The following is a 72,089-nucleotide window of genomic DNA, read 5'->3' on the forward strand; positions in this document are numbered from 1 at the left end:
AGATCAGCTTTTAGTGTTAGTACGTTTCCCAATTGCCCAACTTTTGAAACACGAGAGGATGATGAGTGGATTGAGGAGCCAGTGACCTATGAAAGTGATGCTGAATATGATGATTCTACGAAAAAGGAAGAGGCGAAGTATAAGAAGTTACTTGAAGCTTCTGAGGAGAAATTATATGAAGGGTGTACCAACTTTTCAAAGTTATATTTTCTTTTACACTTGTTTCACTTGAAGTGTATGAATCATTGGTCCATTGAATCTTTCAATATGCTGTTGAAGCTAATTCTAGATGCGTTTCCTCAAATACTTGATTTCCCCTCATCCTTTTATTACAGTAAGAAAATGATAAAAGACTTGGGTCTTGGGTATGAAAAGATTGATGCTTGTCCGAATAATTGTATGTTGTATTGGGGTGAATTTTTAGAGAAAGACAAGTTTCATGTTTGTGGTACATCGAGGTGGGCGAAAACTAAGGGTAAGGGTGGCATTACAAGTGATCAAGGTACGGATACTCATAAGAAGGGTGTGCCAGCTAAGGTAATGTGATATTTCCCTCTTATCCCGAGGCTAAAAAGAATCTACATGTCACTAAAAACAGCAGAAGATATGAGATGGCATGATACAGAGCGATTGGGTGAAGATGATAAGAAGATTTTGAGGCATCCTTCAGATGCCTTAGCATGGAAGACATTTGATGAGCGTCATAGAGATTTTGCATTAGACCCTCGTAGTGTTCGATTAGGTCTTGCGAGTGATGGGTTTAATCCTTATCGTTTAATGAACACCACTTATAGTACGTGGCCAGTGATGTTGATTCCTTATAATCTTCCACCATGGTTATGTATGAAACCATCTTCTTTCATTTTGTCCACACTTATTCCCGGAAAACCAAGTCCTGGAAATGATATTGATGTGTATTTGCAGCCATTAGTGCATGAATTGAAATTGTTGTGGACGGGGGTTGAAGCTTTTGATGCTTTTGAAGGAAAGAAATTTAATTTGCGCGCGGCTTTGCTTTGGACTATTAATGACTTTCCTGGCTATGCAATGCTCTCTGGTTTGAGCACAAAAGGTTACAATGAATGTCCTATATGCATAGATTCCACGCCTTCTGATAGATTTGGGAACAAGATTTGTTATTGTAGCTATAGAAAATGGTTACCTTCAGATCACCCATATCGAATTCAGGGTGAAAAATTTTGTGAGAAGTATGGAACTAATGAGCGGGGTAAAGCTCCATCTCGTCCTAGCGGGACTGATATATTGAGTGAACAAGAGAAGGTCGAGTATGTTTATGGAAAGTCGAAGGCACCACAGAAAAAGAGACAAAGAGGAGATAATGATAACAATGATGTCCAACATGAAAGTGCTTTTGGTACCAAGAGAAGCATATTCTTTGATTTGGTGTATTGGGAGCATAATCTTTTAAGGCATAATTTAGATGTAATGCACATTGAGAAAAATGTGTCTAAGAATATTTTGGGAACTCTTCTTAGTATGGATAAGAGTAGAGATAGTAGGGATGATCGAAAAGCTCTTGAAAAATGGAGAATAAAGCCTCACCTTTGGCTTAGTACTAATCCTAATGGAAGTGAATACATGCCTCCAGCTTCCTATTCTATGTCTACGGAGGAGAAAGAGAGGTTCTTAAATGTTCTGCAGAAACTTAAAGTTCCGGATGGATATGGATCCAACCTCTCTAGTTGTGTGAATATGAAGCAAAAAAAGTTGATTAACCTCAAAAGTCATGACAACCATGTTCTAATGCAAGATATCCTTCCTGTTGCCTTAAGAGCTTCTAACTCTACAAAATTGATTGACTTGTTGGCTGGATTGTCTTCTTTTTTCAAGAGGTTGTGCTCTACTACTATTGATCCAGATGATTTAGATGATCTTCAAGATGGAATTATTTTAACTCTTTGTAAGTTGGAAATAGAGTTCCCGCCTTCATTTTTCACAATCATGGTCCATTTGTTGATTCACTTAGTGGAGGAGGTTAAACTTGGTGGACCAGTGCGATACAGATGGATGTATCCCATTGAAAGGTTAATTTTCTTCCATGTCTTAATTATATTATTTTATTAAATATTTCACATTTATTATATTAAAAGTAAAAATTTTTTTTTTTAAAGGTACTTGTCCCATTTGAAATCATATGTAACCAATAAAGCCCAACCTGAAGGATCTATTGCGGAAGGCTTCCTTTTAGAGGAGACAATTAGGTTTTGTTCGAGATATCTTGAAGGTGTTAAGACCATCTTTAACATACCTACGAGGATGGATGATGAGATTTCAAATTCCAATGATTACTTGTTTAACACTGGTGGTCGAGTTGTTGGGAAGGAGGTCACCATTCGCCTTGATGACAAAAGCTTAAAACAAGCTCATCGCTACGTTTTACTTCACTCTGATGCGATCAAAGGGGATATGGAGTAAGTATTATGTTAGTTTTCCTATGAATTATCTGTTGTTGAAATAGATCATTCTAAGTTATTTCTTCTTCCATGAAGTGAATTTTTAATGGAGAAGCCTCAAATGAACTCACAAAGTTCCGCCACGGAGAGTGATGAAAGCAACTGGATCATCAATGAATTCGGAGGGTGGTTGCAAAATAAGGTTACTTTTAAAATAAGTTCTTTTAATGTGAATAAATACTTACTTTTTTTTAAACAAAAAATGTATTTGATTTTACTATGTATCATCGTAGGTACATTGCATAGATGCCACCACCGAAGATGAGAAACTAAGAAAATCTTTAGCGGGTGGTTTGTATTGTTATGGTAGAAAATTAAAAGGATTCATCATCAATGGATTTAAATTCCTTTCCATGGATCGCGATTGTCGTCTGCTGACACAAAATTATGGAATTATGGTTGAAGCAGATGGAGAGGCATATTTTGGAAAAGTGATGGATATCTATGAATTAAATTACTATAGAGCTTACAAAGTTGTATTGTTTCGTTGTAATTGGGTAGACATTCATAGGGGTGTAAGAACATATCCAAATGGCGACGTATGTGTCAATTTCTCGAAATTGATGCATACTGGCCGATTGTTGCAAGATGATCCATTTATATTCTCATCTCAAGCAAAACAAGTTTTTTACATAGAAGATGAGATTCAAATAGGATGGTTGCATGTTGTTAAGAATAAGCCTAGGGACTTGTTTGATTTAGGTGATTCTTTACCAGTAGAAGTAGAGGGGGAGGGTGGGTTAGATTGATCATGTTTATTTTTTTTATTGTTTCTCTTTGTATTTGTATTTGTATTCTATTGATTCCATCTATTGAATATTTTATTTTACTTTCAATCTAGTAATTACGTTCTATGTGTTCTATCCTATGATTCATATTGCATTGTGTTTAGTAATATCATTTATTTTCTCTCGTGTCTTGTAAATTGAGTATTGTATATTTTTCTTGCGGTTGATATGCTTGTGGTAGCTATACTTGATACTTTCAAACTGGACTGGAGTAAGAAGTGTTGGAGAAAGGCGAGTTCTGAATTAGATGACTATGTAGCATTCAAAATTTGTACTATCTCCTAATTCTTGCTCTAACCATTATTCTTTACTTGTGTATGACAGGCTGTTGGCAATTCTGCGAAGTTTTATCCTTTTTATCAAGGAATTACTACGTCGTAGGATACAGGTTAGTGATGATTATTCCCTGGGTTCTGTTAGGCTAAACAAATAAAAATCTTGAGTCAACATCGTAGCTTGAGTCTAACATCTTAGCTTGAGTCAATTATACATAGTTGATGTATGCAGTAGTGCATGAGATTATGATAGTAAATGAACTGCAGTCTTTACTGAAATATTTGAACACATCTATCTAATACAAGTACTTGTGAATCGACTGAATTTAGTACAGATATCTCCTTCAGCATCAAGTCCTTTATCTCAAAAAGAGCATTATAGGTGTCATAATATTTACGAGTTTGACGAAGCCTATCCTATAATTAAACAAATGGTAAAAAATTATTTCAGACTTCAGAAGGTTAAGATATTAGTAAAAACAAAGAGCAGATAAATGTAATGAGATCAAACAAACAAACAAACCTGCATATGATTATTTAATTCTGAAAGTCGGCGTTCATACCTGCATTCAGTCAGCAGAGTTCAGCATACAATCATAAATATGAAAGAAGACTAGCCTCCTTCAAGCCCTTCAATCTCATCAGAGTCCATTTCCTATAAAGAGTATAAAGTCAATTAGCTTAAATCACTGCGTACTTAAGAACCTTAATTTAACAGTCATTGTTCTTCCTCAATTCTACAATCTGATTCCAGTCTATTATACATTCTCCCCTTATCGTCCCCTAAATCTTATTTTTCGAACAGCCATATATTTGCTTGTAGAATTTCTTATGTTTTCTGTCAGTATCAAAGTATGGTATCAGTCTGTGGCTGTTAGAGAGATTATCAATAACTAGTTCACTTCATCTTAGGTTTTTGTTGGGATTAGTGTCATTGGGTTTGTGGTCTATGTAATCCATTTTACTTCTGAACTATTGATGAATATATAGGTAGCCGAACTTAGCTCAGAGAAGAATACAGGTCAATGGAATAGTGTCCTTGTAATAAGACAGTTGAGCTTTCTTTTATTATGACTAAAAAGAAAATAATTGCTGCAACTTTTGCAACTATTATAAATTGCTCTAGTTTTTTCTTTTCTTTGACATAGGCAGAATTTGACATTAATAAAAACAGAATTACACCATAACTAAAAGTTTACCAAAGCCACATGAGCCTTAGTAGCTATTACACAAAGGCTCTTAATTTGCATGATCCTTTCGGATAGAATTACTTGTGTAGCATCTTGTAGGCTAACTGTCTAAAATGGAGGGTGCTTTTGACAGTTACTCAGTGGAAAATTCAACGGAACTGGGCTAATTTGTATCTAATCCTGTTACTGTTAAAGGTTATTTTCATTGACCATTCCCATCCTAACTAAGCATCCTTGACCGACGACCCTAAGTTACTTTTATTTTCAGTTGTATATCTATGCTGCAAGTAAAATGAAATATGTGGGAATTGAAAGCTAGTTCACATGAGCACTCACACACTCACTCACTCACTCACTCACTTACTCGCTCACTTCCTTTCTTTTTATTTATTTGATTGCCTCTTGCTATAATCTGTCTTAGTTGAACTGTTTGATAGCTGTGTACATATGGAAAGATGAGGTATAGGATTATCAAGAAGAAGAGAGTGAGATAGTTGATTTGCATCAACATTAATTATTATGCTTTCTTGTGAATCGTCTGGCAGCTCTTAATTTGCATGATCCTTTGGGATAGAATAACTTGTATAGCATCTTGTAGGCTAACTGTCTAAAATGGAGGGTGCTTTTGACAGTTACTCAGTGGAAATTTCAATGGAACTGGGCTAATTTGTATCTGATTCTCTTACTGTGCTGCTTGTGCGGACAACTTGTCCTATGGTTTTAGTTCTGTTTCTGCTATTCATATTCTTTATAAAAAAAGGTTCATCTAGTTTTTTCTTTGCTATTTCTTGAGCTTCTTCTCTTGCTGAAGTTTTGAGAGTCTTACCTCTAGAGAGTTGCTTGCTAAACTAGCTAATTGACTTCTCTGCAACATTTATTTTAAATTGATAAATACTTGCCTTTGAAATGACTCTTTTCATATTATTTAGAAATTAGAAGGCTAACCCTCGAAATAAATAACTTGGCAGAAGCCACAGAACAAAGAAATAACGCTCAAGATCACTATGCCTAGATCTGGATGTTAAAAGATCTTGACACCATCTGATAATTTATTTTCATCAAACTAGAGGCCAAGTTATCTAGTTGACTAAGAAACTTGGCTGTCACCTCAGATCACCATGTATCTGGATGTTAAAGATCTTGACCCCATCTGATCACGCGTTTTCGTCATATTAGAAACAAGGTTGTCCGGCGGACTAAGAAACTTAGTTGTCACCTATTCACCTTGCATGAAATTTGGCACGCCTTTAAATGGTCATGTCCTTTTTGTTCTAAAATAGCTTGAAATGATGCGAACTGATAGTTCTTGAGAAAACAGAAAAATTTCTCAAAATCAGATAGCACTTGAAAACCTGTGTCAATACTTCTCAAAGAGACCTTAGAATAATTCCGTATTCTCATAATGTTTTATGTTTCCTATGATTTAATCCGAGCACTCTACTGGATAGATAATTCGTAGAATGAGGTTTCAAGACATACTTTTTCCCCTCCTTTTCGGGGTGTAGGATAATAGGGTAAGGAGAGAGGTAGAAGCTTGTCGGTAGAGATTCAGAACTTAACAAATAAAATACATATCTTATGCACTTATCACCGCTAAATACTTGTTTTTCTTTCCTTATTGTCAATTTATGATTCTCTAGGCAAAGAACTTGTGTATTGTAGTTTTCTTCCCAACAATTTCTTTAATTTTATGTATGATTTTATTAGAATCCTATTGGTTATTCCATGCTAATTGCGTTTCTTACTTGCTCGACAGGAACTGAACAAATGAGTTACAGGAGTAAAAGAACCTTCATAGCCACCACTAGTGAAGACTCGAGCCTTGCTTCACCAAAGTCAGCCAAATCTTCTGACAAATCCACCCAAAAATGGGGACCATTCTGCCCTCCAACACTTGGAGTATCACAACCATTTGGACATATATCAGAACCCATCAAGCAGTCAACAACTGTTAAAAAGCCTACGTCTTCTACACCATCTCCGTCCATGGTTGCTCCAAAATCATCCATGCCTCAATCTACTTCCATGCCATCAAAGCCCCAACTTCAAACATCATCAAAACCATCTTTTACCCTATCACAACCATCCTCTAAACCATCGCAACACTCAATTTCATCCACTCTTACAGGAGCATCACAACCACAGAAAAAAGCGGCTGAAAGTAGATGGTCGCGTGGCCCTTTATTTCCAAATCTCATTCAAATAGCAGCAGAAAAAGAAGCACAGTATGCCAAGCCTCATAACGCTACCCAACAGCCTCATAAAGCTACCCATCAACCTCAGAAAGTTTCACAAAATTCTGTCAAAGCTACAAGTCTGCCTCACAAAGATGTACAACAGCCAATTCTGTCTTCTTTCACAGGTGCCAAACCATATTCAGAGAAAAAATCATTTGTTCCACCCATGGGATTAAAAAAACATGTGCTGTCACGACCTCCTCCTACACCATCACCATCAGACTCCATGACACGGAATAAAAATGGATATGGTGATCGGGTGTCTGTTCAGAGGCCTCCAACATGCATGGATGTTAGTGCAAATTCATCTCCCATGGAGCGATCTACTCCATCCTTTCATGTTGAGCGATCTACTCCATCCATTCAGGCTGAGTCAGAAATTATGCCAAATTACAGTTCTAATGAACCAGACAAATCAGTTTCTGAAAGTGAAGAAGAATTGAACGAAGGAGATGGGGGAGAGACTAGTGTGAAAGCATCAAAACCTCGACGCCGGATTATAGTTGCGAATTGGCCGAAAAGCGTGAAGTTTGATGAGAAGGAAGAGGTTCTAGCTATAGGTAAAAACATATCTCTACATAAAAGATGCACCTGTTTTTTATTTATATATTGGTGATTCTATGTAATCGAGTTGTTTTTTTAATTATTACACGTAACTCTATATCTTTAAATCTGGCAGATGCTAATGGAAAACGCCATCTCGTGAAGGGTTCAGTCCAGCCTCGAGACGTTTGGACTGATGAAAAAGGATTCAGATACTATGTCAAGCTCAATGAATTCTGTCAACCTCTCCGGAAAGGTGGTTCCATCCTTGTGAGTTTCCTCGGTGATATTGCAAAAAAAGATTCATTGTGTCCAGTGGGAATCAAAACCTGGCGTGCTGTGAACAAGAAGTTAAAATCTAATATTGTTACAATGGTTCGGGTATGTAGATTACCGTTCTTACCCTTTCATTCATGATCAACTAGTTGGGCATTTGTCAACCAATGAGATTATATTTTTACATATTACTATGCATGGTAAGTATAAGCATGTGATGCTCTTGTAGCTCAGCATTTAATAGGAGGCAACTAAGATTCGGAACTTAAATGAGACACCTAAGCTAAACAGGTCTGCACACACTTAGATCACTGGCCAGGTCTGAATCTTTGTTCATCAGGGAGACACCTAAGCTAAACAGGTCTGCACACACTGAGATCACTGACAGGTCTGAATCCTTGTTCACCAGTGAGACACACTGAGACAAGAGAGGTTGTATCTGCAGGGCTTCTGTCAATAAGAACAAGATATTCACTAGGTTAAGCTAGTCAACAACAATTAGAACAAGGTTTTCATTACATCAAATACAAATCTTGACAAGAACAAGGATAGCTTAGTTGCTCGGACTGGTTGCAAAGATATTCCTTCTGTAGGAAAAAACTGATCGAACTTAGTTGCTCTGACTGGTTGCAAAGATATTCCTTACTACTATCAAACAAAAATGATCGAACTCCCATTCTTGATTCCTTTACCCTCTTTACACTTTCTTAGTTCCTTTCCATTTCCCTTGAATAGACTGAATAGGTCGTTAACAGTATTAATATCCAGGATTTCAGGCACATAACAGTATTAATATCCAAGATTTCATTTAACCTATAATCAACTAACAATATGTGCAATTCAGCACCATTTCTCAATCTCAAACACCCCATGGTAATATTATTCAATTAAAATATAAAACAGTAGCTTCTTCCTAGACCAAGTTCACAAACAATAATAAAAAACAATGTGTATAAAAAATGTTGCACGAGTACTTGATGAAGATTGCTCAAACATACAAACCACTCTCAAGCAAGCAAGTATATTCCAAAGCACATACATAGAAGCATTTGATAAACTAAAGTGTCTGTTTAATTGTAAGATAGGGAGAAACTATTATCCCGCAGCCCCATCTCAACACTATAGCAAACACGTCTTTACAGAGAAATGCAACTTGCATTAAGTAAAAGGGTGTCAGAGATCAAGCCAACTGAAAATGGTAAAATGGAAGACCAGAGACTCTAGTACCTGATTTCTATTTCACTCTTATCCATCAATATTAGAGTTATGTTATAACTAGGACACTGGACATATCTATTTTATTAATTTTAAAATATAAATTCCCCCAAACATTCAAACTTGATTTGTGTCTATCCCAATGATGTGATGTAACATGTGATGTAACTTGATTTTTTTTTTTGTCTTTGAAGGAACATTTTGTGATACCTGATGGGGTGGTAGTTGACAAGGCAATTGTGAGGTGTGCTGGTAAATCATGGAAGAATCACATGTATATATTGAAGAAGCAGTACTTTGATCCAGTGAATAAAACTCTAGATCAAAATTATGATAGTATTCCTGATGGAATATCTAGTAGCAGTTGGAATGATTTGGTCGATTTTTGGTTTTCACTAAAGGGCACGGTATGTAACCCCAACAAATCTTGATTTGAGTAAGCTCTTTTTTTATCTCCGATTCATGATAACATTGATTTATGAACTTAGAAATTATCTCAACTTGGAAAAGATGCTCGAGCAGTACGAGGTCATATTCACAACAGTGGTCCTACAAGCTTTGCTAATCGAAGAGAAGATCTTGTATGATTTTTTACATTATTTGATTTGTTGCATTTCAGTTTCTATGGGTGCTAATCATATATGCTCTAATCAGCCTCTATCTACTCCATAAGTTTGTTGAATTTGTTTTTCCTAAAATTGCAGAAAGAGAAGAAGGGAGAGTATAGCGAATTGACGTTTTACAAATCAGTTTATACCAAAGAAGATGGAAGCTTTAAAGAGGGCACAATATCTCGTCAATTTATGGTATCCATTGCTTTGAGTTCATTCAATAATTCATATTTTTGTCATCTAAACCTTACGCATTTCTTATTATGTACCAGGAGGATGCAAACAATAAAGTCCAAGAAAACCTTGCAAGTTCCTCTACTTCCAAGTCCAAGGTCGAAATTGAGAATGAGGTCTTTAATGAGCTTATGTACGGAGGTGAAGTGCCTAAACGTCCTCTAAATTATGGCTTTGGAGTGAAGCAAAGTGACATCTTTGGAGTGGAAGGTTTGTTGAGGAAAGAAGGGTCTGGCTATCTTAACGATAGTGATATTGAAATGGAGAACTTAAAAGTCGAATTATCAGTTGTAAAGGAGCAAAATGAAGACCTTGCACAACACAATCAAGTGCTGGACAACAAGTTTGATGAAACAACAAAGACATTTAAGATGATTGCTTCTTACTTTGGACAAGTTTTGAAGGAAGTACGTAAAGGAAATGTGTCATCGGACCTTTTAGATGGTGCAGAATACTGATGGTAAGTTATATTCCTTATACTTTCTCTTTTTTATTTAGCTATGTATTTTTTTTTTATCAATCTCTTATGTTACTCCTCCCTGCCAGCCAACCATTATCACTTAAATCCAAATGACCCGAGGATAAAAAGAAAAAACAAACAATTAGAATGATGCCTTTTCTTCCTACCAAAAGAAAACTTACCTTCCTACCAAAAAGGGCAGAAAGTTAAACCAAATTAGAGCAGTCAATATCCCAACTTTCTAGGAATTTTGATCAGGAACTTGGAATTCGGAGGAGAAGAACAGGAAAAGAATGAACTCTTTTGATCAAATAATATCAAAAATTATAAAATATGAATACTTTGCTGCTGGTTGTTATAGGTCCAGTACTCGGGGTTTAACGAGTTTTTCTTGATGTTTTGCTGGTTGTCATAGCCATTTGAAATTGTGCTTCTTTTCTTACTGTGAAATACTCAGTGACAAAATTCCCTTTTAAGTGAAAGGATGAAGTCCTCCATAATTGTAGGGATGTTCTGTAAGGGAAGTAGAATCAGTTAATCAAGGGCTTAAGTTCAGCTTGATTCAAGCTTTAACCAATTTTGACAGTTAAATAAAAGAAGCTCAAGTTGTCCAGTCTCATTAGGTTCTAGTTAGCATGGCTTAGCCATATGCAAATATTGGTTTTATTCACGATATATTATTATCATGTTTTGAAAGTATTATGTTAAACAGACTGGAGTGTTGTTGGTTTGGTGGGTATTGCAGTCCGTCTGTGGATTTCTATGTGCCTGTAGGAAGTTGTAGCTGTGTGTTTTTTAAACTGCAGTCAGTCTGGTAATGTTTTTGCTGTGAAAGCAGTGGAACTGCTTTCTGCTATAATTCAATTAGATGGTCGGTGCAGTTGGATAGCTTAGTATACGGTGGGATTGATTGCTGATGGGAGGTAAATTGTGACGCTTAGGTGTTCTTCTGTTTTGCTTTCCTGTTTGTTGCAGAAAGACTGCTTCTGTTGCATCTGTTGTTGTTGCTTCACATTTGGGGGGATTTTTCTGTTTTCCGTTTCTGTTGAATGCAGGCAGATTGCTTATGTGCATCTGTTTCTGCTGTTTCATTTTTGGGTTGTAGTCTGTGCTTCCCTTCTGATGCTTTGTACATTTTTTTGGTTGGATGTTCTTTGTTTACTCGATCTTCTTGCTAGCATAGTTTCATAGGTGTTCTTCTGTTTTGCTTTCCTGTTGGTTGCAGACAGATTGCTTCTGTTGCATCTGTTGCATCTGTTGAGTATTGTCTACTGATATTCCTAGAGAACGCGCTCTGCAAATGTGTAAAACAAAATAGCAGTCTCTAAAAAGATGAGAGTATCTCCTATATTTTTTTTTGATTCAAATGAGGAAGCCTTCCAATAAAAGAAAACCACAAAAACAAAGAACTAAAACAAACTAAGCAAAAAACTCTAGAACTAAGGGGGTAGGAGGCGAGGAAGAGCAACTCCCCTTGCGTCTTCTACCAGAATCTATTAAGAGCTAAATCTGCTGAATGAAAACTATGAGTGCCAATGTGTTGAGCTACGCCATGGTTTGCAAGCCAATCCGCAGCTCTATTACCCTCTCGATAAACATGGGTAACCTTTACCGTCCAAGAAGAACAACCAATCAGGTTGATGCATCGCCTTAAAACATGTGAGCATTTGCTTCTCCCTTGGTTTCTGCTTCGTAGAACTTGAATGCAGGCTAGGTTGTCCATCTGGAGCACCAGTTTATCAATTTGCAAGTTTTTAGCTAGTTCCAACCCTCGTAGAAGGGCTATAGCCTCAGCTTTAAAGGTTGTAGTGTGACCCAAATTTACTGACATTGCTGTGATAAATTGTCCCTGGTGGTCTCTTATTATTGCCCCACCTCCAGTAATTTCCGAAGAATGTGGCCCAAACAGAAGTGTTAGCAGCATCGCAGTGGTTGAGGTTTGCTGTAACCCACTGTTTTGTATCCCCTTGAAAGAACTGTGGGTAGTTTGAAGGTCCTCCTACATATTTCCAAACTACTTTAGCAGCTGGACAGTCTCTCATGATGTGCAGAGTATCTCCTATATAGACCTTTATAGCATCTTGTCATAAACAATATACTTTTCCTATATATGTCTGATTTTTTTATGAAAGTATCTCCTCAAAGAAAATAGTGTTATAATGTTTCTTATATTGCATATATATGACATATTTTCTTATGTGTAGATTAACGATGATTCAGGTGGAAAAGATAACAATTAGATCAAGACATTGAAGCTCCGGTCTCAATCATAGGGGATTTAGGAACAATCATTTTTTTATGTTACAAGAACAAATGTTACGTTAGTTGGATAATCCTAAGATGTTATTTTTATTTCTAGTGTGATTTAATAGTTCAAAAATTTGATGTATGGATCTATAATATAGGATTCTATTGATATTTTGATTATTGTACAATGCAACTATGCACATGGATGTTTTTTAATTAAATTTAATGTGTTTTCAAATTATGTAGTTATTTTAATTTATAGCTATATATCGACTTGTAAGTTTAATTGATTAGAAAAGTAAGAGTGATTATGATCAGATATATTATTTAATTTCATAAATTTGATTCTTCTTAATTGTTTCAACATAATTATTAATTCAAGCATTAAAAAAACATGGGAGGTAAATTGTGACACTTTTTTGCATCAAAAGGGTTTTGGTAGGAAATAATGGGGAGGTAAATTGTGACGTTTTTTTGCATCATAATTGTTTTGGTGGGAAATATAGGGAGGTAAATTGTGACGCTTTGTTGCATCACAATTGATTTGGCTCAAATGTAGCTCGACAAAAATCAACCATTAAAAGCGTCCTTATATTGAAGGAGTGGCTAAAAAGAGCGTCACAAAATTTGAGCTTTGTGGCCACTAAAAGCGTCATTATATAGTGGCCCAAAATATAATGACGCTTTTGTGAAGCGTCATTATAGAAAATTGTGACGCTTTTTAGCGCCACTTTTCGACTAAAAAGCGTCACTATGAGTAGTGTTTTTTTGTAGTGAAATGAAATAAATAGAGTTTGAAACGATGCACGATAAAAAGAAACTCGCTCAACCATCCCTATGCAAGATAACTAATCAAATCTACCAACATGTTATCAAATTTCTACTCCCCAACAATGTGAATGCAATTGAAGGATAATCAAAAGGTCATTAGGCATGACCAAACACAAAGCACGTAACCAGCGAAAGCTGAGTACAAACAAGCTAGAATGAAATCCTATACTATCATGCTTCATTCCAACAATAAATAATCCACAAGCAAAAGCCAATCAATAAACAGTTAATCATGATGACAGACTCGACTCTCGACTCGACTCTTGACTCGTAGATTAATTAGAATAAGCTTTGAACGGGCCTAAAGAAAATGTCCAAAGGACATGTGTTAGGAGCTAAACACACACCTAAAATAATAATAGTTGTCAGACAATACCGACGAAATTCCAGCGCATAAAATGAATGAAACAACGTCTTGTATCATTCATAGGAGTCAAGTTTTCCGGCAAGACTCCTCCCATGTTCATACTCGATGTATACGTTCCATGAGTTTTGAAGCTTGTTCTGGTTGCAATTTACGTTTATTAGTATTTTATTCACAAAGTCGACTCAAGACACACTCAAGCAAGGAATTTAATAAACGGACAACAAAACAAGACTCTCTTTTTAATCCATTAGGACTTGTGATCAATTAAAAAAGGCGCTAGTGAATTTATTCCCATTGTTCCTTCTCAACACTTGTTGAGTATCCACGACATGCACATTAACGTGCGGGTTGTGCACTAGGCACGAAAGAATCCTCAATTCAATTGACTCGAAAGTCTATCCTACATATGTGGTGGCTAACAAGAGTTATCCCTTCATATGTGGTAAATAACAATAGTGCAACTAGGCACAATAACGTAGCTCAAACATGCTAGACATTACATATAATAGCATAAACCATTCCTTGCATGTGAATAAATCATGCATGCATAACCATACTTGGACAACATGCTTGTTATTCAAATTTAACAAACATAACCAATCATAACATGCTTGTTTACTTCAATTCGACAAACATAAACCATCATAACATGCTTGTTTACTTCAATTCGACAAACATAAACCATATCCATAACATGCTTGTTCACACAATCAATCATGAATCCATACATAGTCTAAATACATGAATCAAAATATAAAAGCATCACATGAATCATCATGGAAATAAGGTGGTCACCCTAGACTTGCACGTACCTTGAAGTTCTGAGAGTTGGGGCCACTTTGCAATTCAAGCTAATTCTCTAAAAATCTCCTGCTATCATTAAAATAGTGATATTTAATTATTATCCATGTTCATTAAATTTCCAACAACTTTATTAAGTTTTAAAACGCTTGAATTAATTAGAAATTAATCGTTAATCGATAAAATAATAGTTCCAATTAATCTCTTAAAACCCTAGCATGAAATTTGGCAAATTTCATTCTTAAAACCATTAAAAATTGACATTTTATATCTCAAACCAAATCTGAAAATTATAATTGATTACCATAATTAAAGTTTTCATCTAACTATGCTAATCAATTAGCCATAAGGTTTAGGGGAAAAACCTAACTTTAAATCATCATTAATTAAAATCATTAAAAATCCATAAAGATTGAAACTTTATCAAACAAATCTAAAAATTACTACTCTTCAATCAAAAATAATCTTCAACATTCTAATCATCACAATCCTCAAGGTGTTCATAACCAACCCCAAATAGATAAATAATCATAATCCATCATCAAAATATAATAAAGATTCAAGATTTATCCTAGAGAAGGCTCGGAAGAAGAGAAATATACCTAACCGGCGTATAGCACGGTACGATTACTAACTATGTAATCGGGCGCAAATGGAAAGCAATACGAAAGTGATGTGAGGCACGAGCAAGGGCAGAGATGCTCCTTGCTTGCTTGCGGTGGCTGGGCGCGAGGTGTGCAGGTTGGGCAAGAGGAGTGCGCTGGGCGCGCAACACTGGCGAGGGAAGGCGAGGTCGTGCGCGGGGAATGGCAGCAGCAGCGCCCACGTCGAGGCAGCAAGGCACGCGAGGCGAGCTGGGCAGCTCGTTGGGAAGCATCACCAAAAGAAAAATAAAGAAGAAAGAAAGAGAAAGAAAAGAGAAAGAAAGAGAAAACTTGAGAGAGAAGAAATAAAATTGAAGAGAGAAAAAGAGCTCTTCAAATGTGAGGGAAAATGAGGGATTCCCAAGGGTATTTATAGTGTGAGAAATCTTAAGTATTGAGGCTGAGGAAGTTTCTTAGAAACTTCAATTAACTAAGGTTGAGTTTCTTTAATCCTAGTGAGGTGTCCTTAAGGATTAGATCAAGGAAGCTTCTTGGAAATTCCTACACTTTGAGTTGGGCTTTTGGATTGGGCTTTGAGTTATGCTTTTTGAATTCTAATTTTAAAACTCAAATAACTACTCAACTTGAAACCTAAATTTGCTTTATAACTAATTAAAATAATAAATACTTTTAACTAATTAAATACATTTAAATAGCCTATTTAAATGCTATTTATATTCACAAAATCCCAGAATGCTTAATAAATATAATAAAATATATTTATAATCACTTTAAAAATACGAGGTATTACAGTTTGGGTTATTATCAATTGAGAATCACGGATAACTACATACCAAAGACTGCGACAAGTTTCGGTCACTACGAGTTCATTGTTATGCCATTTGGGTTGACTAATGCGCCTGCAATATTCATGTACTTGATGAATCATGTGTTCCATGCATTTTTGGACAAGTTCATTGTGGTTTTCATCTTGGTGTATTCGAAGAGAGAAAAAGATCACGCAGAACATTTGAGATCAGTGTTAAGTACACTCAGAGATCTAGTTGTATGTCAAGTTCTCGAAGTGTAAATTTTGGTTGAAAAAGGTAGCATTTTTAGGAAATTTCGTGTCTAAGGAGGTAGTTGCAGTGGACCCTGCAAAGATTAAAGCCTTAAGTGAGTGGTCGACACCAAAGAGTGTCATGGAAATTCAAAGTTATCTTGGTTTAGCTGGATATTGTCGACATTTTATGCAAGATTTTTCTAGAATAGCCAAACTAATAACTACTTTGATGAAAAAGGGGACCAAGTTTGAGTGGAATGAGAAGTGTGAGGAAGAATTTCAAGCTTCGAAGACGCGCTTGAAAACCTCGCTAGTGTTAACTATGCCAGACGGAGGTGATACGTATGATGTGTACATCGATGCGTCCCATAATGGGTTAGGGTGTGTGTTGATGCAGAATGGGAAGGTTATTGCATATGCGTCACGACAGTAGCCTTACGAAGAAAATTACCCTACCCATGATTGGGAACTAGCAGCAATGGTGTTTGTATTGAAGATATAGAGACACTACTTGTATGGTGTGAAATGTAAGATAGGATCACAAGAGCTTGAAGTACATTCCACACAGAAAGACTTGAATATGCGCCAGAGATGGTGGTTGGAGTTGATTAAGGATTACGATCTAGACATCTAATATCATGAAGGAAAATCAAATGTAGTTGTGGATGCCTTGAGTAGAAAGTCAAGTCATAGTGTGAATGTGTTAGTTGTTTCAGACGAGTTGTGCAAGGATATGCAACGATTGAATCTAGAAATCGTGAGTGGAGAATGTCTAGAAGGAATGATGAACACCATCTTTGTTTGATGAGATCAAGGATAATCAAGCTGGAGATGTAAAGTTGGAGAGAATCAAGGGAACATACGCAAGGGAAGGAGACGATTTTCAAGATCTACGAGGATGGAAGTTTGAGGTAGAAGGCAAGGTGGTGTGGTATCAAAAGTGTGAGGTTAAAAGAGAAACTAATGAGAGAAGGTCATATTACGCCATATTCTGCGCACCCAGGAGGTGACAAGCTTTATAAGGATCTAAAGAAGATCTATTGGTGGCCTAGGATGAAGAATAAAGTAGCAGAATTTGTGGCTAAGTGTTTGACTTGTCAGAAGGTCAAATGGAGCATAGGAGCCACAAGGAAATATTCAACCATTAGAGATCCCAAGTTGGAAATGGGACTGTTGGACTTTGTCACTTGTTTTCCTAGGTCAAATGTTGAAAATGACACCATTTGGGTTGTGGTAGACAGGTGGACCAAGTTAGCAGTGTTCATACCATTGAAGGAGACCTAGAAAATGGAGCAACTTGCTAAGGCTTACATCAAGTATGTGGTGAGACTACATGGTGTTCCTAAGGATATCGTTTCAGACAGAGATTCGAGGTTTCTATCAAACTTCTGGAAGAGCGCTTAGAATAATTTTTGTACTACATTGTAAATGAGTACAACATTCCATCTAGCGATAGATGGACAGACATGTAGGACAATTCGAACGCTTGAGGACATGCTTCATGCTCATGCCATTGATTTGATAAATTTTTCGTACAACAATAGCTATCATGCTAGTATAAGAATGCCACCATTTGAGACCTTATACGGAAGGAACTTTAAATGTCTATTATGTTGGAGTGACATTAGTGAGACCGTTGTGTTAGGAACTCAAATGATCGAGGACACAATGAACCAAGTGAGAACCATTCAGTCGAAATCCAAGCAGCTCAAGATCAGAGTTACGCATACTTGAAACATAGGGACGAAGAATTTTAAACGTGTGACAAAGTATTGCACAAAGTTTCGCCAATGAATGGTGCTATAAGGTTTGGGAAGAAAGGAAAGCTAAGCCAGAAGCACATAGGCCCCTATAAGATTTTAGAAAGGATTGGAAAGGTAGCCTATATATTAGCTTTACCCATGGATCTAAATCAAGTGCATGACGTGTTTCATGTCTCGCAACTAAGGAAATACATTTGTGTTGCAACTGGTCGTTCGCTAAATTACTATGCAACACCCGATTATTTGAAATGTTTTTTAAACCTAAATTATACTTGTACTTCGTACGGTTTTTTTTTTTTTTTTTCAAAAGCAAGCATAGGAGATGTAGCAACTTTGTAAAAACTCGCTACATGTACGTTTAAGGATTAGAGCAAAAAGTTGTATCTCCTTGTTTTCTTCACGTTGAAGCAGATCAAAGGAAGGTGCCCTGCCTGAATTGGAATTTTGTTTTCTCTATTTGCAGTAACCTGGAAACGTCATTGGAAGCTCATCAAGTAGATGGTGACGGAAAGTATATATAATCACATAGAAATAAGTTAACCCCATGGTAGAGGGCCTCCATAAAGAGACATTCCACAATATTTGAACAACCCTTCAATTTCGGGACAACCACTGGGATAAGGGATTGACCGGTGAAAAGGATCACGCCTCAATTTCTTATGACGGAGCGAACTGAGGCAGCCATATGGGTCGTTTTCGAACTGAGATCTCACTAATGATTCACCTTTCTTAGCTGCTGCTTCAGAAGTTGCCGATGCAGGGGTGCCCACGTAAGAAAACCTTGATGCAGGAAAGCCAATAGCTAACCTGTGAAGCTGTGCGAACCTTTCCTCTTTAAAATCATAACTTACGACCTGCAAAAAATTATGCAAATTTTGTTAGAAGAAAACTTTCAACAATGACAGCCAAAGAACTCGACTGGTATATCCAGATAAAAGTGCGACTAAGCAGTGTCAAAACCACTTACACCACTTCCATGTTTAGATTGAAGCATTAGAAATATTTACATGTGCCTCAAACGACACAGAGTCAGAAGTGAGAGACAAGACTCAATGTGCTTTGCTGGTGAGAAGTTCCATGCCTTAAAATTTAGCATCTACAGTCCCTTTGTAATTCCAAATTCTATTCAAATCAGAAATAAATTTAGCGTATTAGGTTCTACTAACATGGCCCTCTACTGATGTATCCAAGAAGGGGTAGTAGATTAGAGAACAGTGTGGTTATATAGAAAGAACTTGGGAGGAGAAAATGACGGCCATTAGAAAATGTTCAGATGAATTAGAAATAAAAGCTCATAAGACAAATACAGACACCATAGTTGCCTGGACCCAGACAGTCCATGTATTAGGTTCTGTGCATAATGAGCATCGAACACATACTAATTCAAGGAAGGGTGCGCTGCAGGGAGGGTCCTTTTAAGTATATGGCTTGTTGGGACGTTGCAGCAGGACTTCTTGGGGAAACAGAACTTGAACAATTTAGTGTTTTTTAAGCAATCAACATTTTCTACCAGAAAGGCTATGTCATTTACAGCCTTGGCGTATTTAGATGCTTCAAGGCCCCGCTGACCCGAAGTGATTTAGAAAATTGAGTTTGTTAATTTAGGAAAAAAATTAGGCATCTTAGTGGGTTTGTCCAATTTATCCAGTCTTCCCATGTACACAAAAATTAGGCCTCTTGCACTTCATAACCTTTTTGATGTACACAAACATACGAACTTACAGTTATGTTTTGAGGATATGTGCCAGTGAGCTCCCGGAATCGACAAACACTAAAGAGAAGATTCTCAAAACTGTCTCTTGCATGTTCTTCCGTAAGTGCTCTCTCCCTGATATTTCCTCCCCCTGTACGAATTAGGGCACAGTAACAAGAATCAACGGAGAGCAGTACATAAATATCAGCCAAGACAATTAATCCAACAGTTTTTATGCGCTGTCTTTACTCTATTGGTGGTGCCAGATATATTTTATGCGAAGAGAACCTCCAAAAAGGTTAAAATACTAAACATACAAGAAGAAAAGTTGCCAAAAAGGCATACCAAAACTTACAAAATATCATCAGCCATTAGATTCCAGCAATTTAATAGTGAAGCTTCTGCAAAACCCTGACACTACTAGCCATACTTTACATATCCCTAGCCTCAACACCTTCAGCTCCTAACCAATGGCAGGTTGGGAGAGTCAAATTCACGAAACCTTACCTGTACAATTAGCAAAGAAGCTCTTCGGGACCCAAACCTGATCTAAAAGACACAATGAAGTAATGGACGCTTGATCTTCAAGACACTATTTTAAGTGAACCCTTGATACTCAATAGAAATACACCCTAGAACCTGGTAATGTGCAAGCTTGTCTGGGAAAATATCAGGCTCGGAGTGGGGATCTATTAGTTTCTAAGGCCCTAACAATATAATGTCAGTGTACATTTTTATCAGGTGCTGCCTACTGTCATTCCTTCAAAGAGTACATATATTAATATACCGAACAAACAACAAGAACAACGAACTCAAAACTCTACTTTTTGACTAACCTGTAAACAAGCGAAAGAAAATAGAACGGACCCCCATGAAGGTAAATGTTATCTTTGACATTGTTAAACAACCAAATATGAAAAATGACAGAAACCAACCAGTCCCTAAAACACCAGATTAATTGAAGATAGGAGATATGAAATGCATTACACGCTGAAAGTTGACAGAAGGACGAAAAGAAAATGTCACCAAATTAAGTCAAGCATGCATACTTCATGGAAGAAAACATAAGCTTTTCCATCAAGGTTGTCAGGACTGAAGTGGCATGGGCTATCAAGTGTAGCAGAAGAAGTGGAGATAAGCATAAACTTTATCTGATGTGCTTCTCTGAGTGCATTTATCACATCTGGCTGGAATAAAATCAGAGAATTTTCGAGCAAAGGTACAGGGATGCTGATATTATTTTTACTGAAATTGTGTTTAAAGTCTCATGTAGAAGCTCTGAAAAGATGGGAAGCTGTATAATTTAGTGCTCAGTGTCGTTTCTAGCTTGTGCTAGTTTGGTGTTTTTTTTTGCTGTTCTGCTATGTTAGCAGTAGCTTTGCCCTGGAAGTCTGCTCTGTTGAGCTTGTATTCCTCTCCTTTTGGTTTAATTATTCCTTATTTGCCAAAAAAAAATAAGAAAAAGTTGTCAGGATCCGGATGCTATCTTGGATCGATGAAGGGGGTAGGATCGGATCGGTACTAATGTAATCTTAATACTTAAGGATCATTATTGAAATGCAATGTAAAAACATTTATTCAAGTAATCTTAATATTTAAAGATCATTTTTCACTCACATAGTATTAATACGTTTGTAGATTTAAGTGCAATTGATGAGATGTGCGCAAGGTTTTTGAACTTAAAATTATTAAAATTTTAGTTATGATCGATTTCAAGTCTTAATTGATAAAATTATATGCATTTCTTTGATTTATTTAGTAAAAAATGATATTTTTTTATATAAAATATTAATTCAATGATAGAAAATATGATATTTCTAATAATATGTTATTATGAACTATTTAGTAAATAGTAATAAAACATGATTTGTCATCTTGAAAATATTGTATTTAGAATTGGATCGTTGGATCAGATCGTAGGATCGGATTAAGATCCGACCACTCCAAAACTTTATCGAAGTAGGATCTTATGATCCTACCAACATTAAGATCCTACCTAAGAACCGAATCGGTGGTTTTTTTTGGGTAGTAGAGTCATAACATCTTAACATACGGATCGGGAGTTCAACAACAATGTTTTCCTTATCATCATTATCATTACCCAATTGCCTCAAAGAGGCCCCCGCAAGAAGCAGGGTAAGAGGGAGTCGGGTGTACGCAACCTTACCCCTGCAATTGTAGAGAGGTTGTTTCCAATTGACCCAAAAGCGATAACGGGACGACCATCTTCTATTTCATGAAAAGCAAGCGAAGAGGTTTTAATTTTGATTTACTCCATCACATCCCACAACCAAAAGAACAAATGAATCTTTGGTTCCATCGGAGAATGAATTTTCTTTCAACAAATGAATCTTTAGCTCCATCGGAGAAAGGTAAGTATCTTCAAACCTAACCCAAGCCCAGAGCTACTCAGAGCTACTCAGTCACAGAGAAAGATTGTTCTCCCCTTAAAATAACACCCCATTGATTTTCTGAATGCAGACTTTCTATGTCTCAAGATAATCAGAATAGGCTTTAATAACACCCCATTAAAGATCATGAGTAATCAAGTAGTCTTTGTGTTTTTTCCAATCGGCTGGAAAGGGGGTAGGGACTCCCCTGCAGTGTATAAAAACGCGCGCCTAAGCGATAAGGCTCAAGGCGCACAGGTGTGTCGCCTAATTTATCCTAGGCGAGGCGAGAAAAAGGCGCTTAAGGCGCATAAGGCGATAAGCTTAGTTTTAAAAAGCGTGAAGCGCACTGAACCGCAAAAGGGCCTTGTAGCTTAAGCGCAAAGCGCAAAGAGAAAGCGCACGCTTTTCGTAGGCGAAGCGCACCCAGAAAGAAATAATAAAATTTCAAAAGTTCAGAAAATATGGAGAAAATATGGAAAGAAAAGATGAAAGAAAAAAGAGAAATCAATACGATGAAAGAAAAATTCAGAATGCGACGGGAGAAATCCGACGAGAAGGCTAGAGAAATCCGGCTATGGGAGAAAATTGCACTAGGGTTTTCAAAAACATCCCAAATATTCGCTTTTCAAAAAAAACAAATCACGTGATACTTTTAAAAAGAAAATTAGAGCCACGTGGCTTTATTTTTTATAAAAAAGAAGGGTTTGATGTGCCCAGACTACAAGAAGCGCAAAAGCCCTAAGAACCGCAGAAACACCGAAGCGCTAGGAAGCGTGCGCTTCTTGTATGTCGCTAGGCTTCGGCTGGCAAAAGCGTTTTGCTGTGAGCTTCTGAGCTTTTGAGCTTTAAGCGCAAAAAAGCGCGCTTTTTAAAACTAAGGCGATAAGGCGCAAAGGCGACGCCTTTGAATGATGAGCAAAAAGTCCGAAAAGAAAAAGAAAAAAAAAAGAAAAAAGAAGAAGAAAGCAGAAATGTCTTCAGCCGACCCTAGCATCATTATCATCATTACTCCTTGAAGAACCCTTGCTGCCAGCCGCTCTCTTTCTCTCCTCTCTTTTTCTTTTTTTCTTGAAAAGATTCTCTCAATCTCTCCTGCCAGGTACGCTGTCTTTCTCTCCTCTTTTTTTTTTTTTGAAAGGATTCTCTACTCTCCTTCTCTCTCATCAGATCTTATAATTATCTTCTACCTTTTTTTCTCTCTCGTCAAATCTTATCTTTTTCTTCTACCACTCTTTCTCTCTCATCAGATTTATCTTTTGATTCAAAAAGATCTTTTTTTTTACTAAAATAAACTAATTTATCTTTATGTAATGATTATTTAATTCTTTTATGAAATAAACTGATTTATCTTTTTTTTTTAAGGAAAATAAACTGATTATTTAATTTTTATAATATGTGCCTTACTTCGATGAGGCGCGCGCCTTATGCTTGTGCCTTGCGCCTAGGCACCAGGACCCCTATCGCCTTGTTGCGCCTTGCGCCTTTTTATACACTGCTCCACTGACCAGCTTCTTTCCCAGTGGCCTCCCATATGAATAAAAAATTAAGAACTCTATTACTTGTAGAGAATTGTATATAGCTGGCCAGAAGGTTTATGCTCAAAATAGTGTAAAGAAAGGATGATGGCAGTGGCGGAGCTACTCCAGCCTGCAGGGCATGGTGTGTCATGTGACAAACCATCCCCCGCCCAAAAAAAAAAAAAGAGAAAGCGTGAATAAAAACAACGGTTATAAAAAGAATAACGTGTATAATGGGTCACAAAGTGTAAGTTGTCTCACTAGTAAACTATTGCCGCTTAAATTGATCTACCTTCATCACATAGAGCCTGGGTTCGATTCCCCTTAGCTGCAGATTAACCCTTTTGCTTGTCTTAATATTTATCCTCTTTCACTATTTACTCCATATTATTGGGATCGAAATCTGGGGATACTGCAGCCCCTTGTTTTGTTTTTCTCCTTTATTTCATTTGATTTCTTTGTAAAAATACCCCCATTCTTTTTCCTGCAAAAAATAATATCCCTATTCTTTAAAAAAAATATACCTTTACCCTTCCTCATTTGCTTGTTATTTGTGTTTATTCAAAAATTAAAATTATGGTTTTATACAGGATTGTGCTGCAAAAATTAAAAGGTGAATAGTTTTGGTAGTAACTCATTTTTTAAATAAACATATACTACGCATTAATTATTGTAATCCCTAGTTGTAATTTGGACAAAAATATCGCATTGTATTATATGTTGCTTTATGTAATCCATTAATTGCTTAAACTTAAAATCTTTGAACTACACATTATTATATCTAGATGCGACTTCAGGTTATATGTAGTAATAACAAGTTTTACATTATTTTTATTTATACTATCTAAAAGTTTGAGGGGAAATATTTTGGGTTTTTCGAAAAAGTGTATTGAAAGATGACCTACCAAGTTTCAAATCATGGAAAACAGTTCAAGTTTTTCTCAGTCAAAAAAACGCCACTAGATGACAGTATGAAGATTAAGAGAACAAGAGTATACCCTTTAGTTTTTTGGCATGCGCAAAAAATTACACAAAGACAGACTTAACTCTTAAGACTAAACAAAGTGTGATTCAGTGTAGTATGGACTACAGAGTACACAAGGAACCGTCGGATCGTGCACTACTGTAATTTGTAAACATTCCATAACAGTATGATACACGGTGTAGCTATGCATAGAAAATAGCTGCTAGCTGATCAGTCATGATAAAAGGCCATGTGTTCAGAGAGGTCCAAATCTTTCACCGAACACCACAACAGTAATCATGATGAGACTATATAGAGTTTAACTCAGGTTCCAAACTTGCATAACTCATTCAGTACTCATCTGAATTACACATATGACTATGTTCTGGAAATCTCTTCACCAGACCTTCATCTCCAAGTGGATTTATCTTCAAAATATCGAAGAGATAAGCCTCTACGAAATTGACCACAGTGGTAAAACCTAGAGATGTCAGAAACTGACCCAGAGTTTTTTATGCATTTGATCCGTATAGATACAATGACCTTGCACAAACTATTATCCGATATCCACTGAACCAAATAGACCCGATCCGTAACCAAACGTCCTATTTATACCAGATTTGACAGATCTAGAGATAAAATCTTGCATTCCCAACTTATTACCTCATTCTTCTCCACTGCTTTCCAGTAGCATAAAACCCTATTGTACCATGTTTAAACAACCAAAAAGGGAAACTTATAGCCTTAAACATTACTTACAGTCCCTTTTGAAGTCAAGTTATCTTGGAGAAGAGAATTACTTACCTTATACCTCTCTGTTAGGACCAAAGTACGACTAAGAAAACTTAAACTGGAAAATAAGATTAATGTCCAAACACAAGCTATCAACACTGACCCAACCACCAGCTTTATAAGAATTAACTCAGTTGAAATCCAATCATTTTTCATTCATTATCATTACCTCACTGCCTCAAAGAGGCTCCCGCAAGAAGCGGGGTAAGGGGGGATCGGGTGTACGCAACCTTACCCCTGCAATTGCAGAGAGGTTGTTTCCAATTGACCCAAAAGCGGTAACGGGACGACAACAGGACGACCATATTCTACTTCATGGAAAAGAAGCGAAGAGGTTTTAAGAGCCATTTTGATTTAGTCCATTACATACCACAGCCAAAAGGACAACAAATGAATCTTTAGCTCCATCGGAAATGAAATCCAATCATTTATAAGTCAAAAATAAGTTACGAGGAGAATAATAGAGACGACAGTTTGGCAGAAACTCAATCAAAGAATAAGTTTTCACAGCTTTGAAGTGTATAATACAATGTTATACGGAAAGTGGGACGGATGGAACAAGGAACGTTGCCTTTAGAGTTCCCAAAACAATGGGTTCTTTTCCATATATAATTTTTATTATATATACCATACTTCCTCCGTTCATAAATAATCGCAACGTTTGTCACTTTCACGCATGCCAATGCACAATTTAGATCGTCAATATCTTAAATTCTCTCCAAGTAAAAAATATAAAAATTTGATATTTTGAAAATATGTATTGAGATGAATCTAACAAGATCTCATATGACTATGTTTTATTTGACATATAAATCATCAACACTAGTCAAAGTGGAAAATATGAATAGTGTAAAAATATCAAACGTTGCGAGTATTTATGAACAGAGGAAGTATTTTTTTACTTTCTGAGGTATCAAAATAATCGTGTTTATTGTAATTAGTAGACTCAATATAGATGGAAGCCTAATCTTACATAAAAAAGGCCAAAGTAAATTAATGAAAAAAAAATTGTGGGCTTTGACCCCAAGCCCAAGCCCAAGCCCAAGCCCAAGCCCAACCCCAACCCCAACCCCAACCCCAACCCCAACCCCAACCCCAACCCCAACCCTGCCAGCCGTATAAAAGAAAGAGGGGAGAGAAAAAAGGTTAGTAGCTTTTGATTCATCCGTGATTTCTAAAGCATGGTAGATGAGATCTCTCCTATCTTCCTTTTCCTTCCACTTTAATTGTGCTTACTCATGAGGTCCTCAGATCAACAATTGGGTTCGCCAACTTCATCGATCATACACGAGACCACCGAACCCATGTCGTGGAACGTGGGACCGTTCCCCGTTCTGGGTACCACAAGCACAAATACATTACATATACTTATATAGCTATTACACAAAAGAGATCAACTATATTACTTGATGCTGAAAGTATGGAGAGGTTTCAAATTTCAGAAAGGAGACCATTGTATGGAAGAAGGTACTTCTCTAAGTATGAATCAGATGTCAAGATAGAGATTATTAATTATGACGTGAAGCATGAATGTCTTGATTGGCTTCATACCTATGAAAATGGTCTTTGACCAAGTAAGAATTATGACAAGGAGAATGGGGTAGATATGAAACTCAGGAAATGTAATTCACTGAAGGCCCAAAAGAAATAGAGAAGACAAAAAGATTTGTAGAAGATATGATGTATGTTTAATTCATGTGAAGCTTTGGTCACTTTTGTTTTCGGTCAAACACAGATTTGTGTCCATTCAGATCTGTGTATAAAAAGCCGCGCCTCATTTGGAGCAGGCGAGGCGTTCAATGAGGCGCAACTAAGGCACACCTTAAGGTGCAAACCATGTTTTCACAATTATTTTTTACTGTTTCACTTAAATGTGGCACGCCCATTGTATGAAAAAGCAAGGCGCACCTAGGCACTGAAGCGTTAGGCGATATGGGTCAGTGCTTTTGGTTCTAGGTGAAGCGCATTCAAGGAAGCACACTTAAACCCAGTGTATAAAAAGGCGTACCTAGGCGATAAGGCTCAAGGCGCACAATTGTGTCGCCTAAGTTGTCCTAGGCGAGGTGATTTGAATGAGGCGAGAAAAAGGCGTATAAAGTGTGCAGCCTGTGTGCACCGAAATGAAATTGTTTTAAGAAGTCTTTTTTCTTTATTTCGATGGACTTTTGATAGTCCTTATCATGCACTGGACCCAAGGTTGTCAGGATCGGGATCCTACCTTGGATCGATGAAGGGGGTAGGATCGGATCGGTAGAATCGGATCGTAGGATCGTAAGATCCTACTAAATAGTAAAAGTAATGGTTATATTATTAAAATGAAATGTACAATCATGTGTTCACGTAATCTTAATACTTAAATATAATTTTTTGCTCACATAAGATTAATACTTGTGTAGATTCAAGAGCAATTAATAAGATATACGCAAGGTTGTTGAAATTATACGAATTTCTGTACTTTTAAGTGAATAAGATACTTTTTTTATAACCAATTTATTGATAGAAAAGTATGATATTTCTAATGATATGTGATTATGAACTATTTAGTAATAAAAAAAATTGTTATCTTGAAATATTATATGGTGGATCGGATCGTTGGATCGGATCGTAGAATCGTAGGATCGTATTAAGATCCCACCACTCAAAAATTTTATCACATTAAGATCCTACCTAAGATCCGGATCGGTGACGTCTTTTTGGATCGTAGAATCGTAGGATCGTAAGATCCGAATCGGGAGTTTAACAACCATGACTGGACCACATAATATACTTCCCTTAACATCAATGGTGGACCAAGCCCAGCATCATCTCTCCTTGAAGAAACCTTGATGCCCAGGTACACACTCTCGCTCTCTTTCTCTTTTGTCCGATTTATCTCTTTGATTCATAAAGATCTTTATTTATGGACTAAAATAATCTGATTATTTTTATCTTCCACTGGTCACATTCTATCAAAAAAAAAGATGTATTGATAATTTAATTTTTTTTTTTTATAAGATCATTAAATAATCTTTCAACCAACATTTAATAATCAATCTTTCAACTGTAGCATTTAATAATCTTCCTTTACTTTTATAATCTTAGCATTTATCGACACATTTATGAACATATTTATCAACACGTTTATCATTCTTTTCCTGTAACTTCACTTGTTATGTATCTGCAAAAACAAAAGATGGTCGATCAATTAATGCACATTGCTCTTTATTTCTATGTTACTCCGACACTCTGCTGGACGGTGGATGTCAGTGTCGGAATCGGGAGGAGAAAAGAAAAGGAGTAAAAAATTCAAAATTTCCCATTAAAGATGAAGATATAAGTGATGAAATTATTCTTACGCGCAACCAAAACCTTGGATCTTGAAGAATTCGAAACCCTAGATCTAACAATTGATGGTCGGGGAAGGGAAGAGAAGAAAAAATATGTTGGGGCTTTTGTTGTAGAAGGAAAAACGAGCTTAATGAAATCTTCAATTTTTGTTTTCATTGATAATTTCTTGAGAATCACCATGGCAGAGTTGCAAGCATCAAAATGGAAGTGAGAAAGAAGGCAAGAGAACAGGAAGGACGGGGTAAAGACTGGCTTTTCTCTTTTTCTTTATTTTTAAAACCTTTTTCAAAAATAAACAAGGTGTGGCAGAGGGTGGGCCACGTAGGAACAAACCCATATGCATTACTTCTTTCTGGGGAATCTATCTTTTCCATTATATTTGCAGACCCTTATTATTCAACCATTTATTTTTATTTATTATGTTTATTTCTTAAAATTCTTTGTAACTTACAGTAACTTTTTTAAAAACTACCTTTTATTTTTGGCAAATAAATTTTGTATCTCACGATGAAAATATCTGCTAATTTAACAACTATTTTTGTATTTTAATAAAAGTGTCGCTTTCTTTTATCCGACACTTTGTATGGGAGCCGTGTCTAAAAAATAAGTCAAGACACTCCTTTGACCGTGACGGGGTGTCTAACACCGCGACACCTTGTCGGACACGACACCGACACCCGTGTCTGAGTAACATAGCTTTATTTTCTAGCATGAAGAGTGATGCCAATGTTACAAGAGAGCTGATTTGGGTTGGAAGCATGGGTATTTAGTTGATCCAAAAAACACAAATGATGTGACATAAGTATTATGGGGAAGTGGCCAAAGGTGGGATTCACAGGCTTAAACAACATCTAGCTGGTGGAAATCGGAACATAACAGAGTGCAAAAAGTGTCATGAGTATGTGAGAGACGAGATCACTGAGTTCTTGGCCAAAAGAAGAATGCTCGAGAGATAATAGATATGACAAATGAGCATGATACGACTGATATTGATGATGAAGATGAGATGCATTTGGGAACTGACCAAACAGGGAGAAGAAAACAAAATTCTAACCCAACAAGTTGGACCAATGGGTGCTTTCTTTAAGTCCCCGACACAAACGGCGAGCAAGCAAAAAACACATAACGAATCATAAAAGAAAGAACAAAAGAAGAAGACATGTATTGGATTTGCTAAATGGATGTATGGTGCAGGAATACCCTTCGGTGCTCTGTATATCCTAGCTCTAAAGTTGCAATTGATTGCATAACTAGAACTAGAATCGGATTGAAACCACCATGTGCATATGAAGTAAGAGACTAAGAGTTTCATTCTTAAAACAAGAAGTTGAAAGCACTAATGAAAAAATGAGAAATCACAGACAAGAATGGTTAAAAACAGGTTACTCAATAATGTCTGATTGCTAGACGAATAGGTGTGGAAGGACGATCATTAATTTCCTAGTGTATTGTCAAAAGGAAGCATGTTCCAAGAGTCCACTGATGCATCAAGCTATTTAAAGATGCATCAAGCTATTTAAAGACAGGAGATGATAAGCTATTTATGTTGCTAAACAAAGTTGTAGAGCAAATCGGAGAAAGTAATGTGTATCTGGCAATGGGAGCAATTTTGTGGCTATTGGTGCATTGTTGATGGCAAAGTATAAGCATTTGTCTTAGACTCCATGTGTTGCTCACTACATTCATCTTATACTTGAAGATATTGGAAGCATTCCCATCATTGATAAAGTCTTGAAGAGAGAAATTCAAGTTAACGGCTTCATTTATCAACGCTCGGGCTTGTTGAATATAACGAGGGAATTTGCTAAGTAAAGAAATCTGCTAAGGCCGACAAAGACAAGGTTCTGCAGCAAGATAATCTAAGAAAGATTGTTCACCTCTCAAGAATGGAGAACTAGTAAATGGGCTAAGGAACCCGGAGGGAAAAGAGTCGTTGATACTATTTTGGTGCTTTTCTTTTGGAATGGCATTGTGTATGCATCAAAATTAAGTGGCCCTCTAGTTCATGCACTTAGGTTGGTTGATGGAGAGAGAAAACCTGCCATGGGGATATACCTATGAAGCTATGAGTTATTGCAACATCATTCAATGGTAATTAGTCCAAGTACTCTCAAGCTATGAAGCACGGGTACGCCTCTCAGGCGCCGTTTCCCGTACCGGGCACGGGTACGGTACGGGTACGGGACGGATTCGCCTGGGATTCGTACCCAGAACGATTCCAAAGGGCCGGGTACGCGGGTAACTTTTGGGGACGGCTAAGGTGAAGTCGGGGACGGGCTGGGTACGTTTTTCAGGAGAAGGGCACGTACCCAAACAACCCAGATTCACATTTTAGGGTTTTACTTTTCGAAATTGGACAACCTATTAACGAGAAGCAGGAGTAAAGATCTGAGATTTTGGTCGCACATGTGAGGCGACTTCCATGGAAGTCTTCTCGTCCTTGGTGGTCGGGAAGTGCTAGAGAACCAGAAAAAAATGAAAGGGGCGAACTTAGATTTGAAGAAGTTAAGAACTGAGGAACAGAGACTTGAAGAAGTTAAGAACAGAGGAAGGCGAAGAAAGCGGACGAAGAAGTGTAGAAGATGCTTTTATTTATTTATTTTCTTTATAGCTGTTTTATCCCTTTATACTTCTATGACTTACAGCTGTCCCTGTTGATGTGTTTTACATGTGAGGAAGCCAGAAACATTCAATATTCAGTGGGCCCATCTCTTTACATATTTATTTTTTAAAATTCATTATAGCTGTTTTTAAGGGGTTGTAAGACTTGTAACTTGTAATACGCCATTTGACTAGGGTATAAAAAAGGTACAGTAGATTTTTTTTTATCTCTATTCATTTTTCTTTATTATTTTATTTTTTTGTTTTCATATTTACTTATTATAAAATTTAGTTAAATTCTTATTTTTTTTCCCCGAATCCACGCCGTACCCGTTTTTTGCAATTTTAATTTTTCCGTTTTTCGTCCCCGTACCCGTCCCGGTATCCGTCCCCGTACCCGTTTCCGTGCAACCTAGCTCTCAAGTATTTGAGATGATGGATAATACATGGGAGTGTCAACTGCGTCGCCCTTTACATGCTGCTGAACACTTGAACTTGAACACTAAGTTTTTTTATGACAATCCTCAAATTGATCAATGTGAAGAAGTGGTAAGTGGTTTGTATGAATATATTCTAAGATTGGCCCCATTCCTTAAAAAACAAGATAAAATTATGCAAGAGCTTATATCTTACAAGGAAACACAAGGTTTGTTAAAAGCAAGAGGCTCCGGGTAATGTAATTTTCCTCTATGGTAATCTGCTAATCCCTAATAACTTGTTCATTAACTACAAGTACTACAGCCTAATTTATTTGTTATCAGCTGAATGGAGGGAAACTGGAGCATATTTGTGCTTGTAAGTAGAGTAGAGGTGCAGGCATGCAGCTAGTGAAGTGCTTTATTGTTATATAATTACATTACTTATATACTGATTTTGTAGTTAACATTCTCATAAATTCACACCAAGAAGAGGAATACGCTCACACAAGCTCGACTAAACTACTTGGTGTTTGTTAAATACAAGTTGCGTGATAAAGTTTGACCCAATAGCTTTGAAAGATTTTGATGACTCTAATGAATGGTTGAGTGGGAGGACAGCAGAAGACGGTCTTTGAGGAGGAAGAGGGTCTTACTTGGGGACAGGGTGCGTGCTAGTGTTTCTGGAGTATATGAAGAAAGATTTAACTTTAGATCAAGAGGAAGTAGGCTTGGAGGGAGTGTGGCAATACAAGTGGGGTTACTACACAAAGGCAGACCATAAGACAAGAAGAGGAAGAACACGACCAAGAAGGCTATCAGTTAATTTATGGAGATAATTTGGAGGGTGACGTTTTTATAGCAGAAGATGATGATATAATATGATTACATCAAGCCGTATCCTTTTGATACTATCAATGTATCTAGCTTTGTTTACTTTGTGGTATCTGTATTTCCAATTGCATGATAAAAGACGAGGTTTTATGTTGTTTATAGTAAAATGAATGAAATGCAGATCTTTAGTTGAACAATTATGTGTAGTCAATTTAGTGGAATGTCTATGAGTGAAGAAATGTTTATTTCATAGAAAGTGGGCCTTACTTCGATGAGGCACACGCCTTATACCTGCGTCTTGCGCCTAGGCAGCCTTATTTCGCCTTTTTATACAATGCTTAAATCTCAAGAGGCGCACCCGAAGCGCATTGAGGCGCACTTCAGTCAGATCTTTTATTTAACTTAGCACCGAAGCGAACCTAGGCGCAACAACAACCCTATCGCCTTGGTGCGCCTTAAACTTTTTTATACACTGGGAGGGAACTCCAAATGTCCTAGGTTTGCTTTGAGCCTTTTTATACATTGTTTCAGATTACGATTGCTTTTTGGATTTTCAAGATTTTGGATCAAGATTGGTTGTAGTATAAAGTTTCAAATCACTTGGTTTCGGTAATTTATACAATGGAACGCCTTGGGAACTCCAAATCACCTAGGTGCGCCTTGAGCCTTTTTATACATTGTTTCAGATTACGATTGCCTTAGGGATTTTCAAGATCTTGGATTAAGATTGGTACGTAGTATTCAGTTTTAAATCAATCGTTTCGGGTAATTTAGTTTTTGCACTGGAGTTTTGTATCTCTAGCGTTGGCCAAACCTAAGTAAAGGGGGCCGGACTTGTATGGTTGAGTGATTATTTATCTTATTTTTCCTAAACAATAAAGTGTCACCAAAAAAATTATTTCCCTAAACAAAAATCAACTAACTACCTAAAAATTATAACAAGTGTGTCAAACTAAGGTCAAGTAGAATTGTTCTTTAAGGAAACATCTTTATTAACAAGACATCTTAACCAAGAAAAAAAACCCCTAAGTGGTACAGAACTTTTAAGTTAGGAAAGATTGCATCCCGTGAAGCTCCAATTCACTCAAATTTGATGCTCCAAGTAACTAAGGATGGACGATATTTTAAACTCCACAGAACAACAAGGTACTCATGAATTGTTTTCATGTCTAACTATTGTGAACTAGTTCTTTCGCCTCAATCATCAATCATGTGCTTCGCAAGGGTCATACTCTAATATATTGATAGAAATAGCTGTATGATTATAATTCATCTGTGATGAATCATGAATGAGTGACATAGATTAGCTCCTCGCATCCTTCTCTTAGACTTTTCTTTCTCTTTGGTTAGTCTCCTTTTAGTCAAAATTTAATCAGCTTTGAATTCAGTTTAGGGATTCTTAATTTGAATGACTCCTATAAGGCTATAAGTTCTAACCATCAATATCACTTGGAGTTTCTACCTTCAACTTTTACTCCAAAGCTCCTGTAGTTATTTTCAAATTCATTACTTCTTCAAGTATAAGATTTGAAATTCAATTTATTTCAATACTGCATTCCATTGTATCTAGTCTTCCTATTTGAAGAATCATAATTTTGGATCCGCCATCAGTAAGCTTCTTCGGGATTTATCTTGCAAGGAGGACAAACTATTGGTAAAATGGGTGGATGCGTAATATATGAAAGGTCAATCGGTTAACACTGCTAATATTCCAGTTAACTATTCTTGGGTGCTGAAACATTCTTGAGCAGTAGGGACTAGGTGCAACAGGTGGGTGGCTGGGGATAACGTTGTGAAAATTGGTCACTTCTCCATTAGCAATATGTATAAACTCCTGTTAGGTGATTTTCAGAAAGTGACTTGAAGAAAAGTAATTTGCAACAATTGCTCTAGTCCTAAGAGTAATTTTATTTTGTGGCTAGCCATTCTTAACAGGCTGTCCACCTCAGATAGGCTCAGCCAGAGTTACCTGGTTCGTGGTTCGTTTCGGTACGGGGTACGGGTTCGGGTTCGGGTTCGCGGTTCGTAGGTAGCTGATTTTACGTTCGCGAGAGAAGTATGGAATTTTTTTTGTGTAGTTACATTTTAAAGTACGGAGTGTAATATGCAATAAAAATAATAATAATAGTAAGTTGATAAGGAAAATTCATTCTGGCTAATTACACAATCCTTAGCAAAGTCACGTGAAAACTAAAAAGGCAGAAGTTAATTGGCAAAAAGAAACATAATAAAATAATGGGACATCACACCCATGACCTATGTGCAATGCACAACAATAGTACAGAGAAAAGGTATAATAATAAGACAAAAAGTATTATAATAAAACAAAAAGTGCAAAACAAAGTAAAAAAATAAAAACAAAAAGTACAATTCATCATCTTCATTCTTCACCATCGACATCTAGAGTTCCAGTCTCTCCCATGGTGCTTAGATTCAGCAAGAAGAAAGAACAACAAAAACAACAATTGACGATCGCAATCAACGTGTATGTCCTTCTCAAACAAAAGCCCCAACATATTTTATCATTCTATCGCCTTCCCGGACCTTCAATCGTTAAAATTAGGGTTTTGGTTTGGTTCGTGAAAAATAGCGAATTGGATCGCCGGCGAATCGCGAATCGGTACAGGCGAACCGGTTCGCGGTTCGCGGGGGTTAGGGGCGAACCAGGTAACACTGAGCTCAGCAAATAGGGTGTTAACTGTTCTGTGTGCGTGCTTTGTAACAGTTGTGAGTTATCTGTCCAACATTTGTTTTTTAAGTTCCATTTACTGCCGATATTTGGAAGAGAATCTTGAGCATGCTGGAATCATGAAAAACAGTGCATGTTTTGATGCAGGTTTGGCAGTGGCCGTACGAAATGATTAAGAAGAACAGGCCCAAGGCAAAGCATTATGTTATTTGCTTCACTGAAGCTATTTGCGAAATTTGGCTGCATAGGGACGCTGTCATCTTTACACAGAATTCTAAGACTGTAGACAATATTGTAAAAGAAATCTCTTTTAGGATTTATTGTAGATGCTCTAATGAGCTGAAGGACTTGATATTAGTGTAAATGTGTAGTTAGCAGTAGTTGCTAACTTCGGTTTTGTTGTTCTAGTGCTTGGGCTGTAATTTCTTTGCTTTTTTAGCTTGACAAGCTATCTTGGTTTTTATTTAATTTAACTTGGCTGTATGGAGTATTTCTCCAGAGCTATGATCACAGTCGATGAGCACCCTCTTTTCAAGTTCCATCCAAGGTGTAGAAGATTAGCTCTTAATCATCTATGTTTTGCGGATAATTAATTGATGTTCAGTAAAGGGGGAAATGGTGTTATTCAGCTAATGATGGAAGGTTTTCAGGTGTTTTATGCTTCTAAATCATCCATCTACTGTTGTGGTCTCAGTAGGTCTGAAGTGGACACTACTGCAGAGAACACACGCTTCCCCATTCAGGTATCTAGGTGCTCCCATCAGTACCTGCAAGTTGAAACAGTCTCACTGTGAAGCTCTTGTGGAAAAAATGATTCTCAGAATCAAAATTTGGAGTTCCAAGAACAACGACTTTGCTGGTAGGATGCAACTGGTTAATTTTGTATTGATGAGCATCTGTGTGTATTGTGTATTGGGCTCAGATCTTCATTTTCCCCAAAGTTGTCTTACAAAGATCAATGCCATTTGTACTTTTGTAGGGCTTTTCTGTGGCATAGCAATTATGATGACTGCAGACCTGGTGCTGACCTCATGTTACGGAACCAAGTTGTTGTGGGAAAGCTGGCTTGGGCTATTGCTCCAAAGAAAGAGAACTTGTGGGTGAGATGGGTTCACACCCTATACATCAAGGATAAGTCCTGGGTCTAGTTCACTCCCTCTTCTTCTGCAAGTTGGGTGGTGAAGTTCTTATATCAAGTCAAAAATCAGTTTATCCAAAATGTTTCTTTCTTCCCAATGGCTTGATGCCCCTAGATACTCTATCAAAGAAATGTATCTAAATAATATCACTCAAGAGGAGAATGTGCAATGGCCCAGGTATGTGTGCAACAGATTGTCTGTTCCTAAACACAGGTTCATCTTGTGGCTAGCTACCTTAGACAAGCTGAAAACCAGAACCAGATTACCAAGGATGGGGATAGCTGATGATTGTGTATGCCCAATATGTGGGGTCTCTCCAGAAACTGTAGATCATTTGTTCTTTGGATGTTCTGAATGTGGCTTTGAAGTCATGAGATGGCTAGGGTTTTCTCACTGCAAGACTGGTCTTAGTGCTCTTCTCAAATGTCTCCAGAGAACTGCATCTAGTGAGTTCAGAAGGACAGTGGCTTACCACTGCAACAGCTATGGTGTACCATCTGTGGAAAGCTAGGAATTCTGTTATCTGGAACCTTCAAGTCCCTACTGTACACAGAGAATTCTCAAGGAGGTCCAGAGTGATGTTAAATGTAGAGTGCAGAATCTGATTGGCAAGAAAGTGTCTAGTAGAGATATAGATTGGTTATATAAGTTGTAAGCTGGCTTTTGCTTTCCATTTTTTAGGCTAAGTGTTCTTAGCCCTTTGTTTGGTTTGGGCTGTAGGAGAAGGCTGTTTCTCTTCCCTCCCTTGGTGTAACTTGGTTTTGGTTGATTAGTAATACCTTAACTTGCTTGCCAAAAAAAATTATTCATAATTTTGGAGACCTTGATCATTTTTTAACTCGCTTTTGCTCAAACAAGCTCAACTCTCTCCACACAAATCTCTATTTGTTCCAGCAAGAAAAGCTGGTATCCACAGCATCACTCAAAAAATAGGACTTCGCTTCATGTGGTTTCAGAAAAGTTAAAATACTAAGCAATTCTTCAAACTTCTAAGGAACACCTAACAACATTTTAACTACTTAACATGTTCATTTTTACCATTGTAGGGATGATCATTTTTTTTCGAATAACAATTATTATGCATACAACAAAAACTTGAGCCACAGAAAATAAAGCACTAACCAATGCTCAGTGAAAGAATATTGTACACATTAATCAAACAAATGAGGAAGTGGAAAAAAAAAAAAAAAACACACACACAATAATAAGAACTCACCAAACCACGCTTTCGATTCAGCAACAAGCCAATAACTCTGGGCTTCACTACGGGGACCGGCATCCTTTCGAGTTTCTCCCCCACTAAATAACAACAAAGCCTGATCATCCTTCGCTGCAACCTCAACACCCTGTTTTATATGGGCCAAAAAAGTGGCAGCTTGGCCAGGGTGCATTTGATAAGACTCCAAAAACCAAGATTTCTCATTGTCAACTTTCCCATAATCATTACTAGTATAAACTGAATGCCCAGCAACCATCACAAGGTTTTTAAGCTTCGGAAGGGGATAAATTTCCGGTTTCGAATCAATTTTCCTATAAGTATACACTAATCGAACACGGTTTTCATAAAATGAAAGAATGGTTAGAATTGCCACCCCAAATGACAAAATTGATAAAAAGACCAATACAGGATGTAACTTGAAATAACACTTGAAACGGTTTGCAGCTGATTTAAACATTTTTATGAGATTAAATTTAGAATTTCTAGCTCTTCTAGGGTTTCTAAAACCTAATGACTCGATATCGATTTCGACTCGGGGGTAAGCATCAAAGGTCTTTGGAGTACTTGCTCCTCCAATTGAGTGGACACTCATCCTACCAACTGAAGAATTGACATGAAATTAACCAGAAAGTCTTGATCTTTTCTCAGTGAAGTGAATCATCCAAAAGAAATTACAGAACAAGATCAAAAAATCTAAGAATTAGGGAAAACCAAACCAGAAATTTTCAAATTTTGAGTAATTAAAAAATACAATCTCACACTGGATTTGATCGAGCAAAAAGATGATGAGAAAGTATTGAATTCAATCAGAATTGAGGGAAAATCAAGTGCGAAAATGATATTCAATGTTAATTAGGGATTTGAGAAAAGACTCGGATGAATGTTTTTTTTTGTTTTAACGTGAATATTATACTTCTCTTTTCTGGAAATATTGCACTCTTTTTCTGAAAATATTACAAAATGTTAACTTTACCATTTTCAATACTTGACTTTGACAGGTTATCTTTCGAATTATATATTTGTAAAAATTATTAAAAATTGATATTCAGAAAATATATATCTATACGAATCTAATAAGATCTTACATGATTACATTTTTTACGTATATTTTACAAAAGATGGTCAAAGGCACACGTGAATAGTGTAAAAGACAACATGGTGCGATATTTGTGGAACGGAAGAAGTATTAATAAGTAGGTTTCAGTATAACATCCGGCAAAACCCAAAAACTTGCAACCAGAACTTCTCTTTTACGCAACCGACCTACTAAAAACACCAAAAACTTTACAAAAACCACCAAAATACTCCAAGCTGCTAATTGTCGTGTCCTCATACTCCCTCCGGTTTGACCGATGCGGAGTTTAAGACATTTGAATTTACTTATTAATTTAATGGGTGTTAGTTGATAGTGAGGTATTTTTTTAATATAGTTAGCGGAAAATGTGTAAAAGGTGGGGAGTGGTGAGTGGGGGTGTGAATTTTTAAATGATTTTTTGTAGGAAATAGGGGTGTAGGTGGGGTTAGTAAGTAAGTGTGAGAAATAATATAATATTGGTATAAATTTCCATTTATAGAAACGGTGCAAGTATTAAGGGACGGCCCGAAAAGGAAAGCGGTGCAAGTATTAAGGGGCGGAGGGAGTATTACACATCTAAGTCGGAGTACACCACCTTAATTTTTCCTCCTGCAGACCAACATCCCCATCTGCATTCTCCCTACTCTCTTCAACCTTTCCTCGAATTGGAATGGTGGTGACAACTGAAGTTAGAATGGTGCCAAATAAAATCTGAGTAGTAACCACTTCACACTCGTCATCTTCCACCGGAGTGTAGACACCTACTTTTGTCCCCATTCCCGAAAGGGAAGGTTCGACGATGAGAACATAAATCTCCACTTGGCAACGCATCTCCTATAAAATAACGAATCTCAAATCACCCTTTCATTTCAGCCAAAGCTTCCATTTATAAAAACCTGCTAAAAATAGTAGCTGCCGTAAAAGGTAATTGCTAAAAGTAGTAAGAATAAAAAGATAGAAACCTGTCAGAATTAGGTGTTGCACTCCAACATAAATCCTAAGAGAGATAGAATTTGCAAAAGGAATTCTATTCCTGGTATAATTCGAAAGTAAGAGTTACGTATTAATTAAAATCCTAACGAACCTAGAGTTCGTAACAGGCCCAGACGCATTCCGTCATAAAGTTAATTCGCACTTAAAGACTCAGATAAATCTCAAAAGCTTCGTGTTTTAAAGAGTCCAAATCTGACAAGAACTCGGCCTAGATAACATTTTCAACGCCCAGCCCTAGGCGCCGAAATCTTTGACGCCCAGCCCTGGGCGCTGAAAATGCATGGGGCTGTTTTATTTCCGGATTCTTTTTGGATTCGTATTCTAAAAATCTATCTTTCCACAAAATCTTTCCCTATAAATACAGCCTCAAAACCGACGTGAAGAGGACACACAATTCCATAACCTGAGTATTGACTCTAGCCTTAAGCCTAGCCTCACGCTGCGAAATTGATCCGGCGTTCTGTCGCAATCGACCCAAAAGTCGAACAGAACGCATCCTGTCCCTTGTAGCTGATGAATTAAGCCCAAATACTGGAACACTGCTTAGAAACCCGAGATTCGTTAAATAAAAGGAGAAATAGCAAAGCCAAGTGGTTAGTTTTCTGAGAACTGTGACGCACCTCTCAAGGGTGCGTTGTAATGTGTCCCTCATATGATTTAATCGCTTTCATCACCCTTTTATAAAATTGTCAAACTATCAACTTGATTGATCTATCACGCCTAATAAGATAATACCTTGGACAATTGAATTATCATGCTAGGTACCTTAAATCAATCTAAATAAGATAATCACGATCGATTTAGTATTATGTGTTGCATATTGCTAAAATCAATTCAGAATAGTTTAATAGTTTAAACGCATGTCCCTTCAATTATTTATGCTGAGCTAGTAAGGATAACCTGCCTCTGGAGTTATCGATGAGCACTCCTCTCGGTAGTTACAGTCCCCCGAACTCTCAATCTCTACCCTGCGGGTGTACGTTGAGCGATCCCCACACCAGGGATCACAAGAGAACCTATGGCCGTCGTGGTCCAACATAATTGCACTCCCTTTATGTCACGATAAACGGGTTTTGTCAGTTTTTCTCATTGTCGTTAAAAACTGAATGGCGACTCCTATATTACTAGTCGATTGGGTGTAAACTCACAGGAAATCTAACTACACTTGATCTGACAACGTCACGCCCACGAGGGACGAGGTCATGCATTAGCCCCGTGCTTTTTTCGACCCCCTCACAGTGGCGACTCCGCTGGGGAACGTTAATGAAATACTCGTGCTCGTAGGTAATCAAAATAGCCGAAGGGTGAAACGATCCTACTCCGCGTTTATTTCCTTATCAAGTTGGGACGACCTGAAAATCAGCATATTAATGTGAACGGACAGAACCGCATAACGAATCTCGGCTCCCTTGGCATGTTTCATCTCGAGAGTTGGGACTAAGGATACCCATCGCCAACCGGGGGTGCATACGCTTCGAATGTTGTCCACTCGGCACTTTTCGCTAGTAGTACACCCGTCCCAAACCCAATCGCTCGCCCACTAAGGTCCCTCTCATTGGTGCATGCCCCCTTGGCTTACATCGTGATTGGCCTCTTGGGACGAAATTCGTCTGTTGAATGCACTACCTCGACCGGGGCATGTGTTGGATCTACGATAGAAGCGGTACCAAGCCGGCGCAAATATTACCCATAGAAGCCTATCATAAACTACGTGACATGTTATTTTTGCTTCATGTTGTAATGTTAGTTATGTGTAGCGAATTACGTGATTGTGTTGTGATTGTGTGTGACAAATAATACTAGAGAACCAACGACCCTAAAAATTGCCAAACATTCATAAACACCAACTGGGCAAAGATTTATACCAACATACGTGTTCCGCAACCCCGGGAGATCGCCACAAAAATAAGCGACACCCAGGACAACCTGTAACGGATCCCACGATGTTGCATAACGCGCAAAAGACGTTATTGGGAAAGCACGCAAAATTAAGTCGTATGTACGAGAAAATAGACGAACAGAATACGAGTACCAGTCAGGGATGCATTTTCAGCGCCCCTGGCTGGGCGCCAATCATTTCCACGCCCAGCCTGGGCGCCGAAGTTGCTGCCTGGCCCTTTTGGTCAGGCACAACAGCCTTGGTGCCCGCGCACAAAATATACGTAGCAATAAAAAATTTGTAACAAATTTGCTACGAGGACGTATGAAAAAGGCACTCGATTCTAAGAACGACTTATAAAATAAACAACTCTTTGTGTCGTCATTCGGCCTCCTATGACGACAATGTTCGGCACCAAAACTGAGCACGCTAATTAAATGACCTTGAATGTCACATGGGAAAAGTATTCAAAAAAAAATGTTCAAATAAAGTTTTCAAGGAAAAATAATGTTCGAATAAAAAATAAATAAATCCGAGTCTAGACTAGGCTATGCCAAAGTACAATCTAAATCCTAAGTCTTAGTTGTCTTATACATAGAATCGGTCCTAATGCTTGGTGTCGTCCTGCAAGTTAAAAGGTTAAACCATATTGAGTCTCCCTTCCTAACATTTAAAAGAAATCAATAAGCACCCATATGTAATTGTCATCCCTTGCAAAAGAATATATTATGTAATTCAAGTATTTGCAAAATGGAAACAGTCACATTCTGAAAATCATTCCTCCATAGTCGCACAACCCCCAAAGTGAACCTAAGGTGTCAATACTATTGGCAAAAAAAATTAATGGCCTCAAGGCTTATGATCACATTGGGTCACGACTATCATAGTCCTCTCGAGCCACTCGCTCCTTGAAATACTCCTAAGTACGGAATAAAAGATTTTCCATGAATGCAACATGACGAACCATGAAAATACCCAAATCGGCATGCCATAAGGCTACCATTGGGGTAAAGCAATACACACTAAGAGGGAAGCCGCACTAATGATTCTAGTCTTGCAAAAATGAAAATTCGATCTCCCCAACTAACTACCTTGCCAACATTAAGCAAAATGGCACATGACAAATGAACACCCAAGGGTTAAAATCTAAAGTGTCAACCAACAAAAGTTATGGTCCAATTAGCCTAAGTCTGAGAGTCGTTTGGTCAAGTATTATAGGCTTACGCCACGTCATTATTTTGAGTCTAGGCCACCTCCTTGTATTCATACACGGGTTATAATCAGAAAAATTAATGAAAGTTCGAGTCTAAATCACAATTTCCAATTAAATCCCGGAAACTGGAATCTGAAAAGAAGCAAAAAAAAATTATTTTCTATGTAATTCTTTCGTTAAATTTCAATAAAGTAAAAACAACATTTTGAATCTACGCTATTTGCACATTTTAAGAAACGACTAAATACGCTTGCAAAGTAAGACAATTTAAAGGTCCACCCTAGGCCTACTAAAATTAAAGGTCCACTATAGGCCTACCAAACAAGGCTCACTCAGTCTCGCCTCGTGACTCAAAGACCACAACCATCTACCTTTTAGCCCAAGTAAAAAGGGGGAGAAATCCCAAGCAAAAAAGAAAAAAGAGAAAGAGAAAAGGGAGAGCGAAAAGAGCGAGCCATGAAATACTTAAAGGGAAAGAGAAAAGGGAGAGCGAAAAGAGCGAGCCATGAAATACTTAGCACGTACCTCCCAAAGTGCGAAATTTGCCAAGTAAACGAAGGAAAAGAATTGAGTCAACCAATCCAAATCATACCACAAAAACTATATAAAATTCTACGATATCCTACCCTTTCCAATCCTCATGCTTGACTAATACCTATACGAATTATCCTATCTCATTCAACCCATCTTTCAAGCCGTCTTGAGTCACGAATAAAAAAAAGACAAATGAAAAGTACATTCTACGCTTAACGTAAAAAAAATATAAAAATAAATAATAAAAAAGAAACTTTGCAAAGCGCCCTTAAGGTTCGTCTAAAAAAAAGAAAAAGAAGCATTTAGCGCACAAAAAAGATTCACAAATATTTGGCACAAAACGAAAAGGAGCAGCGCAAAAAGGCAGCCCAGAACACATTTTCAACGCCCAGCCCTGGGCGCCAAAAACAATAACGCCCAGCCCTGGGCGCCTTTCTTGCTTATCACTTTTCAACTCCCAATTCCTAAAAGTGTTCGTACATTTTCCTATATACATGCGGAAGAATAACGTACACTTGGGGGTAGAAGATCATATAAAATACGCAAAATACGCGCGCTCCAAAATTTTCGTACATTTATTTCACTTATTTCAAACATTACGATTCCATTCGAACGTACTTGTTTAAAATCGGAATTCTAAGAAACCATTTTCTGGCTAAGAACTACACAAGACCTGATTCCAAATTAAATCTATTTAAAGCGGATACGTAGGCAATCCATGATTCGGTCCAACCAATTTGCAAAAATGTTAAAGCCTATAGAATAACAAGAATAAAAATAGAGTCCCTTATTGAAATTTAATTACTTGCAATCCAAGTCGAAAGAAAAATTTAAGTCAAAGGAAGAATCCAAGTCACCAAGATGCCAAAATGAGCACACATCGAAAAATAATAAGGGCATGTACCCTTGCCAGAAGGAGCACTCACACTCCTAGGAACTTAGCCAATACTCAAAAGATCGCTTTGCCTCAATTGAATGGGGGCTAGCGCGAGCGTCCATGACCTCTAAAGTACTCGACTTGACCCTCCCTAAAGCAAAGCAACTCACTTAAAGACCTGCTTTCACCACTAGACACAGTCATAATCGCCAACAAGTAGTAAAGGCAGTAAGCTTGCAATAAAGAGGATTGTCCTACGGCGTCGCCCCATCGTTCCTTCGAACTCAGGGCACCCGTTCATGGTAATTCAAATGCTTGCGAATCCCCTTTGAAAAAAATCAGACATTGTCAATAGGACTTGGCACTTAACCAAGGCTCACCCTACTCAGACATATGACACGGGCATCTAAAATCGAAATCTGAAAGCATCATTAATGAGAAGACATAATAGCAATTGGGAGCTAAAAATTGAAATGAAAGAGCTAGGGAAAGAACTAATTATACCTTGACCTTTAGTTCAGACATACACCAAGTAAATCTAAGTCAATTTGAAAACGGTTTATATTCCCGCAATTCTGGAAAAGATGGCCCTAAAAGCCTAAAGCATGTGCCCACGAGTAATATCTTGACGCCTGCACCCTGGCTTCCAGCAAATCCTTAGACAGCATTCCGAAAATCGTAACAGTATTTTGATTCACTCATGTAATCCTGTACAAACCCTTTTATAAGTCAACTTACTTAGGACACCTCGGATTGTACACAGTAGGACTCGGATTTCAAATAATTTTCAAAGACTTCTTCGAACATAATAAAGTGTCGTTGGTTTAAGCTAAGTATGCGTTTATCTCGATGTTGCAAGTGAGTCAAAAAGATTTCTAAATATGATTATGGGTAAAGGAAGGCACCTAGCTTTTGGTCAAGGCACACTTCAACATGTGACTACCTTGACCATGGCAATGTCGCACAATACGACATTCACAAGAGAAGTAGCAAATCACTACTCGAACGTACCTCGCACTAAACGAGTCTGGTTCAAACTATTCATGATCCATGTCACCATGAATGCATAAAAACGTGTGCCAAGCATTATAGCACCAAGCCAATCCCGTAGCTACAATTGGGGGCTTGAGAAAAACACTCTAAAAAAGTTCGAAATGACGATTTCATCCCAAATTCTCGACGCTAATGCTATACACACGTCACAGGGGAACAATCCTAAGGTTTGATCATGTAAAACGAACCTTAGAATGGCTACAACCCCCCCCCCCAAATTCTAAGCGCTACTTAGAATATATAAAGTCACCCCACTAACAAGGGTAACTGAAAATCGCGAGTCACCAAAACTCCGATCAAACTACTGCACATAACGCTCGCTCTACAAGCGCCCGTTACACAGTCGACATCGTTCCAAAGAAAAGGAGAAAGAAAAATCAAGGATAAAAACAAGAAAGAAACATCTATGAATCCTCGCATCGAACGAAGTAATAAGCCGTGCACACCCACGCAGAAAGTGCTACACTTGTTCGGACACCTGAACGAGGCGTGATGAAATACTCCAATGCAAAAAAATAATAATATAATAATGATATCCCAACAACTGGAGGAATGTTCTAAGACACGCTGTTAGTCCACATAAGCCTACGTCGCACCATAAGTTCAACCATCCCACGGTACAAGTCTAAAAAAAAGAGTAAGGCATATTGCACTGATGCGGGCACGACCAAGAGCATGTGTAAAAGAGGCAAAGACTACTTATCGCCCAAATTCAAAATGCAAGCCACACGACTTCTACATTAAGGATTAAAGGTAACAAAACATTACCTACCACGGAAGGGATAGCTCGCACCTACATGAGCGGAACCCCAAGGCACCTTTCTCGAAAGAACCTACAAAAATCGTACGCCAAAAGGAAGCATCCCAACATGCATGCTTGGGGGCTCCAAACTACGAAACGACGATAGAAAAATAAAAAAAAGACTCAAAGAAAATGTTTGAATGATCAAAAGGGCACGATGCTTGACCCACTTCATGAATGGGCCTGAACCCTATCAAGCTTCTAAGCAAGCTATTCAACATCAATCATTGCTCAAAAAAAATGATTCAAACAAACTGATTAATGGACCGCACGCAACGGCCATTCTATGAACGCTCGTTCGCACGTACATTCTAAGTAGCGAACATTCACGAACGCGTTCAAAAGAAAAAATATATACGTTCAAAATAACAACAAGAGCGATCAAAGTCTTACGCCTCAAGGTATGTTCCTCGGGCCATATAGACTCGCCCGACTATTACAATAACTGTACGCCTTAAGAGCAACAGTTCCTTTAAATAATCTCCCCAAAGCGACAAACACTGTAGTCCACCAATCGGCTACGGCTCCTCGAGAAATCATCACGAGAAAGTCCTGCCTGGGACGCACTTTCAATGCCCAGGACCAGGCGCCAGATATTCCGACGCCCAGCTCTGGGCGCTTAAAATCAGCTCAACTCATTGTGATCTCCAATAAAATTCTACGTTCCAAACATAAAAAAATAAAATAAAAGAGAAGAAAATACATAGAATTTCCAAGTGAAATAAACGAACGAACAAGAGGCCAACTGTGTCATCAAAAGACCAGCCCAAACAATATTTTCAACGCCCCACTTGGGCGTGAATTATTTCAACGCCCATGCCTGGGTGCCGAAAATGAGCCCAGGCCCAAAAGAAGCCCTGATTTCTATAGGGCCCTGCCGTATCCATTCGACTCGAAGATTGCCGATTTCTTTACTGAAAGTCGCACCTCACGGCTTTGTTAAGAGTAGCACACCACTACAAAGATCGCTCGCACTTACGAGCACGATCCCAAACACGATCAAGGACATTACAAAATGCGTACCCCTGTGAGGGGGTCGAAAAAGCACGTGGCTAATGCGTGACCTCGTCCCTCGTGGGTGTGACGATTCTTTTTATTCAATCAAGTGTAATTGGATTTCCTGTGAGTTTACACCCAATTGACTAGTAATATAGGAGTCGCCATTCAGTTTTTAACGACAATGAGAAAAACTGACAAAACCCGGTTATCGTGACATAAAGGGAGTGCAATTATGTTTGACCACGACGGCCGTAGGTTCCCTTGTGATCCCTGGTGGTGGGGATCGCTCAACGTACACCCGCAGGGTAGAGATTGAGGGTTCGGGGGACTGTAACTACCGAGAGGAGTACTCGCTCTTCGATAACTCCAGAGGCAGGATATCCTTACTAGCTCAGTATAAATAATTGAAGGGACATGCGTTAACTATTAAACTAATCTGAGTTGATTTTAGCAATATAAAACATATAATACTAGATCAATCGCGATTATCTGATTTAGATTGCATTAAGGGACCTACCATGATAATCCAATTTCCCAAAAATATTATATTTGTTAGGCGTGGTAGAACAATCAGATTTAGTTAGTTTAACAGTTCATAAAAAGGGCGAGGAAAACAATTAAATAATCGAAAAGGGACACATTACGACGCACCCTTGAGAGGTGCGTCACGGTTCTCATAAAACTAACCACTTTGACTTTGCTATTTCTCCTTTTTATTTAACGAATCTCAAATTATGGGACAGGATACGTTCTGTTCGATTTATGGATCGATTGCAACAGAACGCGTGAACAATTTCGCAGCGTGAGGCTTAGGCTAGGGGTTGGAGTCAATACTCAGAATATGAATTGTGTGTTGTGATTTCACGTCGAACTTGGGCTATATTTATAGAAAAGATTTTGTGGAAAGATAGAATTGCAGAGCTCTAATCCACAAAGAATTAGGAAAAAAACACGTACCCAGGTAATTCCAGCGCCCAGGCCTGGGCGCCGAAGATTTCGGCGCCCAGAGCCAGGAAATAGGGTCTGGGCTGTTTTCTTAGTCAGATTCGGATTCCTGAAATCCGTAGTGTTTGAGACTTAATCGAGTCTTTTAGTGCGTATCAATTTCATGAAGGAATGCGTCTGGGCCCGTTACGAACTCTAGGCTCGTTAGGATTTTAATTAATACGTAACTCTTATTTCCGAATCATATTAGGATTCTCGCAGTTTTCTATCTCATTTAGGATTTATGTTGGAGTGCAACACCTAATTCTGACAGGTTTCTATCTTTTATGACTTGCCACTTTTAGAAGCTACCCTTTACGGCAGCTACTATTTTTAGCAGGTTTCCATAAATAGCAGGTTTCTATAAATAGCAGGTTTCGGGTGAAACGAAAAGGGTGATTGAGATTCGTTATTTTATAGGAGATGCGTTGTCAAGTGGAGATTTATGTTTTCATCATCGAACCTTTCCCTTTCGGGAATGGGGACAAAAGTAGGTGTCTACAATTAGCCCCCACTTTGACTGAGTCTTGGAGTAAGACGATGGTCAAAGTATTAGACGGAGTGCGTCACACAAGCCATGGTGACCTGTTTTTTTGCGAGGGTCTCACGAGCCCCCGAGTGATAACATTTGACTTAAGGGTCATCACTTTGAAGTGTCGACATATCCCTCACGTGTCATTGGGATTTGTCAACTGCTAGTATAGAAACTTCCTCACTTTGTCATTGGAAGGATCTAAAGGTGCGTAGAAACTCCCTCACTTTGTCATTGGGAGTAGCTACAGATGTTTTCGAAATCAAAGCTGTAAAGTGTAATTGGGCCTGGCCAAGCCCAATCACGAGGTAAAAATATTTTTAAAGATTCTCATTTTTAGGGTTAGCTAAACGAGAAAACCCCCTTGTTTTTATGGGACGTAAAACGAAGGAAAATCCAGCACATCGTTCTTTTTTGGAAAAAACGGAAAACCAATCTTTGAATTTTTTGTGGAAAAAGGAAAGCTACTCACATCGTTCTTTTTTTGGAAAAACGGAAAACCAAAAGCTACTCACATCGTTTTTGGGAAAAACGGAAAACCAAAAGCTACTCACATCGTTTTTGGGAAAAAAGGAAAACCAAAAAGGGTTATCGCTGCAGCGACTAAGGACCTGCGCGGTTAGTGACGCAGACCCCGCCGGCTAAAGATGGCGAGCCTGTCCGCTAAGGGTGGACACCCCGTCCAATAGAAGTGGACGAATCTGTTTTGAAATTTGTTTGTGTTTATTTTTTGAAAATAAGGACCTACGTGGTTTGCGCCGTAGACCCCGCCGGCTGAAGATGGCGAGCCTATTTCATTTTGTTTTTGAAGATTCTATTTTTTGAAAACTGAGGACCTGCGCGGCTAGTGACGCAGACCCCGCCCGCTGAGGGTGGGCGAGCCCATTTTGAATTTCTTATTTTGCCTATGTAGAAGGGCTTTTGTGATTACAACCTGTTGGTGGGTCGCAATATTTCCTGATTAGGTGTGTCCTATAAGTGGGTCCACACTGTGTATATTTTTAACGATATTGCAAAATACCGTTCTTGGGAAAGAAATATCAAGATAACAAATATTTTACACAAAATAGGGGATTGCGCGTGCCCGACAGCGAATATTCGCTGTCTGGGAAGCATTTTCAGCGCCCAGCTCTGGGCGCGAGAATTTCTAACGCCCAGAGCTGGGCGTTGAAAATGCGAAGGGGAGACTTGGGTCTTTAAATTCGCGGACCGTCTCCTTCCTTTCCCATTTCCACCATTTTCGCTCAAGCTCCTCACCTCTTTCAACTGATTTCTTGCTCGTTTCTTCACTTTTCTTTACGAATTCTACTCCAAATCAATTCCTAATCTTCCCAATGTAAGTAATTTTCAGTAATTTTGAGCTTTTTTTGTCAATTTCAGTATTTTTGTCAAGTATTTTTATGCATGAAATTGATTTGGGGGGTTTTTGATTTTGTGCCCCTTTCCTTCAATTAGATAGTTGGAAATGTTCCACATAACATGTTAATTAGTTTGTGCATGTTAATTTTCGCAAGTATGTTGATTCTTGTTGAATTTGGGCATTTTTATGCTAGCCCCCAAGTATACCTACGACTCTAGTGTTTTCTTACAATGTAGGTGTTTTTTGGTATATGGCTTGCGTTCCTCATAATTCATGAATGACAAATTATGGAAGAATTTTCATTTTGTTGGAGTTAATTAAAAAAATTTCACTTAGGGAATTTTTTTGCTCGATATGAACTTAGTATCATGTCTTTAGGGAACAAAAAATTGTATGACTCCATTTTATGAGTGGAATGCACTCCTTCAGTGATTGGTGTGAGTGCCAGTTTTGTTAAAGGTATAATGCCTTATTGTATTATTGATCAGCATGCTTGACGAGTCGTCACCTCCTTCTGGTGGCCACGAGGATCGTGGCATGACGCGTCAGTCTACTGGCACGGGTCCCCTATGGGTGGGTCCTGAGCTCTACGACGGTCGTGATCTGCACTACGACCTAGAGCACCACGTGACTTCCCGCCTTCACGCGAGGAGAGAGACTACGGTTCGCGGCTACGGCGCAGCGACGAGTGAGACCGTTTTTAGTTTCCTGAGCTCGGACGCCCAGGCTTTGGTGAGGGCGAGCTCACTGTTTCCCGTGGTCGAGACCTTCTGGGAGATACTTCGGCTTAACATCTCCCTGTCCTTTCTGCGGTCGTTCATGAGGTGGTGGTGGGATACCACCAACACCTTCCATTTTCCTTGGGGCGAGATGACGATCACTCCCGAGGACTACACGGCTTTGACGGGCTTGACCTTTACAGGGAACCCCGTTCGTCTAAGGTCGGATGGCCCACTGCCGACTGTTGCTGAGGGTACCAGGCTCCTGGGCTCGTGGATGGGCATGAGATTGCCTTCGTACCAGCCCCGTGGGATACCTTTCGCTGACCTGATGTGGGCCTTGGAGCATGGGGTAGAGGAGTCGTCTTCGAGACAGGCTTGGCTGTTCTACCTCCATTTTATTACTTCCACTTTTCTATCGGGTCCGACTGACAACTTTGACCCGAGGTGGATAGGTATGGTGGAGGACGTGTCTACACTGGGTGACTATTGCTAGGGCGATTTGGGCTATGCGACGCTCGTCGGCCAGATGAGTTTGGCGGTGCGCGACTCGGACCCGAGTAGACGTCACTTTGTCATTACATTAGAGGGAGTGCCGCGTTTAATCGAGGTATGTGCCTAGACTTTCTTTTGTTTTCTCGCTTTTACCGGGCCCCCTTTTTTTTGATGCTTTATTGTCTTTTCCTTTTGTAGCTATGGGCCTTTGAGCACTTACCTTGGCTGGCTCCCCGAAAGGGGCAGAGGCCTTTGGAGTACCCTGCCGGTCGTCGTTGGGGTTGGAAGAAGAAGCTGACAGTGCGCCCACCGCCCGATACCGTGTGGGATCTCATTCGGGACGGGAACCCTGAGCATGTGCAGAATCTTATCCTCTATCTCGTAATTCGTCATTCTTTTTATTTTCTATGTGCGAGATCTGACCGTGTTTGTACAAAAATAGGTGGTTTGGACCCCATGGCTCTCTTTTAGGGGTACTTATGCTTCGGTCAGGGATAGTCATGCCCTGAGCCAGATGCGGGTCTTGTTCGTCGGCCGCCGGGACCCTGTCTGGTACCTGGGAGAGCGGGTACGTATGCAGACGGTCGGGGCTCTTTCGGTGCCTAGGCCTCCGCCTGCGACCATGCTGTCTACTCGTTCGATAGGCGAGTCGTGGAGGGTCCACTCGAGGACTGGCGTGCCGGCGACGGAGTTGGTGATAGAGGGAGCTAGCTATTATCAGTTTATACAGGATTCTCTTCGTCTCCCGGAGCCTGGCGCTGTAAGTTGCCCTCTCTTTTCGTATTGATTTTAGTGTTTTCATGCTCGTGCCCATGTGTTTATGTCTACTGTGTTTTGTGCAGGAGTGTCCTGACCCTTCGTTGGGGGGATGGGCGCTTCCCGATGCTCGGATCTCGTTCACCGGAGAGAGTGGATCCGAGATTGTGGAGACTTTCCCGGAAGACCGGGTTTTCCATGCTCCGCTCCCTGAGGGAGTACAGGCGGTATGCACCTTTTATTTATGCACTCTTCTTATATCTTTCTTTTTTCTTTTGTTACTAACATTCCTGTTTCAGGTTCCGGCCCGTACGGCCAACGCGATGGTGGGGGTGATCAACCGGTTGAAGTCCGCGTTGATTCGGGCCCGATCTGCACTTTCTTGCAGGAGCCCCCACTCTACTCGGGTAATGTGCCCTTTTTTTCTTTTGATCTGTACCTTTTGCTTGGCTTTCTGTTACTCACCCTCTTTTTGTCTTTTCTTGTAGACGGGTGCTGGACGTGCCGGGGCCGACGACGCGGGTCCCTCGGGCGGGGGACACGGTCGTGAGAGAGAGAGGGCACGGCACTCGCCCCTACGGCATCGCCGTTCCGACGCGGGGGTGAGTTCTTCCGGGGAGAGGTCCGAGCCGGAGCGTAGGCGACGCTCCGTGTCGGTGGCCCGAGAGCCTAGCCCCGAGTTGCAGTCACAGCCTCATTTTTGGGGTGATTCTGGCTGGGGGTCCTCATACCACGGGGAGTGGAGTGGATGGACCGGCGAGGCTTGGAGACATGAAGCCGATGACGAGTCTTAGGCTTACCTCCGGTTTTGTATATATTCATTCTTGTATTCCGTATGTATATATATTTTTTGCGATTTTTTTGGTGCAAGAATGCTTTGAGCCTTCCCTGGGCTTTGCTTTAAATATTATAGTAATATTAGCTTTCTAAACCAACGACAAATTTTGAAAAGAGAAAGAATTCCGTAAAAATAATGAGTTCATACAAGAGTGCACACATATTTTTAGACTAACCGACTACTTTGGGTATTACATATGCATGTTCACTATTTTTCGTTTTTTGCCGACTCGTGCCATACTCCTTTGTTGGGCTTGTTCCTGAAAATTCTTGTGGCTTTGTTTTTCATTCTATTTGGTCTTGCCCGTGCATGGGTTAGGGTATAGTGCCCTTTGCAATATCCTTTCTTCTTGATGCGTTGCATGACTTTATTATTTTTTAATTTTTATTGGACCGAATCCTTGATAAGGATTGCCTACGTATCTTGTCAGAATCAGGTCGCACGTAGTTCTAGCTTTTTGAATTTTTTTGAAAGGGTGTTCATTACACGTCTGCTTCCCCCCCCCCCAAGTGTTCGTGGTTCTTTTGATGGTTCGAAAAAGGAGTACGAACACTTGCAGAAGCGGGAGGATAGGTGGCAAGAGAGAATGACGCCCATATACGGGCGTAGGAAATATCGGCGCCCAGGCCTGGGCGTGAAAAATAACAGCGCCCAGTCCTAGGCGTTAAAACATGGTCCTTCGCCTTTTTCTACTTTATCGAGTTTTATGCCGTTTGCTTAGAGTAATGTGCAGAATGCTTGCTTATGAGTCTTAACGTGTTTTATTAGATGCCTTAACTCCGGACTGAATTTTATTAAATATAGTACTTTTTCAATTGGTCTAAGTTCGTGAGGTTAGCGAATATCGCTCCATCTATGTCAGCTAGTTGGACTGCTCCGCCAGGTAGGATGGTCTTTACAAAATATGGTCCTGTCCAGTTAGGCCGGAATTTTCCTCGAGGGTCCGTAGTAGGTGCGCGGACTTCTTTTAATACAAAATCGCCTTCTTTGATATTTCGAGGTTTGACTCTTTTGTTGAATTGCCTTGCGATGCGCTTTTGATACACTTGCACCTGATGTAAAGCTCTCAACCTCCGTTCGTCTAACAGGACGAGCTCGTCGTACCTAGCTTGAACCCAATCAGCCTCGGGTAGCTTGCTTTCTAGGACGATCCGGAGGGAGGGAATTTCCAACTCGATCGGTTGAACTGCTTCCATTCCGTATACCAAGGAGTAGGGTGTTACTCCAATGGAGGTGCGGATTGAGGTTCGATAGCCCCATAATGCGAAGTGTAATTTGTTGGGCCAATCCTTGTAATTTTCGGCCATTTTTTCGATTATGACTTTAATATTTTTGTTGGCCGCCTCTACCGCGCCGTTCATTTGCGGCATGTAGGGAGAGGATTTATGGTGTTTGACATGATATTTTTCGAGCAGGTCTTAGACTTCGGCCCTAAAGTGGGAACCTTGGTCACTTATGATTTCATGTGGAACCCCGTATCGACAGAATATGTTCTTTTCTAGGAATCGAGCGACATGTTTGGCCGTTAATTTTGCATAGGAGACTGCCTCTACCCATTTAGTGAAGTAATCAATTGCGACTAAAACGTACTCGTGTCCCCCTCGCCTGTTGGTGTTACCTTGCCGATTATATCTATACCCCAGGTGGAAAAGGGCCATGGAGAAGTGAAGGTGTATAGTTCTGAGGGAGGCAATTGGTTAAGGTTACTGAAGATTTGGCATTTTGGGCAAGTTTTTACAAAGTGATGGCAATCGGTTTCCATAGTGGTCCAATAGTACCCTGAGCGGGATATTTTTCGGGATAGCATTTTTCCGTTCATATGGGGTCCGCACACGCCGTTATGGTATTCTTCCATTAGTCTTTGGGCTTGGTTTTGGCGGACACAAAGTAACTTGATTTTATTCGGCGTGTACTTGTACAGTTCTCCCAGAATTATGCTATATTGTGAAGCGAGGAGGCGTAGGGCCTTTTGTGCTCGCGGGGAGGTGTTTGGGGGGAATTCCCCACTTGTTTTGTAACGAAGGATGTCCGTAAACCATGGTTCTTCTTCGGTGTTTTCAGGTTCGGAGTCTATGGCACAGCAATAAGTCGGCTCTTTCCTTCGCTCGACCCGAAGGGTCATCCCGTCCCATTCATTCGGGATGTTGAGCATTGAAGCTAGCTTCGCTAGTGCATCCGCGAATTGGTTGTCGTCTCTTGGTAAGTACGTATACTCGAATTGCTCGACTATTTGGTCTAAGTGAGCTTGATATTTTGAGAGACTAGTGCTTCGGACCTTCCATCTTTTGGATATATGGTTGATTATTAGAGAAGAATCCCCGAAGACTTGTAGATGTTTGACTCCGAGGCTAACTGCGGCCTCTAGCCCAACTATGCAGGCCTCGTATTCGGCGGCGTTGTTTGTGGCGTCGAAGTCAAGTTTGATGGAAATTGGTATATGGGCCCCTTCGGGACTGACTAGGAGAACTCCGACGCCGCATCCTTTCTGGTTGGACGCGCCATCGAAGTATAGTGTCCAATAGTCGTCTCGTATCATCAGAAGTTCCTCGTCAGGGAGGAGGTAAGCTTCCGTGGTTTCCTCATTCGTGGCATGCTCGGCCAGGAATTCGGCTACCGCTCTTCCTTTGATTGTTTTTTCTGGCATGAATTTTAGGTCGAATTCTGAGAGCATGACTAGCCACCTGGACAGGCGACCATTTAGGGCGGGCTTTTCGAACATGTATTTTAAGGGGTCTAGTTGTGACACTATATGAGCAGTGTGGGCCAATAGGTAATGTCTGAGTTTTTTGGATGCCCAGACGAGGGCGAGGCAGGTTTTCTCAAGTTCTGTGTATCTCGTCTCGTACTGTATGAACTTCTTGCTCAAGTAGTAAATGGCTCGCTCGGATCCATGTACACACTATGAGAGCATAGCTCCCGCTGCAGTATCCGTGACGGTTAGGTATAGGCGTAAAGGGATTCCAGGCAAAGGCGGGGAGAGGACGGGTGGTTTGCTTAGATATTCTTTGATTTTATCGAAGGCAGTTTGGCATTGTTCATCCCATTCGACTTTTTCTTCTTTTCTTAATTTTTTGAATATTGGCTCACAAGTCATAGTAAGCTTGGAAATGAACCTACTAATGTATTGCAGCTTTCCTAGGAAGCCCCTTATCTGTTTTTCAGTTTTTGGTGGGGGCATTTCGGTAATGGCTTTGATCTTGGATGGGTCAATCTCGATTCCTCGCGTACTAACATATCCTAGCAATTTTCCAGAGGTTACCCCGAACACACATTTTTGTGGATTTAGTCTCATGTTATATTTCAAGATTCGGGTGAAGAACTTTTTAAGTGCCGGGAGGTGACCGTGCCGGTCTTTAGATTTGACGATCATGTCGTCCACATAGACCTCGATTTCTTTGTGTATCATGTCATGGAGTAACGTGGTGGCTGTTCTTTTATAGGTGGCCCCCACGTTTTTCAAACCAAAAGGCATTACGGTGTAACAATATGTACCCCAAGGGGTAATAAAAGTTGTTTTTTCCATGTCTTCTTCTGCCATGAGTATTTGGTTATATCCGGCGTACCCGTCCATAAAGGAGAGGAGCGCGTGCTCTGCGGTGTTGTCTACTAGTATGTTAATGTGAGGTAGAGGGAAGTCATCTTTGGGACTGGCTTTGTTGAGGTCTCGAAAGTCTACGCACATTCGCACGCGTCCATCTTTTTTAGCTACGGGGACAATATTGGCCACCCATTCGGGGTAGTTGGAGACTTTTATAAAGCCGGCGTCTAATTGTTTAGTGACTTCTTCTTTTATTTTCAAGGCTATCTCTGGTTTGAGCCGCCGCAGCTTTTGTTTTACTGGTGTCATTTTGGGATCTAGCGGAATTTTATGCTCAGCGATTTCTCGATCTATTCCTGGCATGTCTTTGTAGGACCAAGCAAAGACACCCTCGAATTCCCGCAAAGTGGAGATTAGATCGGCTTTTTCAGTGGGAGTTAAGGTGAGGCCAATTTTAATGATTTTAGGATTTTCTTCTGTTCCAATATTTACCAATTCTGTGTCCTCAATTATAGGAGTTTTGAGTTCTTGCTCATTTACGGCTTTTATCAATTCGGTATATTCCTCTTCTGGCTCTTTTTCGTGCTCATTAGTGACGAGACATTCTGCATTATTACTCTGTTTTTTAAGCGGCATATACTCAAAAGTTTTGTTTATCTTATTAAAGTCATGAAGCATTACATCACAAAGATCTCCCGGAGTAGATATTTCCGGGTCTAAACTATTTTTGGGAGGGGTTACAATTTTGCTAGGTTCGGACTCGGAGTCAGACTCGGATTCAGACTCTAATTCTTCGTACATCGGACCCTCTCCCGCAGATATCTTGAACTTCATCCCACGAGCATTAGTCCATTTGAAAGTCTTGCGCCACCCTCGTTGGATTTGGTCATCTTTTGAGGGTGAGGGAGCAATCAATTTAGTAGGATCGAACACTTCATCTTGGAGAGCTAATGCCATAATTTCTGTTTCATTCTTCGCTATTTTCTTTTCTAACCCAAACAATAGCCCGAAAGCATGTGAGTTGGGGAGCGTTTTTGGCATAGCATGATTCTTTGGGGCGAGTGGCCTTTGAGAACGTAAAGGGTCGTGTTCCAGATCATGCATCTCTTGGGTTTGTGCGACCTCTAGGTATAGATGTTCGGGATATGCTTCTTCCATTGCGTTCCTTGATGGCTATCACGGGTAGGTATTCAGGGGCCCTGCATTATCGTTGTGGAGTAGGAGACACATTAGTTTGTTTCGTGAGTCGGTTTTTAGACATTCTATGACTACCCTTAAGCCGGACTAGTATATTTGGACTGCTATGTGTGCACTTTGAACTCTTTATATTTTCGAAAATCTTTGCCCGTGTGACATTCATAATTATTAGCATGTTCGGTTTTTAGTGCCGAACATTGTCGTCGTAGGAGACCTGTCGACGACACAAAGAGTTATTTATTATTTTTTTTTGAGTCGCCTCTAGAATCGAGTGCTTTTTCTTACGCCTTCGTAGCAATTCTTTTTTTTACGAATGTTTTTTTGGTACTACGTTTTATTCTTTTGCGCGGGCACCGAGGCCGCTGCGCCTGACCAGAAGGCCAAGCAGCAACTTCAGCGCCCAGCGTCGGGAGTGAGAAATTCTGGCGCCCAGCCAGGGGCGTTGAAAATGTGTCCCTGGCTGATTCTCGTTTTCTGTTTGCGTCTACTTTTGTTTATGCGACTTCAATTTGCGTGCTTGCCTAATAACGTCCTTTACGCGTTGTGCAGCGTTTGTGGGATTCGTTACAGGCCATCCCGAGCGTCGCTTATTTTTGTGGCGATCATTCGGGTTTGCGGAACACGTATTTCGGTATAACTCTTCGGAAAATTAGTCTATGAATGTTTGGGCAATTTTTAAGGTCGTTGGTTTTCTAGGATAGTTTGTCACACACAATCACATATTTCGCTACACATAACTAACATTCATCATGAGGCGATAATAACATGTCATGTAGTTTATGATAGGCTTCTATGGGTAGTTATTTGCGCCTGGCTTGGTACCGCTTCTATCATAGATCCAACACATGCCCCGGTCGAGGTAGTGTCTTCAACAGACGAATTTCGCTCAAGAGGCCAACCCGCAAGTGCAAGCTTAGGGGGCATGCAGGCGAGAGGGACCTAATGAGCGAGCGATTGGGTTCGGGATAGGTGTACTACCTGCACAAGTACCGAGTGGGCAACATGCGCGGCGTGTGCACCCCCCTATTGGCGAAAAAAGGTATCCTTAGTCCCAACTCCCAAGGGAGCCGAGATTCGTTATGCGGTTCTGCCCGTTCACATTAATAAGCTGATTCTCAGGTCGTCCCAACTTGATTGGGAAATAAACGCGGGGTAGGATCATTTCACCCTTCGGCTATTTTGATTACCTACAAGCACGAGTATTTCCTTCACTATCCCCAGCGGAGTCGCCACTGTGAGGGGGTCGAAAAAGCACGAGGCTAATGCGTGACCTCGTCCCTCGTGGGTGTGACGATTCTTTTTATTCAATCAAGTGTAATTGGATTTCCTGTGAGTTTACACCCAATTGACTAGTAATATAGGAGTCGCCATTCAGTTTTTAACGACAATGAGAAAAAATGACAAAACCCGGTTATCGTGATATAAAGGGAGTGCAATTATGTTTGACCACGACGGCCGTAGGTTCCCTTGTGATCCCTGGTGGTGGGGATCGCTCAACGTACACCCGCAGGGTAGAGATTGAGGGTTCGGGGGACTGTAACTACCGAGAGGAGTAGTTGCTCTTCGATAACTCCAGAGGCAGGATATCCTTACTAGCTCAGCATAAATAATTGAAGGGACATGCGTTAACTATTAAACTAATCTGAGTTGATTTTAGCAATATGCAACATATAATACTAGATCGATCGCGATTATCTGATTTAGATTGCATTAAGGGACCTAGCATGATAATCCAATTTCCCAAAAATATTATATTTATTAAGCGTGATAGAACAATCAGATTTAGTTAGTTTAACAGTTCATAAAAATGGCGAGGAAAGCAATTAAATCATAGAAAAGGAACACATTACGACTCACCCTTGAGAGGTGCGTCACGGTTCTCAGAAAACTAACCACTTTGACTTTGCTATTTCTCCTTTTTATTTAACGATTCTCAAATTATGGGACAGGATACGTTCTGTTCGATTTATGGATCAATTGCGACAGAACGCGTGAACAATTTCGCAGCGTGAGGCTTAGGCTAGGGGTTGGAGTCAATACTCAGAATATGAATTGTGTGCTGTGATTTCACGTCGAACTTGGGCTATATTTATAGAAAAGAGTTTGTGGAAAGATAGAATTGCAGAGTTCTAATCCACAAAGAATTAGGAAAAAACACGTACCCACGTAATTCCAGCGCCCAGGCCTGGGCGCCGAAGATTTCGGCGCCCAGAGCCAGGCGTTGAAAATAGGGTCTGGGCTGTTTTCTTAGTCATATTCGGATTCCTGAAATCCGTAGTGTTTGAAAATCGAGCCTTTTAGTGCGTATCAATTTCATGACAGAATGCGTCTGGGCCCGTTACGAACACTAGGCTCGTTAGGATTTTAATTAATACGTAACTCTTATTTCCGAATCATATTAGGAATAGGATTCTCGCAGTTTTCTATCTCATTTAGGATTTATGTTGGAGTGCAACACCTAATTCTGACAGGTTTCTATCTTTTATGACTTGCCACTTTTAGAAGCTTCCCTTTACGACAGTTACTATTTTTAGCAGGTTTCTATAAATAGCAGGTTTCGGGTGAAACGAGAAGGGTGATTGAGATTCGTTATTTTATAGGAGATGCGTTGTCAATTGGAGATTTATGTTTTCTTCATCGAACCTTTCCCTTTCGGGAATAGGGACAAAAGTAGGTGTCTACAATTAGCCCCCTTTTTGACTGAGTCTTGGAGTAAGACGATGGTCAAAGTATTAGACGAAGTGCGTCACACAAGCCATGGTGACCTGTTTTTTGCGAGGGTCTCGCGAGCCCCCGAGTGATAACATTTGACTTAAGGGTCATCACTTTGAAGTGTCGACATATCCCTCGCGTGTCTTTGGGATTTGTCAACTGATAGTATAGAAACTTCCTCACTTTGTCATTGGAAGGATCTAAAGGTGCGTAGAAACTCCCTCACTTTGTCATTGGGAGTAGCTACAGATGTTTTCGAAATCAAAGCTGTAAAGTGTAATTGGGCCTGGCCAAGCCCAATCACGAGGTAAAAATGTTTTTAAAGATTCTCAGTTTTAGGGTTAGCTAAACGAGAAAACCCCCTTGTTTTTATGGGACGTAAAACGAAGGAAAATCCAACACATCGTTCTTTTTTTGGAAAAAACGGAAAACCAATCTTTGCATTTTTTTTTTTGGAAAAAGGAAAGCTACTCACATCGTTCTTTTTTGGAAAAACGGAAAACCAAAAGCTACTCACATCGTTTTTGGGAAAAACGGAAAACCAAAAAGCTACTCACATCGTTTTTGGGAAAAACGGAAAACCGAAAAACGGAAAACCAAAAAGAGTTATCGCTGCAGCGACTAAGGACCTGCGCGGTTAGTGACGCAGACCCCGCCGGCTAAAGATGGCGAGCCTGTCCGCTAAGGGTGGACACCCCGTCCGATTGAAGTGGACGAATCTGTTTTGAAATTTGTTTGTGTTTATTTTTTGAAAATAAGGACCTACGTGGTTTACGCCGTAGACCCCGCCGGCTGAAGATGGCGAGCCTATTTCGTTTTGCTTTTGAAGATTCTATTTTTCGAAAACTGAGGACCTGCGCGGCTAGTGATGCAGACCCCGCCCGCTGCGGGTGGGCGAGCCCTGTCCGCTGAGGGTGGACGCCCCTGAATTCGTTTTTCAATTTGGGACTCGTGTGGTTCGTGACGCGATCCTGCCCACTAAGATGGGCAAGTTTCCTACTTTTTTCTTCGTGATTTCTTTTTTCTGAGAATTTCTTTTATTCATTCTTGCAAGAGCGAATTCTTTCGAGGGATGCTCGGATTTAGTTGTAACCTGAACGTGGGTTGACAACGGGTTGACAACGGATGCTCGGACCTTTGTCTTGCGACCGTTTGCTTTCGTGGTTTTGAGCTAGTCTCTACGGCTCGATTTTTGCCACTACTTGGTCTTTGATCAGAGGACCATGCACAAGTGTCAATGACGACCTTTCTCTGAGGTCGAACCTGCTTTTTTTGAGATATCCAAACATGAGATGGTGTATGGCGTAGTCCAGGAATGTGATTTTGATTGTGCGCTCCTTGTTTGGAGTATATTTTTTCGCGAGCCCCCAAGCACTAGGGCTCGTCGGTCGTTTTTCGCATCTTGTAATCATGTTTGGGGTCATGCTCGTATGTGCGAGCGACCTTTTATAGTAGTGTGCTACTTTAGCGAAGCCGTGGAGTGCGACTTCAGTTTTCAAGCGACATCCGGTTTTAGCTTGGCCCGGATTAATCCTTTGACAGACAAACATCTTTCATTTGGGAAACCAACGACTTAACGACACACATTTTTTGGTGTTTCGAAGAATGACCATAATATTTATTTTGATTTGAAAAGTGTACATAAGCATTTTCTGAGACAAGTCTAAGTTTCGACCAAGTTTTAATGTTTATTTTTGCTTATTTGGGAGCTAAAGGTGCTTTTGGGCTTGATCCTACTTGCAATAGGGCCTCGTGTTTAGCAACACGGTTTTAAGTCCTTTCCTGTTCCGCGTTTTGTGAAATCTGGGCCTTGGGCTGCATTTCCATCGCCCAAGGCTAGGCGTTAAACATTTCGGCGCCCAGCCATGGGCGCTAGAAGTCTTTTCCTGGTGATATTTGACTTTCGGATTTCTTAACGCGTTTCCGAATGGGATCAGGATGTCACTGGGTGCGTTCAGCTATATATAGGGGCTAGATACGTCCCTATTTTCCACCACTCTCAATTTCTTTCTCTCTTTTTTGCTGTGTTTTAATTACTCATTGCTTTTGCCATGTCGATCCCTACTTTCTCACTCCAACGGACTGTTAGGCGTTGGCTACGGGCCCTTACTCCCACAGAAAAGGCTTTGTTAAGAGAATACCACTTAGAGGCACTTTTGGGCTTACAACAAATTAATATTGATTATAACTTTCTGCATGCTGCCCTAAGCTTTTGGGACTCCGATCATCATGTTTTTGCCTTTCGGGGCAACGAAATATGTCCTTTGCCAGATGAATTTGCTGCGATCCTTGGTTATCCTACTAATGCTACTCCTGCTACCCCTGGCACTATTGAAGAGGGTAAAACAACCATAGGGGCTTTCCTAGGACTAGATAAAAACATGTTTGCTGAAATTGTTGTAGGTGAAGAGGTTAACTTGGCAAAACTTGTAAAACATCACTTTAGGCCTAGTAAGAATATGACCGAACAGAAATTGAATATTCGAGCCCTTGTATTTTGCTTGTTGAATCACTACTTGCTGTCGAATAACAATGGCGCGTTCGGTGACATAAGGTTGATTCGCTTGATTAGCCAGATGGAAAGTTGCTATTCTATTATGCCGTTAGTTGTTGCCGAGACTTTGCTGAGTGCGGATGAGCTGAAGAAGGATGCCAAATCTGAACATTTTAAGGGAAGCCCCCTTTTACTGCAGGTAATCGATTTTTTCTTGCGCACGTATACACGTTTTTTTTTTGCGTACACAATGAGTTTCAGCGCCCAGGGCTAGGCGCTGGAATTTTCGGCGCCTGGTCCTGGGCGTTGAAACTGCGCCCCAGGAACCATTTTCTTTTATTATTTTTTTGATCGTGCCCGTTTTTTGCAGATTTGGCTCGTGGAACGGCTTAGACTTTTGGAAGCTCCTGCCGATCCTAAACATTATCGCCCTATAGCCTTGGGTAACCGAAAATACTTGCACCAAGGCCAGGACGAGGCCGAATGGACCTCCTTTTTTACTTATGGCATTTGTTCTATTAAGTGGGTGGTACCATGGTGGGGTTTGACTACTATGACAGGGGGTTCTGATGTATCGGTTTATATTTCTTTGTTGGGGCTATCTCGTCCCATTTATATTTTCCCTTACCGAGTCATGCGTCAATATGGTTTAAGGCAGACTATCCTTTTTTCTGATACGGTACCACCTAAGGTAGCGGCCTTTTCACAAGTACGGGTTCTAGCGTGGGCTAAGTATTATGACGGTCTCCCGCGTTGGGCCGTAGCTACAAATGGCTTTGTGGGTCTTTCTGAAAACTACAAGTTGTGGATGAGCTCCGATGATAAAGATGTGAGGACCGAGGCTCGAAATGGGGAGCCGGCTGAGCTTTTGATACCTCGTATTCGTGTTAAGTATGAGGGTCCTGATTCTGCCAAACCTCGTACCTATAGTATTAAGACTGTGAAAGCTCGTCCTGATCGAAAGCGAAAGGAAGTTCCTCACCGTTCCAGTTTCAGGCCTAAAAAGATGCCTAACATGAAGGGGCCTGCTGTTGTTAAAAGAAATGCAAGCTCTTGCGGAGATCGTCGCCGGAACAATGTATGGGTTAGGAAGGCTCAGCCGCCTGTAGAAACAGTGGCTAGTCTAGTTGATGATAATAATCCTTCTCCCACCATTGTCTGTGCCCTTGAGGCTGAGCGAGCTATAACTGAGAATGTTTCTGAAGCCTTGGAATCTTCGGAAGTTAGTGTCCAGGAGCCGGTTTTTATGGAGATTGATATTGGGGCAGCGCAGAAGACTGTGGGGGTGGATCCTGCGAACATTGCCCTCTACAAGACTTTATTTGATGATCCGGAAGAACTAGAGTAGTGTAGTTCTTGCTAGGGTGTAGGTGCCCTTTATTTATTTCAGTTGTGTTTGTTTTTATTCTTAGCACTTTGTTTTCCCTCTTATTATTTTTTCAATAAAGGCGTATTTTTATTTTTCATTTTCGTTTATTTTTGTTTCTCCTCTTTTTTATGTTTTTATATGTCTAACACTTTTGCACAAAGAATATATTTTTTTTTATTGTTGGACCGAATCCTTGGTAAGGATTGCCTACGTATCTTGTCAGAATCAGGTCGCGCGTAGTTCTAGCTTTAGAATAAGTTCTAGTATGCCGGATTTCGGTAGATATGCCCTGAGGTGGAAGCATATTACTTAATCGGTCAAATGAGTGAAGTATTATCATTATTTTCATCTGCCGTTTTTTGCCATAAGTCGTGTAAAAATGAAATTCGACTAATCTATATGGCTATATTTTTGGTAAGCCTATTTGGATACATACTGTACCCCCCAAGTGTTCGTTATTTTTCCGTTGTGTGCGGATAAAATGACGAGCACTTCTGAAAAGAAAATTTTTGGCAGGCAGAGAGTTTCAACGCCCAGGCTGGGGCGTTAGAAATTTTGGCGCCCAGCCCTGGGCGCTGAAAATGATTTCTGGCGGTCGTTTTTGACGCTTTGCTTCACATGTTCTTGCATTTATTTCTTTTTTGTGCCTTGATTTTTGCTCGTATTTAAAGTCAATTTTGAGGCTATTTTGGAGGCTTTTTTGACTGTTAGCGTGAAATGTATTTTTGTCCGGATTAATTTTTTCTATTCGTGACTCGAAACAGTTTTGAAAATGGAGTTAGGGTGCGGAAGTTATGAAGATCTTTGTGTAGGCTTTTGAGGTGGGTTGAGGTGCGTGTCGTTTTTGAAGGATTGGTGGGGGTTATATTTTATTAATTCCCCTTTTAAGTAACATTTGCTTTCGTTTTGGATTTTGATTTCCTTTGACTTCTTTGGGTTGTATGGGTTGCTTTTTATGGTTACACTGGTTGACTTTTATGTTTTGGGGATATGGTGCGGTTTATTTTGTGGGTTTCGGGAATTGGCTCCCGTGGCACTATTTCAAAACCGAGTGGGCTTTGTTTGTTGGGCCTAGAGTGGGCCGCCTCTGTATTTTTGTATTTTGCAAGTACATTTGGTGCTTATTTAGTGTTAGAATAAAATTTTAGGAGAAATATTACGCCTTTATTGATTTGAGAAGTAAGGAAAACACACTGAAATAAAACTGACCTATATTCTAAGGGGCCTTAGGACCATCTAAAGTCTCTATTATTTTTTCTACCAAGCTAAAGAACTACTAGGCGCTTTTTACTAATGGTGCTCTATGTGGCTCAAGCCTGGGGTTTAGTCTCATAAAACTTCGGTCCTTCACCGGTACTCATCTTGAATTCTATTCCTTTTGCATTGACCCACTGATATGTCTTCACCCATCCGTTCGCGATCTGTTCTAGTGTTGATGCAGGAGAGATTAACCGGGTTGGATCGAAACCTTCATCTTGTAAAGCTAGGGTAGTCATCACAGTCTCGTCCTCCATAGGCCTCGATTCGTTAAACAATGTCCATAGAGCCTGGTTGTCCAATATTTCAGCTGTTTTAGTCTTGGTGAGGTGGGGTGCCTCACCCAAGGTGTGGCAGTCATGGAAAATTTCAAATCCGGGTTTTAGCAAGCCATCCTGAACGAAGGGTTCAGGGAAATCGCAGCATGGGTGTTCTTTTCCTTCCCGAACGAACATCCCGTTAAGGGTTCTTTGATACGGGGAAGGAGGGTGGTTTGTTTGGCTTTGTTAAGGCGTAGCCCAGACAGGCAGTCAGCAATATCTTCCTCCGTTGGTTCATAGCCTAAGCCAAAGGGAGTAGATTTGTTGGGTAAAGGATGGAATGTGCATTCCTTCTTCCTTATGCCCAATGGGGTTCCTGGGAAATAACCTTGAGCTAGCAGCATTCTAGGGATGAGCCGGGATGCATGCGGGTCTAGGAATGCTGGATCATAGTCTTCAATGAACTGGATTGCTTCTTCCATTTGAAACCCATAAAGGTCGTCTGCAGTTTCGGCCGTTCCAACCATAGTACAACTGATGTCGAGAGGAGGGGCGCGGATTTCTAGTATTACCCCGTTATGGTTAAGTTTAACCATTTGGTGCAGGGTAGAAGCCACACCTCCTAAGTCATGGAGCCAAGGTCGCCCCAATAGGAGGTTGAAAGTGGGCTTGATGTCGATTATTTGAAACTCCGTGGTGTGTGCCACATGCCCGGTTTGTATGGTAAGGTTGATTTTTCCCAACACAGGCCTTCGAGAGTTATCATAGGCTCGTACCCCTTGTGTGGAGGTTTGGAAGTCATCGCTTCCTAGTCCCAAGCAATGGGCGGTTCGCAACGGGCAAACGTTAACCGCCGAACCCTTATCTACGAGTGCTAGGGGGATGTTTTGCCCTTTGCATCCAACTACTAGATAGAGGGCTTTGTTATGGGCACCCCCCTCTCTGGGTAAATCTTTATCAGTGAAAATTATGGCCTTTTCTCCAGCGTCTCTCGTGACGTGGTTAACCAATTAGTCAGGTGTGATATCTGTAGGCACTGAGATGAGGTCAAGTGAGCTAATAAGCTTTTCGCGATGTTCTTTTGAGGTACACATGAGGTCCCAGATGGTAATTTCGGCCTTGGTTCTTTTCAATTATTTCAAAAGAGGATTTTCAATGACTTCTGCGACGGTGGTGTGCCGTCCATTCTCAGGAGCTTGTCTGACTGGGATATCGTCCAAAGGAGGTGGGCGAATGTCAGGCTGGTATATTTTTCCTGATCTGGTGAGGTTGTCGACTTCGGGTTCTTGAGTGGTGGTGTCGATGAGAGCATACCCGGGCCAAGTTTCAGTAAAGAGGTCCTGGCCCGACACTTGAGATAGGTAGATATCTTCAGCATCATCATCCCACACACCGCACACTTCTCTCTCGATTCGATCCATAGGGACCACAGCGAGTGGTGCACCTTGAGGTGTAATGTACACCGTAGGGTCGAAGTTCTCATTTTCTGGTTGGTCGAGAGAGATGTGACAAGAGCCGAGTGGGCTCTTGTTGTTGTTGGGTTTGCCAACGTTAGGGAGAGGTATCACTTCATCCTCTATCATGTCCTGGATGGTATTCTTTAGGTTCCAGCAGTTTTCAGTGTCATGCCCATTTCCTTGATGGAATTTGCAGTAAGTACCTTCGACCCAATATTTGCTTTTGACATGAGGGTCACGGGTGGGGCCTATAGGTCTCAACTTTTCTTGATTGGTTAATCTTTCAAAGGCTTGTACCAAAGTCGACCCGAGTGGGGCAAACTTTCGGTCTCGGACCCATCTTCCAGGGCTTCTTCGGGCGGGAGTCTCTTCTACAGCATGGACTTCTTGGGCTTGGGATGTGTTACCCCGATTATAGGTGTTGTTTTTATATGTGGGTTTGCTTTGTATGGTTTTGGCGAGGTCGTCCTCGATCTTTATTCCCACATCATAAACTCTTTTGAAAGTGTCAAGTCCCAGGTACCTAAGGTGTTGTCTGTAAGCCGGGTCCAGGTTGTCAATGAATTTTTGGACCAATTCTGTTTCGGGAGGCCTATTGATTAGCTGGGCCGCCTGGTCCCTCCATCTAGAAAAGTAGGTTGTGAAACCCTCATTTTTCTTTTGGAAGAGAACTTCCAGCTCGCGCATGGTGACTTGGAAATCCATGTTCGACGAGTATTGCTTGATGAATACATTGACAAAGTCTTCCCAAGTGAGGAAGAGCTTAGGGTTCTGGTGATTGTACCATTTGAGCGGCACAGGTTCCAAGGACAGAGGAAAGGCAGGTAAATACATGGACTTGTCCACGCCTTTCAAGTTCATGGCATTCACAAAGCTCAGTAGATGATCACGGGGATTGTCCGTGGCCTTGAACTTTGGTAAGTCAGATGAACTGAACTTTTCTGGTAGTTTGCCAGGAAAAGGTTCAGGATCGAGGGAGAAGTATTTGCTCCCCATGGTTTATTGTAGGACCATTTTTTCAATCCTCTTCTCGTTATCGAGGTCATTTTTGGCTTGTGCAGCCGCTAAAGCTTCATTTTCCATTTTTAATTGGCCCATAAGTTGGGTCATTTGGACCATCTGGTCTCGCAAATCTTCGATGGACATGTTTGAAGGTACGAATCGAGGTTAGGGAAGCGGAGATCCTTGGAATGAGGGATGACGGACGGAGCTTGGAGTCACTAAACCTGATGTTGGCGATGTATCTTCGAGACGCACTAACCGTTGATTCCCTGATCGGCACAAAGTGGCAGGACCAGTCCTAGGCATAAGATAAGCTAAAGTTTAGGTTCCCAAAGTTTCAAGCATTACTTAGTCTAGACTTCGACTCTCTCTATTGGTTTTTTTTTGCTCTTTCTTTTATTGGTACACTTTTTGGTTTTTTTTTTGTCATTCTTTGAATTTTCGAAACACTTGCCCGTGTGACATTCATAGTTATTAGCGTGTTCGGTTTTGGTGTCGAACATTGTCGCCGTAGGAGGCCTATCAACGACACAAAGAGTTATTTATTATTTGTTTTTTTTGAGTCGCCTCTAGAATCGAGTGCTTTTTCTTACGCCTTCATAGCAATTCTTTTTTTACGAACGTTTTTTTGGTGCTACGTGTTTTTTTCTTTTGCGCGGGCACCGAGGCCGCTGCGCCTGACCAGAAGGCCAAGCAGCAACTTCAGCGCCCAGCGTCGGGCGTGAGAAATTCTGGCGCCCAGCCAGGGGCGTTGAAAATTCGTCCATGGCTGATTCTCGTTTTCTGTTTGCGTCTACTTTTGTTTATGCGACTTTGATTTGCGTGCTTGCCTAATGACGTCCTTTACGCGCTGTGCAGCGTTTGTGGGATTCGTTACAGGCCATCCCGAGCGTCGCTTATTTTTGTGGCGATCATTCGGGTTTGCGGAACACGTATTTCGGTATAACTCTTTGGCAAATTAGTCTATGAATGTTTGGGCAATTTTTAAGGTCGTTGGTTTTCTAGGATAGTTTTTCACACACAATCACATATTTCGCTACACATAACTAACATTACATCATGAGGCAATAGTAACACGTCATGTAGTTTATGATAGGCTTCTATGGGTAGTTATTTGCGCCTGGCTTGGTACCGCTTCTATCGTAGATCCAACACATGCCCCGGTCGAGGTAGTGTCTTCAACAGACGAATTTCGCTCAAGAGGCCAACCCGCAAGTGCAAGCCAAGGGGGCATGCAGGCGAGAGGGACCTAATGAGCGAGCGATTGGGTTCGGGATAGGTGTACTACCTGCACAAGTACCGAGTGGGCAACATGCGCGGCGTGTGCACCCCCCTATTGGCGAAAAAAGGTATCCTTAGTCCCAACTCCCGAGGGAGCCGAGATTCGTTATGCGGTTCTGCCCGTTCACATTAATATGTTGATTCTCAGGTCGTCCCAACTTGATTGGGAAATAAACGCGGGGTAGGATCGTTTCACCCTTCGGCTATTTTGATTACCTACAAGCACGAGTATTTCCTTCACTATCCCCAGTGGAGTCGCCACTGTGAGGGGGTCGAAAAAGCACGAGGCTAATGCGTGACCTCGTCCCTCGTGGGTGTGACGATTCTTTTTATTCAATCAAGTGTAATTGGATTTCCTGTGAGTTTACACCCAATTGACTAGTAATATAGGAGTCGCCATTCAGTTTTTAACGACAATGAGAAAAACAGACAAAACCTGGTTACCGTGACATAAAGGGAGTGCAATTATGTTTGACCACGACGGCCGTAGGTTCCCTTGTGATCCCTGGTGGTGGGGATCGCTCAACGTACACCCGCAGGGTAGAGATTGAGGGTTCGGGGGACTGTAACTACCGAGAGGAGTAGTTGCTCTTCGATAACTCCAGAGGCAGGATATCCTTACTAGCTCAGCATAAATAATTGAAGGGACATGCGTTAACTATTAAACTAATCTGAGTTGATTTTAGCAATATGCAACATATAATACTAGATCGATCGCGATTATCTGATTTAGATTGCATTAAGGGACCTAGCATGATAATCCAATTTCCCAAAAATATTATATTTATTAAGCGTGATAGAACAATCAGATTTAGTTAGTTTAACAGTTCATAAAAAGGGCGAGGAAAGCAATTAAATCATAGAAAAGGAACACATTACGACTCACCCTTGAGAGGTGCGTCACGGTTCTCAGAAAACTAACCACTTTGACTTTGCTATTTCTCCTTTTTATTTAACGAATCTCAAATTATGGGACAGGATACGTTCTGTTCGATTTATGGATCGATTGCGACAGAACGCGTGAACAATTTCGCAGCGTGAGGCTTAGGCTAGGGGTTGGAGTCAATACTCAGAATATGAATTGTGTGTTGTTATTTCACGTCGAACTTGGGCTATATTTGTAGAAAAGAGTTTGTGGAAAGATAGAACTGCAGAGCTCTAATCCACAAAGAATTAGGAAAAAACACGTACCCAGGTAATTCCAGCGCCCAGAGCCAGGCGTTGAAAATAGGGTCTGGGCTGTTTTCTTAGTCAGATTCGGATTCCTGAAATCTGTAGTGTTTGAGACTTAATCGAGCCTTTTAGTGCGTATCAATTTCATGACGGAATGCGTCTGGGCCCGTTACGAACTCTAGGCTCGTTAGGATTTTAATTAATACGTAACTCTTATTTCCGAATCATATTAGGAATAGGATTCTCGCAGTTTTCTATCTCATTTAGGATTTATGTTGGAGTGCAACACCTAATTCTGACAGGTTTCTATCTTTTATGACTTGCCACTTTTAGAAGCTACCCTTTACGGCAGTTACTATTTATAGCAGGTTTCTATAAATAGCAGGTTTCGGGTGAAACGAGAAGGGTGATTGAGATTCGTTATTTTATAGGAGATGAGTTTTCAAGTGGAGATTTATGTTTTCATCATCCAACCTTTCCCTTTCGGCAATGGGGACAAAAGTAGGTGTCTACATTGTCCAACTTTTAGCTCTACTTACCACCTTGTCAGCCAAGGATTTACAATGAGCATACAGAAGCTTCTTAGTAGAAAGAGGCACGCCTAAGTACCTGAACGGGAATTCTCCCATAGGAATCCTAAGAGCATCCAGAATCTGCTGTTTGTCATGAGTAGACACCCCTCCTAGGTAGATGTTACTTTTCTCAATATTTGCTTCCAAACCAGAAGCATGAGAGAAAAGTTGGAAGGTTTCAAAAAAAAAGCATTGTTACTGAAATGAAATCAGCTCTAGCAAACATCAAGAGATCATCAGCAAACATGATGTGATAAAAATTTCTCACATTTTGGATGGAAGTTGGGATTTTTGTACAGTTGCTGCATGAGACGAGTGAGGTATTCCATTCCAATTGCAAAGAGAAAAGGCGCGGCTTGCCATAGTCCTTTTTTTGCCTCAAAAGGAGCACAGGGCCTGCCATTGATGAGAATGCTGTAGGAGATAGTTGTGATACACGCAAAAATCCACTGCACAAAAGTCTCAGGGAAACCCAGTTCCTTCATTACATCGTGAAGAAAGGACCATTCCAAAGAATCATATGCTTTCTTCAGATCAATCTTTAGCATACACCTAGGAGAAACATTGGCCCTCCCGTACCCTTTAAAAAATTCCGTGGCAAGCAGAATATTCTCAGAAATTGGTCTCCCTGGGATGAAACCAGCTTGACAGTCCTGAACAATCAATTATGCCTTGTATTCTTCTAGTGAGAATCTTAGAAATAATCTTAAAATATTGCAACATGCTATAGGTCTGTATTCCTGAACCCTCATTGGATTAGGAACTTTAGGAACAAGCGTGACAGAAGTGACATTAAACAGTTTAGACATGATACCAGTTCTGAAAAACTCCTGAATAGCAGAGTAGATGTCACCTTTAATAATGTTCCAGCTCTGTTTGAAAAAAACAGCATTTAAGCCATCCAATCCCGGAGCTTTATCATCTGCAATACTCCACATAGCCAGATCAATTTCTTTTCTAGTAACCTCTTGGGAAAGGTATTCTCCATCCTCCTTACTTAATCTAGGGCCACTTCTGAGAGCAGGAATATTGACAGTAGGCAGAACAGAAGCACATGAACCCAACAAAGATTTCTAAAAGCCAAAAATTTCACGTTGAATATCATCTGCATCTATCAGCCTATCC

General features: G+C 40.0%; 2 protein-coding genes across 2 annotated transcripts; one reads left to right on the plus strand and one right to left on the minus strand.

The window, feature by feature from the left end:
• The first annotated feature begins 582 nt into the window (after positions 1-582).
• On the plus strand, positions 583-3,643 carry LOC110801505 (uncharacterized). Its single transcript, XM_056842035.1, has 6 exons — positions 583-2,045; positions 2,133-2,432; positions 2,511-2,616; positions 2,708-3,209; positions 3,444-3,517; positions 3,587-3,643. The coding sequence occupies exons 1-6, from the start codon at positions 583-585 to the stop codon at positions 3,641-3,643; spliced, it is 2,502 nt and encodes an 833-aa protein (XP_056698013.1).
• Positions 3,644-18,063: 14,420 nt separating this feature from the next.
• LOC110801521 (uncharacterized protein C57A10.07) lies at positions 18,064-38,517 on the minus strand. Its single transcript, XM_022006880.2, has 3 exons — positions 37,541-38,517; positions 19,682-19,803; positions 18,064-18,813 (listed from the first exon to the last, which is right to left on the minus strand). Exons 1-3 carry the CDS (start codon positions 38,133-38,135, stop codon positions 18,496-18,498), a joined length of 1,035 nt encoding a protein of 344 aa, XP_021862572.1. The 5' UTR covers positions 38,136-38,517; the 3' UTR covers positions 18,064-18,495.
• Positions 38,518-72,089: the final 33,572 nt, after the last annotated feature.

Source organism: Spinacia oleracea, chromosome 4 (genome assembly GCF_020520425.1).
Source record: "Spinacia oleracea cultivar Varoflay chromosome 4, BTI_SOV_V1, whole genome shotgun sequence".
Classification (NCBI taxonomy): domain Eukaryota; kingdom Viridiplantae; phylum Streptophyta; class Magnoliopsida; order Caryophyllales; family Amaranthaceae; genus Spinacia; species Spinacia oleracea.

What these genes read in the sequence shown, in the direction of transcription:
- LOC110801505 (XM_056842035.1), top strand. Translation starts at nt 583, where the DNA reads ATGTCACTAAAAACAGCAGAAGATATGAGATGGCATGATACAGAGCGA. An exon ending in GCGATCAAAGGGGATATGGA is followed by an intron (nt 2,433 to 2,510) that starts GTAAGTATTATG and finishes TCTTCCATGAAG; the next exon opens with TGAATTTTTAATGGAGAAGC. An exon ending in GTTCTGAATTAGATGACTAT is followed by an intron (nt 3,518 to 3,586) that starts GTAGCATTCAAA and finishes TGTGTATGACAG; the next exon opens with GCTGTTGGCAATTCTGCGAA.
- LOC110801521 (XM_022006880.2), bottom strand. Translation starts at nt 38,135, where the DNA reads ATGAGTGTCCACTCAATTGGAGGAGCAAGTACTCCAAAGACCTTTGAT. An exon ending in TGAATCGAAAGCGTGGTTTG is followed by an intron (nt 19,804 to 37,540) that starts GTGAGTTCTTAT and finishes TAATTCGTACAG; the next exon opens with GGGGAGGAAATATCAGGGAG. An exon ending in CATATCCTCAAAACATAACT is followed by an intron (nt 18,814 to 19,681) that starts GTAAGTTCGTAT and finishes AATTTTTTGCAG; the next exon opens with GTCGTAAGTTATGATTTTAA.